At 45.7% G+C, this 69,711-nt stretch overlaps 4 protein-coding genes across 8 annotated transcripts in view; 2 read left to right on the top strand and 2 right to left on the bottom strand.

The window, feature by feature from the left end:
• COQ9 (coenzyme Q9) overlaps positions 1-7,176 on the bottom strand; it is a 24,145-nt gene extending 16,969 nt beyond the window's left edge. The window contains exons 1-5 of one of the 2 annotated variants that reach the window (XR_015698478.1): positions 7,042-7,176; positions 4,259-4,418; positions 3,649-3,784; positions 458-600; positions 161-245 (exon numbers count right to left, since the gene is read on the bottom strand). Coding sequence is in view for 1 of the 2 variants with exons in the window: in XM_087729325.1 (XP_087585451.1) it covers positions 161-245; positions 458-600; positions 3,649-3,784; positions 4,259-4,418; positions 7,042-7,102 (585 nt within the window). In the remaining variant the exon portion in view is untranslated. The remainder of the gene's footprint in view (positions 1-160; positions 246-457; positions 601-3,648; positions 3,785-4,258; positions 4,419-7,041) is intronic. The other variant, XM_087729325.1, reaches the window with a different exon arrangement.
• Positions 7,177-7,296: 120 nt separating this feature from the next.
• CIAPIN1 (cytokine induced apoptosis inhibitor 1) lies at positions 7,297-20,357 on the top strand. 3 transcript variants are annotated; one of them, XM_087729326.1, is made up of 9 exons: positions 7,297-7,452; positions 10,132-10,307; positions 12,679-12,831; positions 14,154-14,230; positions 14,579-14,744; positions 15,693-15,766; positions 16,154-16,269; positions 17,912-17,981; positions 19,911-20,357. In XM_087729326.1, the coding sequence occupies exons 2-9, from the start codon at positions 10,151-10,153 to the stop codon at positions 20,019-20,021; spliced, it is 924 nt and encodes a 307-aa protein (XP_087585452.1). In that variant the 5' UTR covers positions 7,297-7,452; positions 10,132-10,150; the 3' UTR covers positions 20,022-20,357. The 3 variants fall into 3 exon arrangements, with proteins under 3 accessions (XP_087585452.1, XP_087585453.1, XP_087585454.1); XM_087729327.1 differs by having other exon boundaries at positions 7,450-7,581; XM_087729328.1 differs by lacking the exon at positions 7,297-7,452 and adding an exon at positions 7,695-7,719.
• Positions 20,358-25,596: 5,239 nt separating this feature from the next.
• Positions 25,597-32,081, bottom strand: TMEM170A (transmembrane protein 170A). Its single transcript, XM_087729330.1, has 3 exons — positions 31,392-32,081; positions 27,675-27,845; positions 25,597-26,928 (listed from the first exon to the last, which is right to left on the bottom strand). Exons 1-3 carry the CDS (start codon positions 31,522-31,524, stop codon positions 26,798-26,800), a joined length of 435 nt encoding a protein of 144 aa, XP_087585456.1. The 5' UTR covers positions 31,525-32,081; the 3' UTR covers positions 25,597-26,797.
• CFDP1 (chromatin remodeling protein CFDP1) lies at positions 32,068-65,620 on the top strand. 2 transcript variants are annotated; one of them, XR_015698479.1, is made up of 8 exons: positions 32,068-32,207; positions 34,393-34,516; positions 39,083-39,314; positions 43,562-43,668; positions 49,517-49,618; positions 59,403-59,561; positions 63,308-63,469; positions 65,439-65,620. XR_015698479.1 is itself a non-coding variant. In XM_087729329.1 (7 exons), exons 1-7 carry the CDS (start codon positions 32,153-32,155, stop codon positions 63,396-63,398), a joined length of 870 nt encoding a protein of 289 aa, XP_087585455.1. In that variant the 5' UTR covers positions 32,068-32,152; the 3' UTR covers positions 63,399-64,064. The 2 variants fall into 2 exon arrangements, 1 of the variants encoding a protein (XP_087585455.1); XM_087729329.1 differs by lacking the exon at positions 65,439-65,620 and having other exon boundaries at positions 63,308-64,064.
• Positions 65,621-69,711: the final 4,091 nt, after the last annotated feature.

Here is a 69,711-nt window from a genome sequence, read left to right as displayed (position 1 = left end):
GGGAGTTCATTCGCACAAGAGAGGAGAAAAAAGAAGTAATTTCTTTCTGTTGGATCGGATCACAGAGAAGCTTAAACCATCAACATGTTCTTTTCTAAATGCACTGAGATAATCTAGGAACATTGCAAGAAACACCAAGAAAAGCAGTTTAGTTTTATACCTGAGGCCATTTTTCAATAAATGGAATGAGCATTCTCAGCCTGGCTTCTAAAGCATCCTTTATAAACTGGTCTGTTTTCTTCTTCCTTTCAAAAGAGAAGAATGATTTAGTGCAATTCGCTCTTGTCTGTCTCTCTTGCTCAAGGTCTGTACTCAGGATGCCAGAGGCAGGTTACCTGCCAAAGCCCCCTTCTGGAGTAACCTTCCCGTGCCCAGTGCAGTTACCATTCCCACGCACTGCTGGTTTAGAAGCCTAAACGCAGCCCCATCCCTTCCCTCCCTCTGCCTGGGAACTCACTCCAGTTGGCCAAGTTGTACCAGCTTGTGCTGTTCCTCAAGAAGTTCCGAGAGTTTGGAGTTACTCCGGGACACAAAGTGGAGAATCAGTTCGCTGCCGTCATTGTGAAACAGCCCTGCTGCAGCAACAGAGAGTCCTACAGACTGAAGGGAGGAGAAAAGTCGAGTTGAACAATTCCCACAGAGAAATAAATTTCTGCAACTTTAAACAGGCAGGGATTACAAATGAAATAGCACTAATTTGGCACAACGTCTCTTTGGGAAGCTTGTTCATTTTAACATATGGCATTTGATACACCGACTAGAAATATACACCGTCATTTCATTTAGATTATTAGAGCCCAATAAAACCAATGTTAAAAAGATCTACCATATTTTTGTATAAGACGCACCAAGGCTTTGAAGAGGCAAATGAAAAAGAAAAAAAAGTTTTGCACTCTGCAAACCTCCCAAAAACGGCCCGTTTTTCTTCCAAAAAAAAAAAAGGGCATGAATAGCCGTTAGGAGGCTTGTAGAGTGCTCCTGGGGGGGCGGAGGTGGGCCAAAAATGAGCAAAAAACGGTCCATTTTTCACAAAAACTGGCCCGTTTTTGTCAAAAAAAAAAAGGGCATGAATAGCCTTTAGGACACTTATAGAGTGCTCCTGGGGACTGGGAGGGGGGCAAAATTGAGTTAAAAATGGTCCATTTTTCACTCATTTCTGCCCTCCCCAGCTCCCAGGAGCACTCTGGAGGCCTCCTAAAAGCTGTGCACGGACATTTTGGTGAAGGGGCCGGGGTTTCAGGAGACAAAAAATGCTGTGTTCAGTGTATAAGACACCCCCAGATTTTCAGCCTCTTTTTTGAAAAAGGTGTGTCTTATACTCCGAAAAATACAATATGTTTAAATAGCAACGTCTAGGCCTATGATGGCGAACCAATGGCATGTGGAGCCATGTTGCCTGCCACATGCAACATCGCCCACTCCTCTTCTGGGTTTCTGGCGCACATGTGCCCGCAATGATCAGCTGGCCTTTGTGTGTGCAGCAGTGCCAGAAGCCAGAACGGCTGATCTTCTGTTTTCTGGTGTGAGCATGCGTGGCAGCCAGCTGACTGGCACATGAGCACGTTCAGCAGTAACTCACTGGCCAGCACGCCTGTGCATTCCGCAAACTGGAACTTCATTTACTGGCACGCACATGCTCCTCTTCCTGGTCGCGGCACCACTGGCCATCTAATCATTGACATGCAGCATCACTTATATTTTTTTTTAAAAACCCAGCCACTGGACCAGGAAATGCCCTCAGCTTACAGCCAGTCACAACGTGATTTTAGTTTGGGGGTCTGGGACCCCGCGGTCACACTGAGGGGAGGATACGATGCCCACTAGAAAGTCCTAGTAGGCACCATGTGAGGTGCAAATCCTATTCAGGACTGTCCATGGCTGACATGGTATACAGGTAATCCTCAACTTACAACCAGAATTGAGTCCAGCATTGATGGTGCTGAGGAATTCATTGAGTTTTGCCCCATTTTAGGGTTTTTCTTGCTACCTTTGTGGAATGAATCAGTGCAGTTGGTAGGTTAGTCACATGGTCATTAGGTGGAATCTGACTTCCTCATTGACTTCGCTTGTCAGAAAGTCGCAAAAGGGGATCACATGAGCTTGGGACACATCAAACGGTCATAAATATGAACCCGCTACCAAGCATCTGAATTCTGATCATATGACAATGGGGATGCTGCAAAGACTACAACTCTGCAAACTGCTCCTCAGTCACGTTTTTCACTGCTGTTGTAACTTTGATGGTCACTAAATGAATTGTTGTAAGTCGAGGACTACCTGTACTTGTTATGACCAAAGGTGCAAGGGTTCTCTCAGAAGAATCGAGATAATGTATGTGGAGCCTTCATTCCCCTCCCCCTTTTCAGCTGCATTGGTATCTCTCTCGACCCACCAAGCAACTTTAACCCAGGTCCTCAGTAATTTTCATGTCATAAAAATAGGAGATTCTGTTTTGTATTGTAAATCTACAATGAAATACAAATAGATGACTTACACCAGTTCATAAAGTGACTGTTCAAAGTTACAATGGCACTATAATTGTGACTTAAGACCATTCTTCAGAGTTACGGTCTTTGCAGAATCCCCATGTGATCCAAATTCAGATGCTTGGCAATGGGTTCATACTTACGACGGTTGCAGTATCCCAAGGTTGTGTGATCCCCTTTTGCGACCTTCTGACAAGCAAAGTCAATGGGGAAGCCCCATTCACCTAACAGCCGGGTCACTACCTTATCAACTGCAGCGATTCACCTAACAACTGTGGCTAGAAAGGATGACAAATGGGGCAAAAATCACTTAACTGTCTCACTTTGCAACATAGAAATTGGGCTCAATTGTGACCGTAAGTCGAGGACTACCTGTAGAACCTATTTTGCGAAAAACAGCAAGCAAAATGTCCTAAAATGGGGGATACTGAGAGGTGAGACTCAGAAATTTCCTGCACATCAATCCTATTGACAAGGAGCTAAAAATGTTATTGTATTTTTCAGACTATAAGACGCACCAAGATTTCAAAGAGGTAAGTAAGAAAAAAAAGGTTTTGTCCTCCACGGCCCCCAGGAGCACTCTGCAGGCTTCAGCAGGGCTGGAGAAAAGCAAAAACGTCCCCGTTTTTGCAGAAAAACAGGTGAAAAATGGGCCATTTTTTGCAAAAACATGCATTTTTGCCTTTACCCACTCCTGCTGAAGCCAGCAGAGTGCTTCTGGGGGGCCGGGAGAACCAAAAAACCGCCTCCATTTTTGCAAAAAACCCGGCCCATTATTCACTCATCTTTTTGCAAAAACAGAGGCATTTTTGCCTCCCCCACCCCTGCTGACGCTTGCAGAGTGCTTCTGGGGACTGAGGGAAAGCAAAAACGCCTCATTTTTCGCAAAATGGGATGCGGGGGCAGGGCTTCAGGAGGCCAAAAATAGATGCATCCGGTGTATAAGACGCACCAACATTCTACTCTTTTGGGGGGGGGGGGGAGATGCTTCTTATACTCCCAAAAATATGGTGATTCTGAATAGAATTCAAAGTTCTACACCCAAAAATTCTCAAAGAAAAAATGACAGTAATGTGAATTTGGAACTCAGTTATGCTAAAGCACAGATCCCTCCGGTCTCTGATCATAGATCTCCTAACATGCTGCTTCTCTTAATACAGACCTTCGCTCCTTCTGCAATTGCATCCATTGTCCAGCCATAAGTGGGCACAAATTTCAGAGCTGCTGTCAGGATCCGATTCTGTATCTGCTCCTCACTCTCGTGGCCCTCTGATTCTTCACCCCCCTGATCTGTGTAGCTAGGGGTAAAAACATAGGAAGGCATGTCTTACAAGCACTTTTAAACACTACAAGTCCAAAGCTTTTATTATTTTTTCTCAATTATAATTGATGCCGTCATGAAACAGTGCATGCCTTTGTTTGATAAATGGTTGATTTAGTTTGTTTAGACACTGTATTTTTGGCTACAACATTATTGGCATCTTTGATTAAAAAAAAAAACTTAAGACATACATAAAATAAACCACATCTATCAATGTTTACAAGTGCATGAAGACCTCCCCCAATCATTCTAGAGATTCTTGGTTCACAACATCGCTCAGGTGTCAATTTGAACGCTGCTTTGCAAAATTCTCAAGAGTAAGATGGAAGAATGCCAGCTACTAAATTACTCACTAAAATGTGTTCATTATACTTTTTCCAAAGCAAAGAATTGCTACTTTGGGGAAAAAAGAAAGTGCACGGCCATTTGGGACAGAAATTATGCAAATTACCTGGGGTGTGAGCTTGGATGCTTTTCTTCTATGGGTGAATATGCTGAATATTGCTGACCGGGAGTTGGGAAGGGGGGCTGTTTCTGTTCTTCTGAAGCTCTTTGCAGTGCCAGTGCAGGATGGAAGGCCCGCTGAGACTGATACAGCTGCCTTCGAAAGACTGAAAACAGAAATTAGTTGAATAACATACAAACCTAATGGATCATCTTGTATGCTGTGGAGCCCCCCCCCCCTTTATACATTTCAGAATTTGAAGCGAAAGCCTATGCACAAAATCACATGCCTAAGAGTAAGACATATATATACCCCAAATATGTCACTGATATGCCAGACAAGTATTGTCTAAAAACCCAAGTCTTCTTTCATAACATGCCAAATAAAGTTATCTAATAAAAGCTACTTCCAGTAATGACTTACAAATGAGGCTGGAATTATCTACAAAGCCTTAGGCCCATTAAAATATTCTTGAATCTTGATTATGTGCCATCCATCCAGTCAGCATCACCTCCTCCTAGCAATCCCCAAGATGATTGGTCTCCAACCTGATCCTTCAACAGTCCACCTACTGTTACTGTAAAAGGTAAAGGTTCGCCTTGAACATCTTAGCTAGTCATTCCTAACTCTAGGGGGCAATGCTCATCTCCATTTCAAAGCCGAAGAGCCAGAGCTGTCCAAAGATGTCTCTGTAGTCATGTGGCCGGCATGACTAAACACTGAAGGCGCACAGAATGGTGTTACCTTCCCACCACTGTTAACTGTAATTGAATCCATCTACCTTGTTGTTTCTCTTCTGCCTTGTCCCTCTCATCCCACCTTTCACCATGTTCTATACTTTTTCAAGGAGGTTGGTCTTTGCATAATGTGTCTGAAAAAAATGAGCCTCAAGGAAGCATTCTGGATCAACGCTTGTTGAATTACCCATTTGTTTCCTTTCTTGGCTGCTCATGGAGTTCTCAGTTTTCTCCAACATCAAAGTCCAAAGACGCCAATACTCTTCCTCTTCTGCTTCTTCTAAGTCCAATTTACTGTAAGAAGTTAGCCCCCACCCCTCTCCTAGGAAAAGGGGATATTTTAGGAAATATTCAAAGGGCAGAATATTTCCCCTAAAAGGGAGGCAGAAACTCAGCCCACCCACCACCACCTTTGTCAATGAGCCATTAAGGCCTGGGCCAGTCTATTCTATATAACAAAGATCTACCTCCTTCAGGCAGAGCCACAGTAGGAATGGTCGAAAGCCCTTTCATTACACCATCACCCTGCAAGACTCAACCAAGCTTGGGGCTCAAAAACACAATCTACAAAGTTCCATGAGAGTCTGACAACCAATCAGAATACAAGCTCAAATTCAAATCCCAATAGAGAATATAAATCTCTCTCACACACACTCTTTTTCCACTCCATGTGTCTTTTTGCCCAGGACCTCAAGCCAAGTGGTCCTGTTCACCATTAAACCATCTTTCAAATCAGCCACCATGTTTCCAATGTCTTTTTTCCCCATTTGGAACTGAACCCAGAAGGCCATTTCTTTCAACATTACTTTATGGTGTCACCAGGCACACATTTCTGATCCCGAGCATCCTGGCACCTGAATTATCTTTTCCCAGACATCCTTGGCTGCTCTACCAAATGCTGTTGTTTGTTTTCTTCCATTCAATCATATCTGGTTCTTGAAGACTGCCTAAAACAAGTCCCTACAGGTTTCTTGGCAAAATTTCAGAAGCAGCTGGCCAGAAGTCTGTGGGTTCTAGTCTTGCCTTTAGGCACAAAGCCAGCTGAGGTCCTTTGACCAGTCACTCTTTCTCAGCTCTAGGAAGGACACAACGGCAAGCCACTTCTGAAAACCTTGCCAACAAAGCTGCAGGTAGTGGCCAGGAGTCAAAAATCAACCTGGAAGCAAGAGAGACTGATCGCTAATCTTTTGAAGCTAAGGGGATAATGAGGATTGTCTTCAGGGGTGTTTTGGGGTTTTTCTTTTGACTCTGTGATGATGTAATTTATGACCATGTTGTTTTATTGAATGGTTATATACTCATTAGCTATAACCTCGTTGCCATTCTGAAAATCTGTAAGCTTCTTAAGAGAGGAGGCTAGGGGACAGAAGCCTAATAGGATCAATGAATGAATGAATGGAAGAAGAAGAAAGCATTGGGCACAGGCTGCCATTTTGCATTCTCACTGCTTCCAAATTCAGCAGTGAGAAAAACTGCAAGGAAATCCGGGCCACCCAACTTTGCTTCAGGCCCAGAAGAAGCTCCTTCCTTCCTTCCTTCCCTGGGCAGCAAAACTCCAGGATGAGAGAAGATCAGGAAACCATCAGAGCTCGACTCCCAAACCCAGAATCTCTGACAGGTTGCGGCTGGGGCTTATGGGTATTACAGTCCAGGCTGTCATGAGGAGCGGGGTTTGACAGCGCCTTGATGGCCCTCACGTTGCGGGGGAGGGGGGGGGGACTCTCAGTCCAAACTCCCGCGCAGGCGCAGTGGGGACGCACCGGGAAACTATGTGGATGATGGGCCCTGCAGTCCCCTCGGCCGTGGATGATAGGGGGTGTAATCCCACTTCGCTCCGCCCCGGATTTCCTTCAAGGGGGCATCCTAGGGTGATGTATGCAAATAAGCCGGGCTGAAGGGCCTCCCACGCCCTTCACCTCACCTTCCCTTCCTCTCGCCTGAATGGCGGGTCGCCCGGTTCCGCCTATCCCGGAGCGGGGGAAGCTGAAGGCATCCTTCCCCCACCCGCCCACCCCGGCACGAGCCGCGCTCCCCCCCACTCCAGCACCTCACCAGCCGGGCAGCGCAGCAGCCCCCGGGCCGACCGCCTCAGCCCCGCCGCGGCCGCCGCCATCTTTGAGTCGGGCGACGAGCGGGGAGAGCCAAGGGGGCGGGGCGAGCTGCCGCGGACGCCATCTATGGAGCGGGGCGCGGCCTCCTCGCGCAGGAGTGGGAGGAGGGAGCGAGACGCCGCTGACGTTTAGGCCTCCCAGCTCGCCCTTCCGCGCGCGGCCTCAACCCAATCAGGGACTCCCCTCCCTGTTTTTGAACTCCGGGGCCCACCGGTGTCGTAAGTGCCATCTTTGAAACTGGCCGAGGGGGGCGGGAGCAGCTTTTCCCACCGGCGCTCCGGCGCCATCTTTGAAAAGGGCAGGCCCTGCTGAGGAGAAAAACAAGAGGGCCGAGAAGCACGAGGGGTGACCGGTAGGTAGCGATGGAGGAGCGGGGAGGCTTTCCTAGCCGGGACGTTGCGCCGTGGAGGCCTTTTCCTTCTCGTCTTTTCCGCGGGAGCGCCAGGGACTGTCCGGGAGCCCCGCACAACAACCCGGAGAGGTGGGCCGGCCTACGATCGCCCTCAGCGAAGATTAGGACGACCCAGCCGGCCCTCTGAATCCTCCGGTCGGCCTTGTTTTCCTCAAGGTTTCCAAACTGGTCTTAAAATTGCTCTGTGGGCTGAAGGGGAGGGATGAGGTATGTCGGGGGGGGGGGGGCTGAATCTCACCACGAAAGCCTCAATTTTCATCTTTACAAACATTAACATTAAAAAAAAGCTCGGGGAAAGCCTGGGAAAGATTCTGGGAGTTGAGGTCCAGCTGGGGAATTCTGGGAGTCGAAGTCCGCAGTTCTGGCTGAAGGAGTTTGGGAGTTAAGTCCGCAGCTCCAGCTGGGGGATTCTGGGAGACGAGGTCTGCTGGGGGATTTTGGGAGTCGAAGGCCGCAGGTCCGGCTGGGGGATTCCTGGAGTTGAGGTCCAGCTGGGGGATTCTGGGAGTTGAAGTCCGCAGGTCCGGTTGGGGGATTCTGGGAGTTGAAGTCCACAAGTCTTAAAGATCACCAAGTTTGGAGACTCCTGACCCAGACCAAACTGGCTGTTTTTCCTCTTATTTTCCTACATTTTATGCATGTTCCTGGAACCAGGCTTGGTTGAAGGAACAGGAGAGGACAAGGAGTTGGTGGGGGGGGGGGGTTAGTGTCCTGTTTCTCTGTTCTTTTGTATAAGGTAGCTCCCACCCCTTAGTTGGTGCCCATAGGTACCATACATTAACTATGACTGCCTACTGCTGTCCAGAAGGAAAATTCAAAATAATGGCTTATTATGCCATTGCAGGCCAAATGTAATAGAATCCTTAAGTCATGTTTTATTATAGTGCCTCTGTTGTAGAGTTAATATCTATGATAAAACATGTATTGCATTGTTGTTAGCTGACTTCCCAGAATGCAGGAATTGTTTTTATATTAAACTGCTGCTGGCTGGTCACTATGATTCTGCATCCTTGGCAGTGACCAAATTTTGCTCTCAAGGTCAGGGATCAAATTCTGACTCAGCAACACAAATACTTTATTCTTGAATAAGTATTGCAGAGCCTTTTCTTTCTATCTGGCTTTTGGGCTGTGCTCTGTAAGGCTTATCTTCCTTTTTACTGTTGTAATATTTGGGCTATGATTGTACATTGAATAAACAAACATACTTATCATACCACCCCTTGTTATGGAATGCACAAGAAATAATAACTAAAGACAGGACAGAAAAGGAAATGCAGCTAAAACTATTTACACTGGCACTTACACTGCGCATAATGGCAAAAGTGCCATTTGGGGGGCACTGAAAAAGAATTGAGCATATATCTTTGTTCTCATCTTCTTCCAATTACTATTAACACGGGTATCACTCTATCCCCTTAAACCTCAGTTTGCATATAAAACAGGCTCTCTGTGTTAAACAGCACAGCTTTATAGGAATATTTAAGGATATTTATTGTAGCTGACAGTAACTGGAGGCAGAAAAGGAAGAGAAGATTTTGAAATAGATTTTAGTTTAAAAGAGGAGGAAATGAAAATTTATGTCTGAATTATCATATCTTGCCTTTAGCAAAATAACTGTTGAGGATGGAAGATCTTTACCCCCTATCAGCTGATGTGAACCAGGGATAGTAGATTTCCTATTACTCATTTTTTATTGGCTATTCAAAAACGTATTTCTCATGCCTTGCTTTAAGGCATCAAAATTTTCTTACCTATACTTTAAAAAAGGACTCCTTCAGACATCTATTTTTCAATATGTGTATTCATGCAAAAATACAGGTAATCCTCAACAACTAATTGAGACTGGATTTATGGTTGTGATGAGCATTAAACGGGTCACCATTTGACCCTGCCCGATCTTTTGACCTTTTGGGGGGTTAGTTGTTAAGCAAATGCTGTGGTTATTAAGCAAACCCATTTTATGAATGAAGAGAAATGTACATGTTCCAGGAATATGTTGCAAGATCCAATCTGAGTCGGTCATTGGAACCAGAGGTTTACTCTTCCTATAAACAGTAAACCTCTGTTCTCAGTGACCAACCCAGATTAGATCTTGCAAACCCATTTTTTTAATCTATATTTCATATTTCTTAATTGCCTGTCCCCCTTTGGATTTTCTCATTTCCGTCTTCCCATTTTTCCCAATGGGCATTTTTCTTTTGGCTAGAAATAAAGGTGAGAAAAAACCCACTAAAAATTGGGTTCATGTGACTGCAGGATGCTGCACACGGCTATAAATGCGAGCCAGATGCCAAGCTCCCAAAATGGGATCACATGACCAGGGTGTGTGCGGCTTTTGGAAATTGGATGAGGTAGTAAGCAGCTCCACAGAGGTTCATTTGTAACATCAACCATTTAACCAGTTGTTAAACCAGGACTACTTGTAAAATATTTCACCCAGTGTTTTCTAGTTCTCTCTATAATTGGAAAGCATGCCATTCTTCAACATGGTGCCTTCTAAATGTAAGCTTTTTTTGGATTCAATTCACAGAGTACCTCAAATATATTGTGTTAATTGGAACCTACATTTGCTATATTTTGTGTCTTTTATTTTAAGGAACAATGTCTACTTTCTTTCAGATCTTGAACTAGTTCCAGCATGGCAGAGTATGGGATCTCTCTCGGTGAACAAGTGGCTGTGGTTTGCGATAGTTACGCCTCTCCCAAGGCACTTCAGGCATTTGTCGAGGATGTTCAAGCAATTATTGGAGCTGAAAATCAAGTTTCGGTAGAAAACGTCAATCAGCTGCTTTACTGTGAGTGTTCAGAAGTATTCATTATCATGGTAAATCTATTTGAGTTAAAGATGACATGTGCCAGTTATAAAGGAGAACTCTTCATTATTGTTAATACGTTAGAACAGTGTTTCCCAACCTTGGCAACTTGAAGATGTCTGGACTTCAATTCCCAGAATTCCCCAGCCAGCATTCGCTGGCTGGGGAATTCTGGGAGTTGAAGTCCAGACATCTTCAAGTTGCCAAGGTTGAGAAACACTGCTTTAGAACACTAATGCTAAGTCTTATGCTCTGTGCAGGATGGTCCTTGGTTAACGACTGCCCTGTTTAATGAGCTTTTGGAATTATGATTGGTCCCTAATGAGGAGATTTATACAGTTCTTTGAACTTGTGACTGTCAAAGTATCCTTGCTGTCTTGATTGAGAGTTGAGCACTTGGCAACCAGGGCATATTTATGACTGTTATTGCATCCTATGGTCATGTGAGTGACATTTTTGCACCTCACAGCTGGCTTCCAACCAGCAAAGTCTAGACCAGGGGTGTCAAACTGGATTTTTTTGATGGCCAGATCAGCATTGTAATTCTCCGTGGGTGGGCCAGAGGAGGGGCGGTGGTGGTGGATATGGGAGGGATGCCTCCTGCAGCACCTTGCTGGCCAAAACACACCAAGGTTTTGGCTAGCAAAGGCAGGGCGGATCGGTCCTCTGTATTTCCATGCTGGCACCACGGGTCAGATTTAAGCACCCTGCAGGCCGGATTCGGCCCACGGGTCTTGAGTTTGACACCCTGGTCTAGACTCTAGGGAAGCTGGCAGTCAAACTGCAAGTTGCAGTCACATGATGTTCCACTTAATGACTGTGGGTGACTTGCTTAACAATAGCAAAAATTATGTAAGTTGGCACTGTCACATGGTATTTCAATTGCGACCATGTTGCTTAGCAACACAGTTAATAGTTATTACGTGTGGACTATCTGTAGTTACAGGTAATAATTGCTCAGACACTGTGTGTTGAGATTACTCCTTTAGTCTGGGACAGCAGAGAGAAACCTTAAATGAGTATCGGAGGGGGGCTTTTTTATTCAACAATAAATGAAATAGTCTATCCAAAATACATCCCCCTAACAGTGCATGGCCAAAATAAGTTTCCTGATAAGGGATATTCCAATTCACCTCCTTTCTGTTGCCACTTACTGTATTACCAAATGGCAATATTCACAATCAACTCAAAGTTAATGATGATAATTAACTTTGCAAATAATGGAAAATAAATTCCTTTTTCTATCTGAAGAGATGGATCCAAAGAAGTTTTAGATAGCTATCCACACAATAGAAGGGAAAAGGAAATGTATAAATGCAGATAGATACTGAAAGAAATAACATGAAGTAAAAAAAGAACCTAATAAAATGTAGGTTAAAGCTCATTGTGATAACATATTTTTCAAAGTATAAGATGCAACTTTCCCCCCACTAAAAGATCATGGAAATGTTGGTGCAGCTTAGACACTGAATACAGCCATTTTGGATCTCCTGAAGCCATGCCCCTGTATCCCCAAAAGGGGGGCGTTTTTGCCTTGCCCCGTCCCTGCTGAAGCCTATAGCGGGCTGCTGGGGGCTGAGGGAAGGCAAAAACGTTTTTTTCTTACTTACCTCTTTGAAATCTTGGTGTGTCTTATAGTCTGAAAAATAAGTTATATAAAACCCGAAGGCTAAACTGAGGAGTGGAGGAGCAAAGGCAGTGGCACATTTTGGAGCTGAGGATGTGCTCTGGATAGAGCAGGTCTTTGCAGGTCTTTACATCAAAGATCTACCTCTTTATTTTATATTGTTTCTCATAAAAATTTAAGAGAATTTTATATAGGAGTCAAGGAACTGAGTGTGGTCTATGACAACGTAAATTAAGAGGCCTAGTAAAGGAATCAAACTCAAAGTAAGCTGCAGCCAACTGATGGGTAAAAGGTTCACCTGAAGTCGGAGGCTCAGTTGTCACATCCAGAAAGGCCAGAATCAAGGCAGGCAAAGCACATTCTCAGAAAACAGAACATAACTCACAACTTCCACAATAATATTTGGCACCGAATAAGGCGACCTTCTTTGTGGAACTCTGGGTCCTTGATTGGGCAAATACACAAAGGGAATCTTCAGCTTGTACAAGCTGGAAATCAGACTCCACAAGAGTTTTCCAGCCTGGTCACTAATTCCACAAACGTTTATTCATTGCATGGAAGTCATCAGTGACTAAACACTAAAGCCATGTTTTTTGAACTTGGCAACCTTAAGCTGTGTAAACTTCAACTCCCAGAATTCCATAGCTAGCATGTTGGGTACACGCATATACTTAAATGGCTAAGCATCATGGGTACATGTATCTGCTTCCCATTTTATTTTCTCAGCATCCCACAAAGAGTCCAGCTTTGATGTGGTTCTTTCGGGGCTGGTTCCTGGCAGCCTAACACAGCACAGCGCAGAGCTTCTTGCTGAACTAGCTCGGATTGTCAAGCCTGGAGGTCGTGTCCTTTTGAAAGAAGCCGTGACCACCAAAACAAGTAAATCTTTAATCCTTCGCTTACCGTTAAGCCACCCTCACTTTTCCACTTATGGAGAATAAAGGGCCAGGACAGACTTGATTGATTTAAACACACTTGTACAGGTAATCTTCGATTTACCACAATTCATTTAGTGACCATTTTGGTACAACAGCACCAAAAAAGGGAGTTATGTCTTTTTTACAACTTATAACTATTGCAGCCTCTCCATAGTCACATGATCAAAATTCAGACACTTGGCAACTGACTTATATTTAGAACAGTTGCAGTGTCCAGGAGTCATGCAATCACTTTTTGGTGGCTCCGTGTTTAGAGTGCAGTACGGCAGGCTACTTCTGCTGACTATTCAATTCTGAACAGCTGAAGGTTGACTCAGCCTTCCAGCCTCCCCAGGTCAGTAAAATAAGGGCCCAGATTGTTGGGGGCAGGAGGACAACTCTAAACCGCTTAGAGAGGGCTGTAAAGCACTGTGAAGCAGTATATATTAAGTGATGTTGCTAGAGTCAATGAGGAAGCCAGTTTACAACTTAACAACTATGCCACTAATTTAACAACTGCAGAGATTCACTTAACAGTTGTGGCTGGAACAGTCATAAAATGGGCAAATTTCACTTAACAAATGTCTCACAGCAACAAAAATTTGGGGCTGTATTGTGATCATAAGTTTAAAGCATGGTATGGGGGAAATCCTTTGGGACGGGAGATATATACTCCAAAATGCTGGCTGGAGAATTCTGGGAGCTGAAGTCCACAAGTCTTAAAGTTTGAAGACCTCTGATTTAGACTTATGACCACTTCTTAGTATTTTACAGTCCTCTCTGAGTGGTTTACAGAGTCATCCTATTGCCCCCAACAATCCCATCCTTTGCATTTTCTCCTGGTTTCTCTTGTTACTACCTGGCCTCAAAGCTGCACCTTTACTGATTTCACCGCTCCTAAGTTCCATCTCCTGATTCCCATGTCTGGATTGCAGTACTATGGCTATTTTTTATTTCTTTTTTCTATTTTAAGAAAGTGGTCCTGAACATTTGGATTCAGATACAATACAAAGCAAAGCAGCCTCATTTAAATAGTGCAAAAGGAAATACTAGGTAAGGTGATAGCAATGGCTGATCTTTTCACCCTGAAAGCACCTTGGTGTTTTTGACACAAACCTGGATTATAGGACCTTTGGTAGCTCTCTGAAAATTGTGGAAATACATAAAAGAAGCCTGACCCTATTACATTCCTTTATTAAATCTATTTTATCTGGAGTGATTTGGAAAATTCTCAGGTTTTTTTTGTCTCATTAACTTTTATTTGTTATCTGTTGTATTTCTCAGGTAGCGATGACAAACTTAAGACAGTAAACAAACTACAAACAATTGCAACACTCTCTGGTTTGGTTGACGTAAAAGAGGTAAGCATTTTGATATTGAGTTTTCAAGAGATCGTTTTAGAAAACTACACTTTAAAAAGGCCTTTATACTGCTGTTCGAAATTACAGCTTTATAAAGCTGGTTGCTAGAAGTCAGCCATGATCTCAGTTCATCCTTCAAAGGAAATACAAAATACATTTGAGAAGCAAAAGATTGAATTTACATAGCGAATAAGCCAAAATGCCTCTGGGAAAATCCTTTAATAGGGGGAAATGTTATATTGTTTGTAATTAGCCATCATTGGTAATAATGAACACTTTGTTCCTATCTTCCCTGCCTCGATGGATTAACTGGTATAGTAACTTGGTTCCCCCCCCCTTTCTTTTCAGCTGCAGAAGGATACTTTAACCTCAGAACAAATTCAAGCTGTCCAGAAGCATCTGGATCTACAGTGCAATGAAATTCTAGCAGTTCAGTTAGAAGGCAAAAAGCCCAATTTTGAGGTTGGATCTTCAAGTCAACTCAAGCTTTCTACTGTTAAGAAACCAACAACTGGTAAAAAAGCTATAGCCAGAGGCTTTTATCTTCTCAGATCTTGCCCCTAGGTTCACTTATGCACATCAGTAGAAACCATCCTAAGTATGGGTAAATTATGTTTAATATATACCCCAGCATTATTTTGTCCTGTTCAAGGCAGTGGGTATAATCTTCCCATCTCCTGTTTTTCCCACAAGAACCGCCTTGTGAGGTGGGTTGGGTTAAGAGAATGGACTAGCCCAAAGTCACCCCACTGGTATTAAGCCTGAGGGAAGACTACAACGTCCAGTCTCCCAGTCCAGCATCTTCACCTCCACATCAAACTAGTTCAGAAAAGCCTGGCCCTTTGGCTGTTGATTAACAGGTCCTGTCTCAGTTATAGCCCTAGTTCAGCCTTTTCAAGCGAAAAGAATAATACTGATCAGATTTTTCTTTCATTACATTTTTTTTGTTTAAATGGATTATTAAAGAATATACTTAGCTCAGAGGTATCAAAAGTCCCTGGGATTGTTTTATATCCGTGATGGCGAATCTGTGGCACGCAAAGGCCTCTCCGTGGGCACGCACACCATCACCAGCTGCTCTTCTGTTTCTGATGTGCAAATGCACACCAGTCAGCTGATCTTCATGCATGCTGGAGCCCCGGAAACCTGAAGACCAGCTGGCCAGTGCACATGCGCACTCCAGCCACTTGGTCTTTGGGTTTCCGTGCTCCGGTGCATGCAACCAGCTGGCCGGCATGTATATCTATGCCAGAAACCAGAAGACCGGGTGGATGGCGTACATATGCACACCAGCCAGCTGGTCTTCAAGTTTCCGGGGCTCCGACCTGCATGTTCCAGTTTGGGCACTCGGTACCGAAAAGATTTGCCATCACTGCTTTATATCATAGGACCAAGAAGAGGTTTTGAGGCTTAACACATCATCTTTACAGTTGTGTTCTCTGTGGTCAATGGGTTGTTTCAGAAAAACCACGGGTGGATCCCACGGCTGCAAAACTCTGGACTCTTTCTGCCAACGACATGGATGACGATGATGTGGTAGGTGCAGAAGGGCCCCTGACAGACAGCCTCACCGAACGTGATATGTAACGTTATGTTTTCTGAATTTCACATTTTTCCCGAGCTGCCTCCTAAGCCAGGAAAAAGAGGCAAAGTAAGGTTGGGCAGCTCCACCCAAGAGGAATTTTAAAACTATTTTATATGTGGGTATTTTCTCCCCCCAAATCTGGATTTTCTACAGTTCCCCTATTTTGATAGTAGCAGCACTCTGCTTTATTATTGCTGCTTTTCTTTAAAAAGTCTACAAAGCTGTTCAGCAACTCTAAACATTAACAGACGTCCCCAAATGTAGCTACAGGGATCTTTACTTCCTGTGGATCAAGGATTGTTTGGGATTTGTTTTCTCTGGGTCCTTATTGTCTTCAGGATCTCCTGGATTCAGATGAGCTTCTGGATCCTGAGGACTTGAAAAAGCCAGATCCAGCATCTCTCAAAGCACCTTCTTGTAAGGAATCTGGAAAGAGGAAAGCCTGTAAGAATTGGTGAGTGTTAAAATAAGTCAAGCACATCTCCGTACATACCTGAAGCACAGTAACAAAAATGCTGCAGAGAAAATAACTGTAGAAAATAGAGTGTGTCGAAACCTTCTAAATCAGTTTCTCAAATTGACAATTTTAAGATGTGTGGTCCCAGAATTTCCCAGACAGAAATTGGAGTTGAAGCCCACTTGCCAAGTTTGAGAAACCCTGATTTAAAATTATTGTTCTTATGATGGGGTGAACACATTTATTTGGGGTTAAATGAGGAGTTGGAGTTATTTAAATACTTGTTGACCCGTAATCCGTTGGATTATCCTGTTCAAGATGCTCAAAGCGATAACAGAATGGCTACAGGTGAACAAAGGGAATGAGTTCTGCCTTCCTACCAGTTTCCTCATCAGCTTTGCATGTGGGGACTTGCCAGAAATCGCATTCATGTAGCCACAGGGACGTTGCAACAGCCACAATTTTAACACTACAGGTAGTCCCCAATTTGCAACAGTTCATTTAGTGACTGTTCAAAGTTTCAACGGCACTGAAAAAAAGTAACTTATGATTGTTTTTCACATTTATGACCATTGCAACATCTCCACTGTCACCTGATCAAAATTCAGTTGCTTGGCAACTGACTTATATTTATGACGGTTGAAGTGTCCTGGGGTCATGTGACCATCCCCTGTTGCGACCATCTGACAAATAAAGTCAACGGAGAAGCCAGATTCACTTAACAAACGTATTACTAACAGCTGCAGTGATTCACTTAACAATTGTGGCAAGGTCATAAAATGGGGCAAAACTCAACACGTCTCACTTAGCAACATATATTTTGGGCTCAATTGTGGTCATACGTCGAGGCTTACCTGTACAAGGGGCCTGAAGATCTGGAATTTTTAATCCCACAAGAGTAACGAGTCTTTGATTTTGGATGCATGCTTTTAAGTTACGCCATTTGAGCTGCCTTGATTCAAAAATTGTTGCCCTACAGCGCTCCATTTCACACCATTGAAAGTTACAAACAAAAGACACAGGAGAGATTTAATAGTACATACCATGTTTCCTCGAAAACACAACCTACTCCAAAACTAAGTCCTAGGTTGATTTTTACATGTGCTCCCAATAGAAGCCCCAAACCCAAAATAAGCCCTAATTAAGACCCTGTCCACTCCGGGGTGCGGGGTAAAAATTAAGCTAGGGTGAGGATGGGGGGATGGAGCTGCCCTACTACTTACCTTCAGACAGTTGCAGCCACGCCTCACACACCCCTGACATCTGCCTTGCCGGCCTATTTCTTCTGCGGCCGGCAAGGCTTTCCTGAAGGCCTCTGACATCGAAAAGGAGGCTGGGGGCAACGCACACAAGTGAGGTGAGTCAGTGGAAAACATCCCCCCAAAATAAGACCTGCTGCCCTTTTTAGTGGCAAAAAATATGTGTCAGGGTCTTATTTTGGGGTAAACACAGGTACACTGACAACATGAACTTGACAATTCTTGGAGTTTTCCCCTTTTGAGAACATATGAGCAAAAAAGAAGGAAGGACAGACAGACATGCATAGATGTTTCCTCCGTCAGAGAGGATTCGCAAGGACAAGGCAATCTTCAGGGTCTCTTTATGCCTATTAAACTTACTGCATCTCTTTCCTCCTCAGCACCTGCGGCCTTGCTGAAGAACTCGAGCAGGAGAAGAAAGGCACACAGCCAAAATCTGCGTGTGGCAACGTAATTATTTCCCACCCACCCCTCTCGATCCAGGCATTGTTTTGCCTAACAGCAATTAGCATATAAGGCCAGCTGCATGTCCCACAATGATCATTTATAGAATAAGGATTTTTATTAATGAACAAATAGGCCACTGCTAAATGTAGTTGTTGTGTTTATATATTTTTAGTAAGTAAGAGACATGGAGGAAATGCTATTTTAGAGGGTGCTATTTATTGTCTCACAGGATGAAACACCTTTCCCCTTAGAATGCTTCCAGTTTAACTTTTGTTTCTAACAGAGAGGGTGTGTTTGATTCAGACGCACATTTGATTGATGGCATTTCAAGCAATTAACTAGGTTTTTTTAAAAAGTGATAAGTTCTTTTGATATGAGGAATCAGCAGCCAACATTCACGTTCACCATCTGCATATGCGACATGAGTTTTGCAGCATGGTGGGTTTTGGATCTTGGTGCCATAACACAATATAGATCCAGGAGAGCAGGTTTTGGATGACACCCTTCTCTGTGGGGAGGCATTGAGGCAGCAGCTGTGTGACAGTGTTTCTCCCAGTTCCGTATCTAGCTGGATTAGTCATTTACCAAATTTAATAGAGGCGCTACCCCAGTGGATTCTGGGTGGATTACACAGTATAAAACAGGTAGTTTTCAACTGAGCGGTTACAACAGACCCCCCTCCAGAGCTACTTAGAATTTAGTTTCAAAGTTCCCCCCATCACGTGATCACAATTTGGGTGCTTAGGAACTGGCCTACACTTATTGCCATTGCAGCATTCCGTGGACACATGATTGAAATTGACATTTTTTTTTCTGCCAGAAACCAGTTTACTTTTGGTGTTGTATTCACTCTAGACCTCCTTGGTTGGCTTATTGTCCGCAATGTTTGCTTAACCACCACCACCATGAAAGTGGTGACTCTCTTAAGAACAGGCACAACTGACGACTATCAATCTTGTCTCAATTATGGCCGTAAATCAAGGAGTGCCAGTGCTAGATTAAAGCGATTAAAAATGTAAACCGAATGAAATAAGACAGCCGGGACTAAAGACAGCCATCAAAAGAAGCCTGACAGTTTTTCCCCTCCCCATTGTTAACTCCAGGCCTCCGACCAGGTCTTAAGGGCTTTCCAGAATGTCAGTAGAGTGGGTGCTGGCCGTATCTCTGGGGTGGGGAGCTAGAGGTTGGGGGCTGTGAGAGAGAAGACCCTCTTCCTAAGACACTGAGCTTGTCTATCAGAAAGGTTGGCAGTTTGGTGGTTCGAATCCCTAGTACAGGTTTCCTGCATGAGCAGGGGGTTGTATTAGATGACCTCCAAGGTTCCTTCCAACTCTGTTACTGCTACTATTATAGGAAGGCAGCCTTTTATTAGAAGGGGCCTGGAGCACTCCCTGCTTTGCCCAACTGTCATGGAATGCTGCTTCATTTATGGATTTGTTTATTTATTTGTTAATTTTTATGCAACCCATCTCTCCTGCAAGGTGACACTGGGTGGTGTAAAACCAGGACTCTGATGGTTCCTTGCAGGGAATAAGAACAGCCTAAGCAGCCTTTGGGCTCTTCAACAAGTCTGCATCTGGCTCCCAGAGACATCTGGCCTGTTTTATTTCCCCGTCCTGTCATTAATGCCAGGTGCAAGAAGTCAGGAGGCAGGATGGGGTTCCAAAGTCCTACAAGTTTATTCCATGCCACCTATACACCAGAATCCGAACTATTGAGGGTCCAGGTGAATTGGCACCGGATAAGAGTCAGCGGACTTCAAGGGTGGCCGGAGTTAGGGCCTGGAGACTCCGGACTGATGATGTGTTTGAGCCCACCCTCGGGCTCAGCCTGGTGGTGGTCTACAAGTAAGGGCACAAGCCACCCTGAAGGCTGGCTGCTCTTTGTCTGATGGATTTGCCTTCTTCAGATGCCACTTTTGTTTCTCTCTAGTGCTACCTAGGGGATGCCTTCCGCTGCGCCAGCTGCCCTTACCGAGGCATGCCAGCCTTTAAGCCTGGCGAGAAAATCCTCCTGAACGAAAACAACCTTCAGGATTCCTGAAAGAGGAGCAGCAACTCACAGCTTCCTTGGTGGTGCTTCATGGTTTGGACACACCCAGCAGTTTCTCTAGTAAAGAGGGAGGAAGTCTGGACTGGGGGGGGAGGGAGGGGGATCAGCAAACAAATAGGTGGACCAAGGCAGATTGTGTTCCAGACTCCCTTCCCAGTTGGGATCCCTTTCAAGGCTCCTTGACTGACATTCTTTTTGAAAGGTTTGCATCTAAATTTTGGCTGTTATCACATACCCTGCAGATAAAAAGATCTTGCTGGCAATTGGCATCAGCCTTGGAGCCACTCAGAATTTGAAAGGGCAACCTTGTCCTTTCCATTTACTTTCCATCTACAGAGCCTGCAGAATGTGGCTCTGCCAAACCCCAAAGAGTGGGTTGGGGTGGCTGGCGTTGGCTTGCACTCAACAGTGCAATCGTATGTCTTCATTCCCAGTTTTGTGCCAACGGGAGGATTCCTAATTAAACTCGTGAAACTCTGACCTTACTTTTGTTTTAGTTTTCGGCGCACAGAGTTCTTGATCATCATTTTCCTGAGGTGTTTTATGCAGATGTTGCTATTCCAGCTCGTTTTTTTTTTTTTTTTTAAAGAAAGTTTGAGAATCCAGATTGCTGGAAACACTGTCTCAGAAGTGAGGGTAATAAAAAGTTTAATCCGAAACTGTTTCAGGTCTCTTCTAGAAAAGGGTTGTACAATCTGGAGCCTGACATCTATTGACGGCGGATTATGGAGCATTAGAGCAGCAAGTTGGTTGGCTGACCGGCTGGTTGGCTGATTAATTATGGCAGATTGTAAGGGATCAAGTCCACATACCAAAGGAGATTAATTTATTAGAGGGTTCAAATTATTGCAGAATGTCCTTCATTTCCATTGCTAGCAAAATAAGGCTTAGCTTAGAGCCCCACATGGGAAGAGGGCGGGGGGCAGATATTCAAGTTGGCTTTAGAAAAGGCCAGAAAACACAAAAGCATTTCTGATGCACACTGAATAATTGAAAAGGCCAACAAATACACACACACACATACATATATGTGTGTGTGTATATATATGTATGTATGTATGTATGTATGTATGTATGTACATGTACATATTACATTTTTGCTGATAAATATATAAAGGAGACTAGTATAAATCTATTTCAAGCTATTTAGCTCTCGTCAGCTAGCCATACCCTTACTGGGATTTGAACTTGGGCTGTTTTACATGTTAGCCAGTTATATTAACCTTTAAGCCACAAGCTCTCCTCCCTTATCAGCTGAGCCAGGGGAATGATTAGGTGTTTTGCCCATATTTGAGCATACCAGGTGCTTTGACAAAACACCTAATTATCTATCTAACTAACTAACAGCTATAGAAAGGCCTTCCATTGTGATGACCATCACAAGTGTGGAAGACCCTTAGGAAAATAAGAATCCCACAACATTTTGTTGTCCTTGCGTGAAACCCGTATATGTGTCACATTCCAGATGGAAGAAAATGAACCAGGCTTCCAAAGAATGAGGCAAAGCTGTTGCTCATTGGCAACATCAGATCTCACAGGTCCATACCCTGATCTTCCAAGGTGAAGACAAGCTAACAGAACTTTACTGAGTCCATCAGTTCTTGTCTATCCTACTTAGGGTCCTTGGGACACCAAGAATTATTCAGTGTGCATCAGAATTTGTTTTCTTTTCCTGGCCAACTTGAATACCTGCTCCCTCTCCCATGTGAGGTTCTAATCCAGGAGTGGCAAACTGGATTTCTTCAAGGGCCACATCAGCATTGTAGTTCTCCGCGGGCTGACAGGAGGGGAGATGGCACAGATGCCTCCTGCAACACCCAACCAAAATGGGGTGCGGGGGGGGGGCACTGCCCCCCTGCCCCATTTTCAGCCTGAACAGCGTCCTGCAACACTTTACCAGCCAAAATGGACAAGGGCTCTGCGCAGCCCCTTTTTGGTCAGCAGGAGGCTGGGGAGGCCAAAAACGTGCCAAACATGCTTACTGAGGCCCCCGTGCAACCCCTTTTCAGCCAGAGGCACCACAAGCCAGTCCTTTGATATTTCCAGGCCGACCCCACGGGCCAGATCCAGCCTGTGGGCCTCAGGTTTGACAACCCTGCTCTAATCTTAGCATCATTTTGCTAGCATGGAAATTGCTCACAACCAAAAGTTGTAAACTCAGTCATAAATCGAGGACTGCCACTTTGGAATTTTGCTTACTGTTTCAGCAGCCCATTTTATTTTATTCCAATCAGTAGCAACTTTTAAGTTTTGTTGTTTGTTTTATCCTGGCCAACAGACTAATCAAGAGTGAAGAGATTTCCACCCAATAATGTAACTTCAAGAGAAACCTGATCTTTGCTGCTTTGTTTTTTTAAACAGTTTACATTGCAGTGCAAGTTGATCTTTTGAAATGACTGTTTAACGTTGTCAGTCCCTTTAAAAGCTCCCTTTGTGTGTTTATATATCATAACTCTTCCAGCTGCATAAAATGCATTATTAAGAAGCAGCATGTTAACACAGTTACAAAGAGCAGATCTAAACAGCAACCAATTATCAGATTAAATAATGCAGGCACCAGTCTTGTACTATGAATCATTGACTTGCCACTTCCTTTTTCCTCGTAATTTCTTTCTTTAAATATTTTTGTTTATGTACTTCTAAGTATCTCTGAAGTTAAATTTTTAATTTAGTCTTAATTGCAACATGGTTAACAGTGTAGAAGAAAAATCAAAGTGTCTGAATTCTTTGCTCCCCCCCCCCCTTTTATGCCTGACTGGGAATATGCTCTTGGTTTTTTCAGAGTAGCACAGAGATGCAACATTTATACTTCCCTTTAGAATCAGATCCAAAACATTCCCCATAAATATGCTAGCGGATCTCCTGTAAACTTTTAAATATTTTTCTTGGCAAAGTGAGAGTTTTATTGATCCTGATAAAGCCAGTTTCTTCGGTAAAGTGATTAGTGGCATTTCAAATGCAGAAGGCTGAGAATGAGGGCTTTACCCTTCCTAGGAACAGCATGGAGAAAGACACCACGGCTGAATGTCTGCATCAGGCTCGACCACTGACTTTTACGTAGCTTTCACAGAGGACTATCCGTACACCTAACATGGCACCAATTTAGATTGTATAGTTGGTTATTTCTTTTCCATTAAAATTATTATTGTGGTCCCTGAGCAGAATTCTAAACGAAAACACATTAGAAACAAAACAATTAAAGTAACACAATTGAGGTGGATAAAAATCAATTTTTTAAAGAAATTTTAAAAAGGAATTTTTAAATTTAAATTGGATTTTTTTATTTGAATCAGATTTTTTGTATCAAATTTATTTTAATAAAATGCTTTTGGAGTAAAAATCTATCTAAAGGTAGTGTTCTATTTAAGACACATTAATAATTTAGTTTATTGAGTTATTGAGCATAACAACTGCAGTGATTGACTTAACTCTGGCAAGAAATGTCATAAGAGGCAAAACTCACTTGACATCTCACTTAACAACAGAAATGTTGGGCTCAATTGTGGTCACAAGTCAAGGACTACCTGTAATCTGCTTTACATTTACAGTATAAATAGCCCCAAGCATATATTAAGCTAACAATGGAAAAAGCACCCACTACAGTAATTATTTAAAGTTATTTTTTTTTTTCATATTGCTGTATTGGCCAGCACAGAGCAAGTAACCCTTGCCAGGACAAAAAAATTCCATCTATTCTTAGGAGAAAATTCCTTCCCCACCGCCAAAGTGACAATCAGTGCCACCTCGGATAACTGGCAAGTGCCGTCAAGTGAAGAGTTCAACATAAGAGTATGGGGGAAATCCTGAACTTTAACCAAACCATTGGCAACTCATACCTGATCTTGGCTGAACTCCCAAGTTGTGTTTTTTAAAAAAAAAAATCCCCAAAGGCAGCCGACAATTTTAGAAATATTGCCAAGAAAACTGGAGTTATCTGAGGTGAGCTTGGCTTTAAAAACATACACTTATATTTTTTTTCCCAAACATTCATTAGATATTCATGGTATGTTTATTTTTTAATCTTCTAATCTTTTTGTAACTCCTCCTTTTTGAAATAAGTTGTGTTTGTGAGGGTACAAGTTTTGGCCAACAATGTCAATCAGGGATGTTCAATCTTGGGCAATTTTAAAACGTGTAGATTTCAACTCCCAGAAGTCCCCAGCCAGCAGGAAACCATGTTCTTCTAAATCAATCCCTGCCCCAAATCCCACAGCCCCCAAATCATGAGATAAGAAAATCACTCCTTGTTCACAAAGACTTAGCTGGGATTTTATTAGCGAAAATACCAACGCTAGAATCAGAAATGTCAATAGAAAAATAAAAACCGGTACTGGGAGATTTATTCTCCCTCTGTACAAAGATTGGCTTGCATGTGCTGCAGGGGGTCAGAGGCATGCAAACGCGGTGGGCATTTGCCGACAAGACGGGCACTCTGGCAGGTTTGCAAAGGAAACATTTGCGGCAAGGAAGGAGTCCATCAGCTCTGCCTTTAAACCCAGAGGTTTCCTTCTTCCATTGCAAGTCAACGTGTTCCATTTCGCAAATGTAAATATTTGGTAAAGGCAGTGAACAAAACAGCCAGTCCTGTTCTTACATTTGGATGAATAAGAGTGGGCTTTCACTCTTTATGTATATATATTTTCAAGTTTCACCAAGCTCCCTGCTGCTGGGTAATAGAGATTGCGGATTTAATTCTTCCTGACTTGGTTGATCCTTTTCATCTTTCGTGCTCACTAAAGCTAGGATTCCAACCGCCGAGTGCAAACAATCAAGTGAATTCAGGAGGCTGAAGGGGAAAAGACGCTTATACCTTCTTGAGCGACTGGCTCAAGAAGGAAGTTAGAAAGGCCTGGCAAAACTCCAGGGAAAGTATAAAATCAGAGAGCTAAGGGAGCAATTTGCCAAAGGAAGGAAGATCTTCGAATCAGGGTAATCACATTCAACCAGCTCTGGAACGCATCGAAAGCAACAGGCGTTTGAATGATCACGATGTTTCCTGACATTCTTGCCGCTTAATCCTGATCCACACATTAAAAATGAGAACAATTGCACATGTTAAGCCTTTACCGTTTAAAACGGACTGATGGGCAACCTTTCGAGAGCTGTAAGATGTGCTTAAATTAGGGGAGGGGGCACAGTATGGGAATATGGCAAAGCAGGGAGAGCCCTATCACCTGTGAGCAGAGGCAAGCTGCCCTGGGGTGTGCTTTTCAGCTGTGTTTTAAGCCTATGTTACGATACAAACCACATTTTTAGCATGTGTGTCCTTCGTAAAGTGGGAAAAAAGCACACAGCCAAACTCATTTTTGACCAGAATAATTGAGGGAATCCTTCACAGTGATAAAAATGGGGGAGGGTGTCTTGCAGGTGGCCTGTTTTGTGACCCAGAACACTTTTTTTTTTTAAAGAATGAATTGAGCTCAGGAAAATGGGTTTGAGAAGACACCCCAATAATCATCCAGGAGGCTTCACAAGAATTGAGGTGGGGCGGGGCGGAGTGCAGAGACAGGATATTTTGGGGAGAGAAAGGGGGGGTGAAGGTGCTAAAGGACAGGTCCGTCCTCGCTCCCAGCAAATGAATCCTGCCATGCCCTTGGGGAAAATATACTGGGATCTGCCTCCATGAGGCAGACTGGGCAGCAGCGCGTGGATGCCACTGAGAAAGGGCACTGACGGGTTGCACAACTGATCCCAGGAGGGAGGGCAACGTTGCCCAGGCACTTGTGAGTTTCCCAAAGCAATCCAAGCCTGCCTGCCTGCCTGCCTGCAGGGAACGGAGGATTCCTAGACAAGCATTATCCAAAAGTGCAGCCTTCCTTCGAACCCACCCAGCGACAAAGGGTGACCCAGCTCTCGTACATTTCCCACGGTCTCTCTGGGAGTCCACCAGATGTGAATTAAAAGAGAGCATCTCAGGTTTCAAAACGCATTTCTGGATCTTGCCTCCAACCGCTCTGTCCCCTGCAGTAAACCACCTGCCAGCAAAATTACATTTTAAATATGTCCTGCGTGCTTGAGGTAGCAGTAAATAATTTTCCTTCTCGGCACTAATAGGGAGGCCGAACGCGGCTGCTTGGGCTGCCTCCCCTTCCCATTCTTCCCTAGGACAGCCATCAGGGTGAAGCCTCCCCCCACCCCACCCCCCAGCAGTAACCCCACTCAGCAGTGTTAACTGAGTCACCCCACTCAGATAATACAGAACGGTTTCCCCATTCTTGTTTGATCTCTGGAGTCAAATCGGCATCACTCCCCGAACCTAAACCAGATCTCCATACTTTTTAAAAAAACGCTCAGGTTGGCACTTCAGGTTACAAAAATGTCACAAATGATAAACATAGAACCGGTTGTCGTTTCAGACCCGGCGCCTGAATGCTCGTTCACCCACAGCATTGAGTGAACCATTTTCACATTTCCTTGTGGGTCATCCCCTTCTTCTTCTTAGCCCGAGGACAAATCCCTCCAGCAATATCACAAGGCGGACATTGAAAGCAGCCGAGTCAGTGACAGTGATGATGATGGACCCACAACTCTCTTGACTTTGACTGTCTGACCTTAGATGAGGGAGGTCCTTTGGGGTGACCCGGGAAAGGTTTCTTCTCAAAAAAGTCAGGCTCAAGTTAAGCGAAGCTGCTGCAAAGCCTCCCTTTCTTTCAAAAGGTATTGCACGAAACTATTTGGTGATGATTTCTCATGCTTTCGAACCACCTGCTCCATGATTCCCAAGCGGCACTGCTCCGGTGGTTTTCCAGGACCAAGGGGGAGGGGGGCTAAAGAGTAGCCAAAATCCGTAAAAAGGAAATCATCACTACGCAGAAGGTCTGTCCCACTCCCCACGTCAGAGCCAAAAAGGGGATCATCTTCTTCCCAGCAGCTCGGAAGACCCCAGCAATCGCAGCACCTGTACAGGAAGAGGGGGGGGGCAGGACACCTTTACTGAGCTGCCGCATACTTTTGGGGGATTTCTCCCTCTTCCCAGATAATGCTCGACCTACTATCATAATGGGTGACGTGTAAACCAGACCTTTCCCCTGCTAGGATCCAGAATTGTAATGTTGTGGTCTGCCAGCAGAGCTGGTGGCAGAGTCGAACAGTGAGGAGGTTGGGGGGAACATGGGCCAGTCCTGGAGTCTGGGGAAGGCTCTGATGAGGGCTCTGTATCAGAGGCAGAGAGGGGGCCAGGGCCGTCCAACAGTTATCAGCTGCCTTCAGAGTCGGAGATCAGTGGGGCAGAAGAACAGCTGGAGCCTGTTCCCGATGTGCGAATGCGCAGAGCTGCCAGGAGAAGGGAACAGCTAGGGAATGGGTTGACTCAGGAGTAAAGGCACAAGTGGATGCTGAATGGCCCCTCCCATAGGGAATAAAGAGAAGCAAAAGGGGAGTGGAGTTTGCAGGAGACAATTAGTTTGCTTAATTGGTTCGTGCCTCTCAAAGATTCATTGCCAAGTACAGTGTTGCGATCGCCCTGACAGTTCTCTAAGCCAGATAAGGTCTGTGACTGTAAATTTACCTTTGAATGGCTTTGCTGGATGCAAATGAGAGGAATTCACAGTAACTAAATAAAAAGGGGCAAGGAGTCTGCTTTGTGGTTTGGGGAAGCCTAGGGTCAGAACATCTACCCAACAAATTCTGCCAGCATCAACCTACTTGTTAAAGTCCCGGCAGCTAACGGCCCAACGAGGCCCATCAGGAAGATGCTGACTGGCATAAACCGGCCATATCGGTGCCTCCGGAGCGTGAAAAGAGCCAGTAGTCCTGCAGGAATGTGGAAGAAGAGAGACGATACCAGCGCCCACAGGAAGATTCCATACCACATCTCTGCAGTGGGAGAGGAGGGGAGAAGAGCTCAGAAGGACAATCTTGGAATGGCTTCCATCAATAACCTTCCAGTGCACCTTCAAGTGCCTTCAAGTCTTAAAGTGGCCAAGGTTGGAGACCCCTGCTCCAATCCACAAGTCTTAAAGTGGCCAAGGTTGGAGACCTCTGCTCCAGTGGTTTCTCTCCCCATAGCAATGATCAACCCATTTCTCCAAAGTGGCAACATAATTAGCCTTTCTTAGGTGGGCCCTCCCAAAGATTTGAAACTGACAGCTTCTTCCAGAAAAACTGGGAATTCCAGAAGGTGGAGTTTCTCAGGGGAGGAGATTCGCTCTGGAGGGAATTCCACATTCCAGTCAGGTTAGACCGGTGTCTCTCTCAATCGGGGCAACTTCAAGATGCGTGAACTTCAACTCCCAGAATTTCCCAACTAGCATTCACAGTCCTTTGCAGCATCCTGCGGTCACATTATTGTATTTTAAAAGCATCTTCTGATTTTTGGCAAAAGCAGACCCATAGCAAACCATGGGCTCGTTTAAACCATTACATTGACTTAATGACCGCTGCAAAAAAGCTGTAAGATTGGGCCAGTAACAGGTTTATTTTATGACTGTCACGAACTTAGAACCATAATAGGCAGGCAGCATTAAGCTCATATGTTGAGAACTACCTGTACGTCTTTCCTGGTACCTCGCCTTTAGTGAGCCACTTTGGTGTACAGGTATTCCTCTATTTAACAATGGTCACGGGGACTGAAATTTCTATCACTAAGTAACATGGGTTTGTAAAATGCGACATGTCATGACAGCTCCGCTTAACAATGGCAAACCTGGCAGGCCCAGGTACCATCATTAAGCAAAACTTGTGGGTCATTCAGTGAGGAGCAGCTGATTTCCGGCCGGCTTTCCACAGTCAATGAGGAAGCCGGCAGGAAGCAGCAAGTCCTCCACAGACAGGTCAGAAGGTGCTTCGGCCCAACCAGAGGATTGCTGGGGTGAGGAGTGGGAGGGTGTCAGGACTGACATTTAACTACCCTATGCATTGCTTGCTGTCAGTCTGCCATATTTAATGGGGGCAAGGGGAGGAGATTGGTGAGGAGGGGAATGGGAGGAGTATAGAACAAGGAAACAAAACTATGCATCACACTTGTGGGTCACCGACCCAATATCACATGAAGGAATGCAGAACCATTCAGCCTGTGAAGACAGGGACTGTTACCCAAACAATTTGTTAGCACCTAATTGGTCACTCGAGGGGGGTGGATGGGAACAAGGGAAAAGTTAACCATATGCTTTGGGCACGAAAAGCCCAGATCCGGCTTTTTGCTTCTTGTGAAACCACTTGGCTTTAGTAGAACTTTGAATAACTTTGTCACTTTGAATGTACACTACTTGGCATACATTAAAATGAAATTTTGTTGCACGCAGCTCTGAAAGGGTCACCACCTCCAATATACACTATATAAACATGACAACATAAATACAAAATTACACATATGCCCACATACATTATTATATGTATGTGGAACATACATATAATGAACAACCCAATCTAGTTCGGATGTATACGTGTACAAGGTGAGAAAAACGAATCTTGCGAGTTTACCAGACGGATCTGGTAGTCCTCCTAGAAATCCTTCTTGGAAAGTGTCAAATGTACCTTTGGCTAACCATGGGTACAATCTTTCTTGACCGAGTTGGGACAGTGAACAAGAGAGCTGCAATATATTAATGTATTGCAGCTACTTTCTCAGTCCTCTTCGTCCACTCTCGGGTATATCTGCTCTTTTGTCAAACTCAAAGGAAGCTTAACTAACTAGTTTCAGCTGTAATTTTGCTAGCCAGAGTGGCAGAGCTCAGTTCAGACTATAAGTTTCCCACTGATGTTTGATTAATGATGTGATATTATATAACTCTTCTTTCCAAGTAAAGGTAAAGATTCCCCTCTCACATATGTGCTAGTCGTTCCTGACTCTAGGAGGCGGTGCTCATCTCCGTTTCAAAGCTGAAGAGCTAGTTCTGTCTGAAGATCTGTCCATGGTCACATAGTCGGCATGACTAAACACTGAAGGCACACGGAACGTTGTTACCTTCCCACCAAAGGTAGTTCCTATTTGTCTACTTGCATTTTTTACGTGCTTTCAAACTGCTAGGTTGGCAGAAGCTGGGACAAGTAACGGGAGCTCACTCCGTTACGCAGCAGTAGGGATTCAAAGCGCCGACCTGCCAACCTTTCTGATCGACAAGCTCAACGTCTTAGCCACTGTGTCCCTGTTCCTTCCAAGTAGAAGCCAACAAAACAGTATCTGAGAGAGGAAACCCTGAAGTAGCATGGCACCTAATGGGCTGTTGGAAACACTTAGTCCTTGTTTCCCTGGAAGGCTGGCAGGGCTCCAGGAAGGTTGGGCAGGTGGCAGCTGCTTCCAGGAGGGCCAGGCAAGTGAGTCCAGGAAGAGGGCGAAGTCCAGGTGGGTGCGGGGCAGGGCAGAATGGTCAAAAGGGCAGAAATGGGGGTGGGGAAGAGAAATTGAAGCAGTTGTGAAGGGAAATAGTAATAAAGATATACTAAATATACTGAATTATAATTAATAAACTTGTTTCCTGCAAACACACACACACACACACACACATATGATGTCTTTGTATACCCGCATGCTGTAAATATTTGTGCCTTTGTGGTTATAACACAAATATGCCACATTGACTAATTTCCCGGAACAAACATATGCTGTTATTAGGGTCTGCAAAACAACTGGCATTTGTCCTGCTATCTGATCAGAGCCCATTATTAATCTTCTTATTTTTCCCCCATCTCCTGCCATTCAGGGCATGTTAGGTATCTCAGGCTGGAGCTGTTAACATTCACCCCTTTGATCTGCTAAGTGGTCCATAGTGAGAGCAAAGGAAGAAGATAACATTGATAGCAGCACTATTGAGTAAGTATTCGGTCCTTTTGCAGAAATACACAAACAAGGGGTCCCATAACTTGGCAACTTTAAGATTGGTGGACTTCAACTCCCAGAATTCTCCAGCCAGCCCTGGGGACCCCTGGTTTAAGTGTATTCCTGGAGAATTCTGGGACTTGAAGTCCACCAGTCTTAAAGTTGCCAAGTTTGAAGACCAAGTATGTATGTATGTATATATACATACATACATACACACACTATATATATATACAGATATATATACTATTATATAATTATATTATAACATAAACTGTAAAAGGCTGTTTCTGAAAACTCCCCCGCCCCCCAAACCCAAACAAGAGACCAAAAACCCCGGACAAGGTTTGACATTCAGGTTCCCCTGACGGAGGGGGGGGGGGTCCTCTGGAGACTCCAATACCCATGATTCCCCGCGGACGGGGGGGGGAGTCAGTTTTTTCCCACCCTCCGGCAGGAAAGATCCACGCAACCACCCCTCGGCGTCGGTCTGGGGTTTGACCGCCGCCGTCCCCGACCAGGTGTGTCTCCAGAGCTCCGGCCCAGGGTGAGCCTCTCCGGGAGGGGATGATGGGCGTTGTGGTCCAGCCAGAGTCCTGTCCTACCTGTGAAGTGGCAGAGAGCGGCGACGCAGTCGGGGCTGGTGGCGTTGCCCACCCGCGGGATCAAGCGGAGGCTGAGGATCTGCTGCCAGAGGCCGCCGGAGTCGGACGGAGACACCCCGCCGCCTTCCGCCATCCCGCCGCCTCAGCCGCGGCATCCCGTTCGCAGGAGCCAGAGAGGGGCGCGGCCAGAGCGGCGCCAGACGCCCTTCCTGCAAGGCCGCTTTTTCCGCCCGTCGCGGCCGCTCTAGATCGCGGCGCTCTATGATTTTTTTTAATTTTAAAAAAAGTAACACTTTTCTCTCCCCCCCCCCTTTGGAAGACTACACTTCCCAGAAGCCCATTCTTGCTGTTAATTCATCGACGGCTGGAAGGTAACCCGCAATATGTTCGTTAACCCGTAAAGGCCCGCGAGGCTCTCGTAACCTTCGCCATCCTTATCTTTCCAGGCTTTCGGGACCTCAAGGCGCCAAACCTCTCCTTTTGCAGCGCCTCTTTTTCCCCCGGGAGGCTTGACCGATGCTTTTTGCGAGCCCAGGCGGAATTATCGTAGAGGTTTTACGCCTGGACGGGTCAAATTCAACCAATGTTCAAATAATCAACTCTTCCCGTTCACCAAAGACGCAGGATGGTCTTCCACAGACTTGTACTAGAGGAAAAGGAATTACTTCCGGGAGAAAGGGCTCTGAGGGCGTGTACTTCCGAGTTGTCGCTTCAGGACGCGGGGCGTGATCTGTGAGGTTGGGAGTCGCGCCGGAAGAGCCATGTCGGATTCGGAGGATTTTTCGTCGGAGGAGGATGAGGATTACCTGCCCTCAGGTGGGAACCTTGGGCCTCGGAGGCAGCGCGCGTCGCCACCCGCGGGCGGGACGTTTGGGCACGCAGGGCGAGGCCTCCGCCCGGGTCAAGGCCTGTCCGGCGGCTTCCAACATCCGGACTACGCTCTGAGGACGTCACGTGATGTCGGCCCTGCCCGGCTTCGGATGGGCGATTCCAACGCGGGTTGCTGTAGAGGGGAGGACGGGATGGCGCTGGGTTGTACCAACCTGGAAGGGAAGACCCGTTTCTGCTCGCCTGACTGCAGGCCGGTGCCGCTTCTCTTGGGCGGCATGGAATTCGCGTTTCTCGGAAACCTTAAGGCAGGGGGACTTCAACTCCCAGAATTCCCTGCGCAGCAAAGTATAAAGTCGCAAAGCTTTGCTGACGAGCGAATTCTGGGAGTTGAAGTCCCCCTGCCTTAAAGTTCCCAGGCTTTCCTGGGCAGGGAATTCTGGGAGTTGAAGTCCCCCAGCCTTAAAACTGCCAAGTTTGAGAAAGCCTGGTGTAGTCCTTGAAGAAACCGCTGGCTCCCTTCCCAGGCTCACCACCAGACTTTTGGCGAAGCTGCTTGCTTTGGGATGGGATGGAAATTTCCCAGGTCTCCCTTCTTACTCCAGATCTTTTCTTTGGGGGTTTCCTGGTGGTGTCCCATCCAAACTAAACAGCCTACTTTCACAGGGTCAACCCTAGCTTTGCTCCCAACGTGAATCTTGTTTTTGCATTTCACCCCCTTCCCTATGATTGTAAGCCGCCCTGAGTCCCCTCAGGGAAAAGGGCGGCCTATAAATCCTAATAAAATGAAAAATGAAATGAAAATGAATCTTAAAGCAGGGGACGGAGCCTTCATTGCATTATCCTTTGGCAGCCTTTTTATTAGTGCTGTCATGAATTGGGATCCCTGAATAGAAAGTGTCTCCGTTCAATATTTGTACTTATTTTATTTGTAGTTTTCTGGTGTTTGTACAGTTCTCCCATTTCACTCCTACCCTGAATGGTAATCTTTAGAAGGTGCATTTCTCTCTTGGCAATTGCATTTCTTGGGCAATTGAAGAATTAAGATTTCTGCTATCTTAAACGGAATCTGATGGGGATTTGGGGGGGGGGGGATTTTCTCTCTAGCGCGGTGTTTTTCATGCTGGCTGGGAAATTCTGGGATTTCAAGTCCACGCATCTTCAAGCACCCATGGTTACGAAACACTGTTTTGCAATTAGAATAATGGAAAGAGCTGTTCTATTTGGGGGAAAAAACATTTTTTAATCTTATCTTTATTCTTTTTTATAAATAATTCAAGGCAGTAAGCGTATTTAATATTCCTTGCTCCACTTATCCTCTCCCCCAACAACAACCACCTTGTGAAATGGGTTGGACTGAGAGAGTGATTGGCCTAAAGTCACCCAGCCGGCTTTCATGCTGAGACGGGACTAGAACTCACAGTCTTTTGGTGATTGGCCCAAAGTCACCAAGCAGACTTTCATTCCTAAGGCAACACTAGAACTCATGGTCTCCTGGTGGTTGGTTCCAAAGTCACCCAACCAACTTTCATGCTGAGACGGGACTAGAACTCACGGTCTCCTGGCGATTGGCCCAAAGTCACCCAGGCATCTCTCATTCCTTAGGTGCAACTAGAACTCACAGTCTCCTGGTTTCTAGGCACCCCACTAGACCAGTGTTTTTCAACCTTGGCCAACTTGAAGTCCTGTGGACTTCAACTCCCAGAATCCCCCAGCCAGCACAGCTGGCTGGGGAATTCTGGGAGTTGAAGTCCACAGGACTTCAAGTGGCTAAGGTTGAGAAACACTGCACTAGACCAATGAGACCCATGGTTCGTTTGAAGGTGGCATGGAGTCCCAAGCAGTTACTTCTCAAGACCGAGGCCGGCGACATGCCTTCTTATTGCTGCTGTTTTCATATTTTTAAATCACCAGGATGGAGAAAGAAACCATGAAACAGCTTTTTTTTTTCTTTTCAAATTTTGCAGCAGCCTAGATGACCCCGCATCTCTCCCATCTGCCCAGAGATAGATGAAGGATCAACATTTCCTTGGTGGATTCTTTTTCAGCTTTCCCTCCGATGACCATGATCCCTTTTTGCTCAGGCCTGGCCGCTTGGGTAACACACAGTCTAGTCCCCACCCAACCCCCGTTCCTAGTGACAACCTGTACCCTTTGGGTTGTGTTGATGCAGGGGAAGAATACAGTGAAGACGATGTCAGCGAGCTGGTTAAAGAAGACGACGACGAAGTGGAGGCGCAGAAGCAGCAGCCAGATGGGAAGAAACGCAAAAAGGACGCTAAAGGAATCGCACCTCGGTAAGCATAAGAGGAAAAGAAAGGGGGGGGGGGAAAGAATGTGCTGTTTTGCTTCCTTTTCAAGATCAGGTCTAAAACTGCCTTTTTTTCAATAAGGGGTTTTATTTGTAGAAAGGGATGAATGAGGAGAGAGATCTCGAAAGAGACGGAGATCTGTGTGAAGACTCACAAAATGCCCACATTGATTCCGGTCAAGTTTGGGATGAACTTTGAGATAGGCCTGCTATCTCTGTAGCCGTGATGGCAAACCTTTTTGTCCTTGTGGGCTGAAATTGTGCGCACGTGCATGCATGCCCCACAACCACAATGCAATGTGCCCCGCTCACCTGCGCATGTGCATGTGGTGCCCCCATGTGCATGTGCCCACCCCACGCATGCGTGCATGACAACCACCACTACCCACAACGGAGGGTGGGTGAGGTTTTGCCCTCCCCAGGCTCCAAAGGCTTTCCTCGAGCCTCCAGGAGGTTGAAAACGGCCTCCCCCAAGCTTCGGAGGCCCAAAACGCTCCAGTTCCCAAACTTCCGGAAGTTCTGTTTTTTTGCCCTCCACAGGCTTCGGAGGCTTTCCTTGAGCCACTGGGAGGGTGAAAACGACCTTCCCCAGGCTCCGGAGGCTCTCCATGAAGTCTTCTGGTGCCAAAAATGGAGCGTGGGGTTGTGCTGCACCCACCCCCGGGCATGTGAACACATCTTCATGCACAGAAAATCGAAAATCAGGTGGCTGGCAGGAGGCACTTGCACATGCACAGGGAAGCTGCACTGGGCAATGGCTTTGTGTGGTACCTGTGGCATGGTGCCATAGGTTCGCCATCATAGCTCTATAGGATTAGTATCCACCAGGGTTTCCTAACCTTGGCTATTTTAAGACATGTGGACGTCAACTTCCAGAATTCTCCCGCCAGCATGAATAGCACTATATTCAGCATGGCTGGCTGAGGAATTCTGGGAGTTGAAGTCCACATACATATTTTAAAGTAACCAATGTACAGGTAGTCCTTGGCTTACAACACTTCACTTAGTGACCGTTCAAAGTTACAATGGCACCGAAAGAAGTGACTTATGACCCTTTTTCACACTTAACAACCATACCAGCGTCCCCATAGGCATGGGAACAAAATTCAGGTGCTTGGCAACTGATCCGTACTTATGACCGTTGATGTATCCCAGGGTCACGGGATCCCTTTTTGAGATCCTTCTGACACACAAAGTCAGTGGGGGAGCCATATTCACTTAACATTTGTTCAGTTTCTGTTGGATAAAATCACTCAGTTTCGGACAGACCTTGACTCCGCTTGGGCAATACCAGCCGAGATGCCGAGGGTAAGTCCTAATCGGGATGAGTTTGAATTTGTCACCCCTGAGGAAGTGGACAAGGCCATGGGAGCGATGAGCGCCTCCACCTGTTTACTCGACCCGTGCCCCTCCTGGCTGGTTTCGACCAGCAGAGAGGTGACACGAGGCTGGCTCCAGGCGATTACCAACGCATCTTTGCAGGAGGGGTCCTTCCCACAACCATTGAAGGAAGCGGTGGTGAGACCCCTCCTCAAGAAGCCTTCCCTGGATCCAGCCATCCTGAAAAACTACCGTCCTGTCTCCAACCTTCCTTTTCTGGGGAAGGTTGTTGAGAAGGTGGTGGTGCTTCAACTCTGACGGACCTTGAATGAAGCGGATTATCTAGATTCCTTTCAGTCTGGTTTTAGGCCTGGGTACAGCACGGAAACCGCTTTGGTCGCACTGATCAATGATCTCTGGCGGGCTAGGGATAGAGGGCATTCCTCTATCCTGGTGCTTCTTGACCTCTCTGCGACGTCTGGAGGAGATGGGAGTGAGAAGCACCGTTTTACGGTGGTTCTCCTCTTACCTCTCCGACAGGTCGCATTCGGTGTTGGTCGGGAGGCAGAGGTCGACCCCTAGGCCCCTCAAATGTGGGGTGCCGCAGGGTTCGGTCTTGTCCCCCCTCCTATTTAACATCCACATGAAACCGCTGGGTGAGATCATACGACAGCACGGGATAAAGTACTATCAATATGCAGATGATACCCAACTGTATCTATCTGCCCTGTGCCAGCTCAGTGTAGCGGCAGACGTGATCTGCCGATGCCTGGAAGCTGTCAGGATCTGGATGGGGATGAAAAAATTGGTGCTCAATCCCGATAAGACTGAGTGGCTTTGGATGTTGCCCCCGAAGGACAGCCCAGACAGTCCATCCTTGATCCTGGGGGGTGAAAATTTACACCCCTCAGAGAGGGCCTGCAACTTGGGGTTCCTCCTGGATTCGCAGCTGACACTGGAACATCATCTGTCGGCTGTGGCCAGGGGGGCCTTTGCCCAGGTTCGCCTGGTGCACCAATTGTGGCCCTATTTGGACCGGGGGGCACTTCAAACAGTCACTCACGCCCTTGTCACCTCAAGCCTGGATTATTGCAATGCGCTCTACATGGGGCTACCCTTGAAAAGCGTTCGGAGACTACAGCTAGTCCAGAATGCAGCCCCGCGAGCGATATTGGGTGTACCAAGGTACACCCAGGTTACACCTGTCCTCCGCAAGCTGCACTGGCTACCAATTGGTCTCCGGACGCAATTCAAGGTGTTGGTTATTACCTTTAAAGCCCTACATGGCTTAGGACCAGCGTACCTGCGAGACCGCCTACTGCCACATACCTCCCAACGGCCGATAAGATCACACAGATTGGGCCTCCTTCGGATGCCGGCAGCCAGACAGTGTCGGCTGGCGGGCCCCCAGAGGAGGGCCTTCTCTGTGGCTGCTCCGACCCTTTGGAATCAGCTACCCCCAGAGATCCGGACCTTGCCCACTCTCATGGCCTTCAGGAAAGCTGTTAAAACCTGGCTGTTCAGGCAGGCCTGGGGCTGTTGATCTTATTGTAAGGTCCAGCCCCGATTAGAACGAATGTGTGTTGTGAATTTTAAACTATTCTTTTATTTTTTTTATTTTTTCTTCCCTCTCTGTAAGCCGCCCGGAGTCCTTCGGGATTGGGCGGCCTATAAATTTAATAAATAATAATAACAACCGGGTTACCGACTTGACAACTGCAGAGATGCACTTAACAACTGTGGCAAGGAAGGTCATAAATCAAAGCAAAATTCACTTAACAAATACTTTACTTAACAATAGAAATGTTGGGCTCAATTGTGATCATAGGTCGAGGTCTACCTATATAAAACCAGGTATACTTAGTAAAAATAACGGATATAAATTGTAATTTGGGACTTAGGGAAAAGACCTATAAATTTTATTAATAAATTCTTGTTTAGAGCTTGCTATAAAGGTGTATAATCTCTTTTGGGCGTGATGAGAGGAGAGATGATATAAATAGTAAATAATTTTTAGTTAACTTTAATAATAACAAGGAAATGTTAATGGATAATGTTTAATGGGATAATGTTTAATGATATATATGTGTGTGTGTGTTATACTAGTAAAATCAAATTGGATATAAGCTTTAAACTAAGTTGGGGGGAAAAGGGGGGAATGCTTAGATATTTTACTAACTGAATTTGTTTCAGAATATGTCATTAAAGGTTGTGTCTTTAAATACAAATGATTTTAGATAAAAACATGTTTAAATAATTGTAATTAAATGAGAATTGTGGTACAGTGATAGTAAAATACATAAATTTTCTTTTTTGATTTAAAATGTACAATTCAATTTGAATGAAGTATATGTAAGGATTGTGGAAGAAACGCACGAAATGTATTTGTAACCAATCGACATGCTTTCTACAAGATGTAATGAAAGACGATTCTTTTTTTGTGTTTTTGTTTAATTAAAACAATAAAACTTTTTTAAAAATAAACAGGTATAAACAAATTGCCTTAGCCCATATTTCAAAATTTGTTTCCTTTTCTTGCCCATATAAAATGACAACAGTGTGTTTCCTGTTGCCATTTCTAGTCCCAAAAATGCTTTTTCAGGAGGCAACTGGACGTTTTTCTTTGAAGACGTTTTGCTTCTCATCCAAGAAGCTTCTTCAGGTCTGACAGAATGGTGGGGAATGGAAGGATTTATATTCCTTGCAGACAGCTGGTCATTTGCATCATTCTAGAGGGCCGTTGAGGCCACTTGGAGGTTTGTTTCTGTCCTCAGGGTCACCTGAGTGGTGCAAATGGTTCCTGTAGTCTGCAATTTTTCCCTCTGGAAATCCCTTCCTACTCCGACACCATCAAAGGGTACCCATCCCAAATTGTATGGCTAAAAGTCTGCATAGATTCTCAGCCATCCAGGTCATGGTTGTCCCCCAAGGTGCTTTTTCAGGAGGCAACTGGACTTTCTTGTTCTTTCTTTGAAGAGGTTAAGTTTCCATTTCTACCTAACCCAAGATTGCTCAGGGGTGTCTGCAGGATGTGGTGGTAAAAAAAAATCAACATGGCGACCACGAGGGGTGGCACCTCAGTCGCGCTATTCTGTCAGCCATCTTCACTTTTTTTAGCCAACCCCTGCAGTCGCTCCAGGTTGTTTCCCAACACTTCCAAATAAACTTTGCCACCATTTTAGGTTCTTGAATGGTCATTTATTTGCTGATAACGATAGACCTTTTTCCCTAGGAAAAGAAAGAAACAACACAGGCTTTTCTTAGACGTGGGTGAAGGAGAATCTTCGAAAGACAATAAAAGCGGCGAGGAGGATGGTGAACTGGGAGAAAGTCACAGTGCACATATTAGCGAAAACGAGGAAAGGAAAAAGGAGGAGGCTTTGTGGGCCAGCTTTCTTACCGATGTTGGCCAGAAACCCAAAGTTGTTTCCGCAGAACAATCTGCCTGCAACCAGAAACACACGGTAAGGAGAAAATAATCATTCAGACACCACTGTTTGAAACGAAAAGGGAAAATTCCATTACGGTTTGTTCAATTATGTATCTCCTTTCTCCAAACAATATGACTGAATGTCAACAAATCTCTAATCAAAGGTCTCCAAAATCAGCCAAACTACAATAAGCTGTATTTCTCTCCATGTATGTGGACGGTACCCCTTCGCCATCACAACCAGAAGGGTAGGTTTGTCTAAAAGGATGTTAACCCAAAATGAGACCTTTGTGGATGATAAAAGGGCTAACAATAAAAGGATTTAAGGCTGCATGAAATTATGTGAATGAAAATAATATAATTAAGCTGAAATGGTATCTTTTCATTTCCCATGGAAAAATTCTTGCTAGAATTCTGGCAAGTCACTAGCCAACTCCTGAATGATATTTTAACCATTGCTACATGGACAGTAGTTGTGATGAGTCAGGGCGTGGCACAAAGGTAACACAGCCAGAGAACTGGTATGAGTCCCTTTATTGGCACCAACTTTGCCCCAATGTTCCATTTACTCTCCAGCCTGGAGAAAACCTGCCCCACAAACCAACAGCAGCCTCTGGCTGTAGAGATTCCAGTCCAAATGCTGTAAGCAGAATGACTGCAATCAATCACTCCAGCAGAGCAAGGTAATGAGTCCAAGAAATGAATAATTCCAACAAGGCAAGATAAGCACACAGAAACATGACAATAAATTCAAACAGGAGGAATGCAGGCCACAACTCTCAACACTAGATGAATTCGGCATTTGTTCCCGACAAACACCCCTCCCCAACTGCCTCTCCTTTACACTCCATCCCCAGGTGTTCCTTCCTCGTAAGCCACACAACCCATGTTGCTCTCTTCTGTGTTCTTCCCTGCGTGCCCTAGGATGAGGAGGAGGTGAGCCTTGGTCTCCATCTGAACCTCCTCTCCCTTGTTCTACCTCTCCCCTACTCTGCCCAGCCTGACTTTGCCCTGCCCCAGTTTCCTCCACAGCCACTGGAGCCGCTCTCTGTCAGCTGTTCATCTTCCGTCTCAGATTCAGACTATGACAGGAGCATGACAGTAGTCCTCGACTTACAACAGGTCATTTAGTGACCGTTCAGAGGCACTAAAAATGTCTTATGGCAGTTTTTCACACTTAAGACCGTAGCAACACCCCCGATGGTCACATGATCAAAATTGAGATTGCTGGCAACTGGTTCATATTTATGATGGTTGCAGTGTCCCAGGGTCACTGATCCCCTTTTGCAAACATCTGACAAGCAAAGTCAAGAGGGAATCCAGATTCACTTAGCAACCGTGTTACTAACTTAACAACTGAAGTAATTCGCTTAGCAACTTGGTCAAGAAAGCTTGTAAAATGGGGCACAACTCATCTAACAAATGCTTCATTTAGCCACATAAATTTAGGCTCAATTGTGGTCATAACTGGAGGACTTACCTGTATTGTCTTAGGCTTGGCTTTTGATTGCACCAGTCATTTCCAAATTCGAGGGCCATGCAGATAAATTTCGTGTTTATTATTTTAAAGGGACATTAAACCTACACTTACACATCAGGTGGGCATTTTTTTTAACCAAGTCAACTAATTGCACAAACATTTTAACATGCTGTTTATTGTCTCATTTTTCCCCTTTCCCTAAAAACTAGCATATCAATAGCACTTAAACCTATATACCGCTTTACCAATTTTTATTTCAAATTATAAACCAATTTGATTTGCCAAATTGCAGTCAGCCAGCAGTCAGCAGAAGTAGCCTGCAGTACTGCACTCTAACCACTGCACCACCGCAGCTCTTTAATAGAAAAAATATTAATTGTTGTATTAAATTATTCTCTTTTTAATTGTACTTTTTTTAATAATAAAAGGCTGGTCAAAGAATGTAATAAAGATACGTAACTTGATTTATAAATGTAGATATCATGTAGTTAATTTCCCCTGAAAGATTATGGGAATAAATATGGGAACTAGAGTTCTGACAAGCCATTAGTCTACTCCTGCATGGTATTTTAAGCACTACTGCATTGAGACTATTGTCCTAATTAGGTTAATTGGCTTAAAAAGATGGGCAATTGTAGGTTCTCACACCATGCTAAATTTGGTATTAACCATGAATTGTTTGACCATGAAGTCTAGCCAATTGATTCAGCACTTTGAGGTGAATTCTGGTTTGCTGGCTAATGGCCTTAGCAGTGGATGCCTTACAAAACTTGCTTTATTCTCTTCACTTTCTTCACGTAATTTATTCCCTTTATTTGAATCGAATGTTTTCTTAAAATGCAAACGCTATTGTGGCTTCCATCAGGATCAGATCTATTGTGGCTGTAGGAGAAAGGGAGACCAGTAAATCTCTCCTGATTTCATAGCCACACTAGCCTTTTGCTCTAATCAATGATAATGTTTGATTAGAATTTGGAGTGATGGCTTCCTGTATGGCCTTAAAGAAACTATTAAATACCCACAGAGCATGGCAAGATCAATGAAACTAGTACTAAAGAGAATCCAGAATGCAAGGGGAATTTCCAACCCTCATGTAGGGGCATAGAATCAAGATCACGTGAAATATTAGTGCCACTTTGTAAAATGTTAGTAAGACCACAGCTGGAACACTGCAACCCATTTTGGTCACCACACTACAGAAAAGATGTTGGGACTTTGGAAAAAGTTCAGAGAAGAGCAGTTAAGTTGTTCAAAGGCCTGGAGACTAAAACATAGGAAGAACGGCTGCAGGATTTGGGTTTGGCTAGTCTAAAGGAAAGAAGAATTGTGGGCGACATGATAGCAGTATTCCAGCCTTTGAGGGGCTGCCATGAAGAAGAGGAGGTCAAATTATTCTCCAAAGCACTGGAGGGCAGGACAAGATGGACAATGGATGGAAACGAATCAAAGCGAGAAGCAACCTGGAATTAAGGAGAAATTTTCTAACAGGGAGGACAATTAACCAATGGAACGGCTTGCCTCCAGAAATTGTGTGTGCCCCATCACTGGAGGTTTTTAAGAAGAGTCTAGACCAGTGTTTCTCAACCTTGGCAACTTGAAGATGTCCGGAATTCTGGGACTTGAAGTCCGGACATCTTCAAGTTGCCAAGGTTGAGAAACACTGGTCTAGACAGTCACTTGTCTGAGATGGTATAGGTTCTGCTTGAGCAGGGAACTGGACTAGTAGACCTCCAAGGTCCCTTCCAGCTCTATTCTATTCTGTTCTTTGATTGCTTTGAAACACTTCTTCCCAATTTCATCACTACCATGTCTCAGTCGCTGTTCATGTTTAGAAGCTACCTATGGACATACACTCTGTCCCTTGATTGTGTTCATTCTCCCTTCCACTCCTTTTTCAGGTCCCCTCAAATAAATACCCTCTTACGTTAATCTTCCTGATCAGACCGGGTGGAACTCAAAACCATAAGGGCTAGCTGCCTGCCGCCTGGTTTCAGATCGAAATCAAGACAAAATGGCCGTTGTTTGTGGTATTTGAAGTGCTTCAGCCCAAGTCTCTGGAGAGGGTTCATAAGGAATAAGATTGAAAACATAAAAAGCCAGGCTGTCTGCGCTCTTCCCTGGTCACAGAACAGTTGAATGTAGGAATCATTTACTTCAAGCAAAGGGAAGCAGGCAGAGTCCGCCTGAAATCAATTAAACATACCACATCTCTTGCAGGAATCTCCAACCTTAGCAATTTTAAGACTCCTGGACTCCAACTCCCAGAATTATTCAGCCAGCATGGGAGTTGGAGTCTTAAAATTGCCAAGGTTGGAGATTCCTGTTCTATATAGCAAGAGATGTGGTGTGTTGGAGAGCTCTAATATAGAGGATTGATCATAGATAGTCCTCAGCTTATGACTAGTCACTTAGTGACTGAAGTTACAACAGACTTCCCTGGGACCCTGGGACTGCTATGTGCTATGCACGCATGCACAGTACGAAAAAAAGCTGTGCATGCGCAGAAGCAAAAAATGAGAGAACCGGTTTGGGGGTGTGACAGGCCGAGTTACTACCTACTCGGCCGAACCGGGCCGAACCAGTAGGAACCCACCTCTGGTTGTAAGTCGAGGACTACATATATTGTGCTAAACCAACAACAGGTCATAGACAAACCTAAGCAAACCACATTATAGATGAGTGGAAGGTCTAATAAACCATTTCATATGTTGCATGCATTGAAAGCCCCTGAGTGAGGTACCTCCAACGCTCAAACAAATGTGTTTTGTCCTCTCTTTTTTTCCCTTTCCTGTTTTGGTTAGTCAGCTGATGAGAAGAACGTGGGCAAGTCTCAAGGGGAAGCAAAGGAAACCGAGAGCAACAAAATCACGGTCACCAAAGTGTTTGACTTTGCTGGCGAAGAGGTGAGGTAAGTTGGGCTCGTTTCCTTTGCATTCAACTGCTCCACTCAAACAGCAGCTAACAAGGAGGGGACAAGGGCCATGTTATCAACTGCTTTTTGCTGCAAAACGGGGGCCTTGAAGTATTTCGCAGGATTGTAAAACAGCAGAATTGTATTAAGATACGCATACGATAGGGAAATAGGGGTGCAGTGGTTAGAGGCGGAGTTCTTACCTCACAATCAGGAGGCTGGGAATTCGGTCCTCAATAGAGGCAGATATTTCTCTCTCTGGGCACAATGAGAATATATCTGCTGGACGAAACTCCGCATTGGCAACAGGAAGGGCATCTCGCCATTAAAACACTCTGCTAGTTCCATTCAGTTGCCTAGACTCCACCCTGTTTATGGGGTCATTAAAAGAAGATGATACAATAGGCAAATAAGTGACTGTTTGTGTTTCTTCTAAGCTGGTGTCCCAAAAGTGCTTTTTCCAACACAAGTGTGTTTTTCCTTGAAGAGATTTCACTTCTCATCCAAGCAGCTCCTTTTGATTGAACTGATCACCTTAAATTCTGTTTTATTTTTAAAATATATACAACACATATTTACAACATTTACATCTCTATTTATTTCTGAATAGATACCATCTTTTGTTGTATTTTCTATACACTCATTATGCCTTAATTTTACATCTCTTTTCAAGCCAATTATACGACCTATTCCCTTAGTTCCATCATTAATTTATCAATTTCCGCTCATTCTAGCACCTTTTTTATGATCTCTGCGTTCAAGGGGATGGTTTTTTGTTTCCAGTTTTGAGCAAATGAGATTCTGGCTGCAGTAATTATATAAAGCATAATATATTGAATTTCTTTACTTATATTTCCTTTTATTATTCCCAAAAGAAACAGCTCAGGCGTCATGTCAATCATTTGTTCCGTTACTTCCTCCAACTATTTTCAAATTTTTGTCCAGAATTCCTTAGCTTTGGGACAAGTCCACCATGTGTGTCCCTTATTGATGGTTGCATTTCCAGAAATTTGGAGGTCTGTTGGGAAACATTTCAGCCAATCTCGCTGGGGATAAGTGCGACCTATAAAATATTTTATAGATATTTTCCTTATATGCTGCTGACAACGTCAATTTATAGTTTTGTATAGTAAAAATAATAATCACAAAACAAGGAGGTAAATGTATGAAACAATAGGCCATAGAATGGAAAAGTAAAAATTAGAAAAAAGAATACCAATAGCGGAAAGCTGCAAAAGGGTAATTGTGATTACCCGTATTTTTCGAAGTATTAGACGCACTGGAATATAAGACGCAGCAGGGTTTTGAAGAGGCAAATTTAAAAAACAAAGTTTTTGCACTCTGCAAACCTCCCAAAAATGGCCCATTTTTCACGGAAACAGGCCTTTTTTTTCTTCAAAACAAGGGCATGAATAGCCTTTAGGGGGCTTCCAGAGTGCTCCGGGGGGGGGGGCAAAAACGAGCAAAAAATGGCTCATTTTTTTGTGAAAATGGCCCCATTTTTTGTCAAAAAAAGGGCATGCATAGCCTTTAGAGGCTTATAGAGTGCTCCTGAGGGTTGGGGGGGGGGAATGAGCGAAAAACGGCCCATTTTTCTCTCATTTCTGCCCTCCCCAGCCCCCAGGAGCACTCTGGAAGCCTCCTAAAGGTTGTGCACGGCCATTTTGGTGAATGGGGCAGGGTTTCGGGAGGCAAAAAATGCTGTGTTCAGTGTATGAGACGCACCCAGATTTTCAGCCTCTTTTTTGAGGGAAAAAGGGTGCGTCTTATACTCCGAAAAATACGGTTCACAATTGTGATTTTAATGTTTAAAAATGCTGAATAAAAATGATTTTAAAAAAAAAACTCTTTTAAGTCCCAAAAGTGCTTGTTGCAAAAGGCCACTGGACTTTCTCAGCATTTTCTTTGGAAATGTTGCTGAGTTGCTTGGATGAGAAGCGAAACGTCTTCAAAGAAAAACGATGACCAGTTGCCTTTTGAAAAAGCACCTTTGGGACAACCGTTGACCTGGATGACTTAAGAATCTCCATAAATACTCAAAGCTGGTGGGTGAGCCCGTTTTGGGCTGCTGTTTCCAAGACGCACCAAGAAGATCTCCGAAAGCCCAGAGAGAAATTGAGGCACAGCCCCAGTACTCCTTCAGAAATTCTGAACAGTAATTCAGAATCTGATGGGCTGGTCTTGAGGGCCAGGGCTGCCTTGTCCTTTAAATTTAGCTCCAAGGCCTGGGAAGGAAATGGCTGCACTCTGTTTGGGGAGCTGAAAGTCCAGAAAACTGCCCAAACCTCTGAGAAATAGTCAGAGCAACCTCAGTGAGGCACATGGAGAAACTTTAAAGTCTGGGACTGAAGAGAGGGTAGCTTGCTGCTTCTCTTAGAGGTTCGGGAAGGAAACTGGGCCGATGCAGGGAAGGGAAAGTTTTGCATAACAAGAAGGTGGAATTGAGTTTCATGTTAAGCAGAGTTCCCTAAATAAAAGATTCAGATTGAGATAAAGTCATCTTCCTAGAGCAGGAGGGTGGTCCCTTTATGACTTGTGGACTTCAGTTCCCAGGATTCCTGAGCCACAATTGGAATTCTGGGAGTTGCAGTCCACAAGTCATAAAGGGGCCATCCTTCCCCACCTCTGCTCCTCCCTTGACGGATAGGACAGGATAGGATAGGATATGACTACTTTTTGGACTATAAGATGCTCCAGGCTATAAGACACTTTGCTTTTGGGGAGGAAAAAAAAATCTGCCTAAGCCACTCAGTATCCATCCAGTATTCATCTGGCCCGTTTACCACAGCCCGTTTGCCATGGCCTTTTCACCACTGCCGCAGCCGTTCTAGAACAGCTGATCGGCACCGCACTAACCACCCTCACCACAATATTTGCTGTATAAGACGCACAGACATTTCCACCCACTTTTGGAGGGGCGAGGGGAGTGCGTCTTATACTCCAAAAAAACGATGGAATGGAATAGAAAATAGAATAGGAATAGGAATAATAATAAAATAAGAATAAAATTGGATAGAGTAGAGTAAGAATAGAATAGGAATAGAAATAATAATGAAGTAAGAATAGAATAGAAATAATAATAGACTAGAGTAAGAATAGAATAGAAATGGAATAGTAATAGTAATAATAATAATAATAATAATAATAATGTAAGAATAGGATAGAATAGAATACAATAGAATACAATAGGAATAATAATAGACTAACTAGAGTAATAATAGAATAGAATAGAAATGGAATGGGAATAGGAATAAAGTAAGAATAGAATAGGGATAGGAATAATAATAAAGTAAGAATAGGGTAGAATAGAATAGAATAGGAATAATAATAATAGACTAGAGTAAGAATAGAATAGAAATAGAAATGGAATAGGAATAAATAAGAATAAAATAGAATAGGATAGAGTAAGAATAGAATAGAAATAAGAATAATAATAAAGAATAGGGTAGAATAGAATAGAATAGAATAGAAATAATAATAGACTAGAGTAAGAATAGAATAGGAATAGGAATAATAAAGTAAGAATAGGATAGAATAGGATACAATAGAATACAATAGAATACAATAGGAATACTAGGCTAACTAGAGTAAAAATAGAATAGAAATGGAATAGGAATAGGAATAAAGTAAGAATAAAATAGGATAGGATAGAGTAGAGTAAGAATAGAATAGGAATAATAATAAAGTAAGAATAGAATAGAATAGGAATAATAATAGACTAGAGTAAGAATAGAATAGAAATAGAAATGGAATAGGAATAAAGTAAGAATAAAATAGAATAGGATAGAGTAAGAATAGAATAGGAATAATAATAAAGTAATAGAATAGAATAGGAATAATAGACTAGAGTAAGAATAGAATAGGAATAGGAATAATAAAGTAAGAATAGAATAGGAATAATAATGATAATAATAATAATAATAGACTAGAGTTAGAATAGAATAGAAATAGAATAGGAATAATAACTTTATTGTCACTTTGAATATAATCAGCATACATTAAAATGAAATTTCGTTGCACAAAGCAATTTTGTTCCATTTCAGGGGAAAAAATGAAAGCAGGGATCTGTTAAGGATGCTGAAACCGGAGGGGTGAGGCAAATACATTACGAGAAAGGAAAAACAGACGGGATAAAACAATATGAGAAAGATCAATTCACGTAGATGGTTTATTTGGTCTTCATTGCAAATGTGGTCATTAAACGTAAGAATTACTTTTCAAACAAATTCCCCATGAGAGTGCAAAGTAGAATTCCGGCATTCAGAAGCCAGGATCTGGCTCGGAACTGGAAAAAGATTATGTTTTTGAGATTAACTGTTCCCCCCTCCCCCAAAACTTGACCTTTTTACCGTGTGCTGTGTGTGTCTTCCAATCCGTTCCGTGGCAGTTATCCATTCCTTCGCAGAGAGGAAATGCTAATTTGCTTCTTCAAGCAAAACCGTGTGATAAGCCCCAAAACTTGCTGCTGCTTTTTAGTTTCCTGGAGAGGAAAAAAATACATGCATTCTTCTGCCTTTTTGGAAATCAAGCCGGGGTACAGATTTATTCAGTCAAACCTTTCTGCCTGCCACTTTTGGCAGCTATTCATTCTTTAAATTGGGAAAAACATCAATGCCTAGAACAGCTTTGTAATTTTTTTTCGGCTGGTGTGTGTGTGATTATTGTTGGTGGTTGTCGTGCATTTTAATCTGCTCAGAGAGCATGGGCTCTTGGGCAGATTAAAGTAATAAGTCCCATCGTATTTTGACTGCATAGCATAGGACCATGTTGGATCAAGCAAATACACCAGTCGCCGTTCTGTTTCCCCGCAGCCGTCTGGAAACTTCTCAATAATTACGGCGTGAGTTCAGAAAACTTTCCCGATTGTGTTCTCCAGAGTCTGGAGTCAGAGATAGGCTGTTTCTGCTCTGAAGGTGACCTTAGCAGGCATTCATAGCTAAGCCTTTGGTTTATTTACATCAAAGAAACCCTACTAGCGAAGTGCAGAGTTAAATTTTAGCACTAGATATTACAGGGCTCCCAACACCTCTCTCTATAAGCATTTGGGATTTGAATTCATGGAGTTCAGAAGCACATTTGTGATGATTGGGTATGCCAGTGATGGCGGACCTTTTCGGTGTCGTGCACAAACATTGGGCATGTGCCCACTCATCAGGGCCACGTTCCGGAAAAGCAGAACTTCTGGGTTCTAGAGTGCATGCGCACCCATGGTCGTGTGCAAGCACACACTGGTTTTCAGCACTGCAGCGCACATAGAGGAAACCCAGGAGACAAAGAGGCGAGGTTGCGCATACAACATGGCTTCACTTGCCACTTTGAGCACGCATGCCACAGGTTCGCCATTGCAGGTATATACAAGTAAAGGAGACTATTTGGGGTTGAACTGAGGTGTCCTCCTTGAGCTGAGTTTTTTTTTTCTTTCAAATGTCTCATTACCCAACTAGGTAACATCATCAGTGCTAGCAAGGGAGTAAGGTGTGGAAGAGTGGAGGAGGAAGAGGAGGAGGTCTCTCTGAGTTTGGTGGTTTTCTTGCAGACGTTTCAGGACCCAAATTAAGTAACATCTGCAGTAGATCCTGATGTGCTTGGAGCCTTTCAAGAGTTGATTGAATAGGTTTCCTCACTTTGCCGCCTTCCTTGGCTGGTTGAAGGAGGGCGGGAGTCATTCCGCCTCTTCTTAGCCGAAGCTTTTTTGGAATCGTGCAGGCGATGCAGACAAGTCCAGGCCCCACTTCCAGAGATCCTGCAGTCAGAATTCTAACTGGGGAACCGAATCGGAAGGACGGAAGGAATGGCCTTCTGCTTTAATGTCATGCTTTCCTTCTGTCTTTCATCCCTCCGGCAGGGTCACCAAGGAAGTTGACGCTGCTTCGAAGGAAGCTCAGCTCTTCCGGAAACAGCAGGAGCCACAGGTGGCAACCCAGACATCTCCTGCAACTGTTTCGGGGTAAGATCCTGAGAAACTCTCTTCATCCAGCACGGGTTGCATGAATGTGGTCATTCATTCATTCATTCATTCATCTATCCCAGTGTTTCTCAACCTTGGCAACTTGAAGATGTCCGGACTTCAACTCCCAGAATTCCCCAGCCAGCGAATGCTGGCTGGGGAATTCTGGGAGTTGAAGTCCGGACATCTTCAAGTTGCCAAGGTTGAGAAACACTGATCTATCCAACCAACCAACCACCCATTTATTTTTATTTTATTTTATTTTTATTGCTGCCTATTCGCCCACGGCGACTCAAGGTGGCTAACGTAATTTAAAACCACATTAAAAAAGAATAAAACTAATAAAAGAATCAGATAAATTAATATAATAAAATCATCCCCCTCCTCCCAGCGACAGCAATCACATGAGCCATTGAATGGGCTCCATCCCACTCTGGGTTCCTCAGGCCCGCTGGCAGAAGCAGGTCTTCAGTGCCTTCCAGAAGAATATTAGAGTGGGGGTCATTCTAATCTCGGGGGGTGATGTTCCAGAGAGAGGGGAGCCACCACGGAGAAGGCCCTTCTTCTGGGTCCCACTAGAATGTATCTCCCTCGGGGATGGAACCCGCAGCATTCCCAGCCTCCGCTCTCTGGTGGGTCGGGTAGGTGTGACCAGCAAGAGACGGTCCCTCAGATCACCTGTTCCCAAGCCATGAAGAGCTTTAAAGGTGACAACCAGCACCTTGAATTGCCCCTTGGAAGCAAATCGGCAGCTAATGCAGCTCCCGCAGAAGAGGTGGTACATGTGCTAACTGAGGTCTGCAATTGAGGGGATTACAATGGCATCTTTAGAACCAGCGGGAATTGACTGATTCGCTTAAAGCCTCCTGGAAGTCATTACCAGGGAGTTTCCTTCTTCCTCACCCAACCTAGAAAGGAAATGGATGGACACAGTGAAGCAGTCCCCTGAGATTTATTTGGCAGGGGAGGGAAGATTCACTCCCATAGTATTGTCAGCCAGCCCATTTTGGTGAGTTAGACAAGAAAGACCCTTGATTCCCATCAGTAGTGAAAGTACATTTTACTCACGACAAATGGTTACAGAAGAAGCAAAGCCGGATCTGTTTTTTCGCACCAAAAGCATCTGGTTAACTCTCCCCTTCTCCCCACCTTCTTCCCTTCCACTGCCAGGAAATTCTTCCTTAGTTCCAGGTTGCCTCTCTCCTTGATTAGTTTCCACCCATTGCTTCTTGTCCTGACTTCTGGTGCTTTGGAGAATAGCGTGACTCCCTCTTCTTTATGGCAGCCCCTCAAGTATTGGAACGCTGCTATCCTGTCACCCCAGTCTTTCTTTTCATTAAACTACACGTACCTAATCATTAATGCCTCAGAGGCTTCATTATTTGTTTTTATTTCCAAATATTCCAGGTGTCTTTCTACAGCAGGCCCTGTTGCTATAATAGGCAGAACCTTCCCGCTAATGAGATTGCAATTAGGAAAAAAGTTCAGTCATGTTCCATCTAATCCTGCTCAGTTTGGATAAGTTAGATTCGTTATTTCAGTTCTTTAAACCACCGAAGCCTGAGTGCTGGATCTATCTTACATTTACCAGCATCCTTATCCCAAACGGCTGCTTGTTAGTAACATGGTTGTTAAGTGAATCTGGCTTCCCCACTCACTTTGCTTGTGCGGAGGTCACAAAGGGGAATCCACATGGCCCCAGGACACTGCAGCCGTCATAAATATGAACCGGTTGCCAAGCATTTGAACTCTGGTCACGTGACCATGGGATGCTGTAAACATCATAAGTGCGAAACACAATCATGAGTCCCTTTTCCCCAGTGTAACTTTGAACAGTCGCTAAATGAACTGTTGGGCTCACTGTCCGTCAGTGTTCCAGATAGCATCCAAAATTAAATCACAGTCCAAGGCAAAGTATTGCTCGAAGTTCCAATTTATGAAGAGAGCCACGCTGGCACATCTGGGAAAACCCAAATCTGAAAGCTTCCCGGTTTTCCCCACCCAAGTTCAAGATCTTGCCCCCCCCCACACACACACCAGTCCATCCCATGGTCCAATCTCCCACTGCCATGCTGGCAGTTCCACCCATCCAGTTCCGGTCAGGTGCTGAGGTGCAGAGAAAAAGGATGACCTTGGCTTTCTAGAAAGAAGGTTGTTATGGCTACCTCGCATCTCACTCCTACAATCCCCCCTCCTATAGAAACAACATAATGGAACAGAAGTGTGGCAGGCCAAAGATCCAAAAGGGACATGGCTGCAGGCCTGGCACTGTCGGGGGCTCCCTGGAGTCTTATCAGGAACCCACGTTTTTGTGGAAATCCTCCACTCTGCGTATGGAGCGTGGAGTCTGTGCAATGAATAAATTCCTGTCCTACGGAGTGAAGAGTTGGACTCTGACAGGAAGCCACGTGAAGAGAGACCGGAAGCATTGGAAATGTGGATTGATAGGCAGCTGTTATGTATAAGCTGGGCTGACAAAAACAGAAAGGAGGAGCCGCCTGGGAAAGCGAAGGTAAAATCATCAAAACCATCAAAAAGCAAAAGTTAGTATATTTTGGACATGGGATGCAACACCCGGAAAAATACGGCTTCCTTCGCTTAATCCTCCAGGGAAAGATTGAAGGCAAAGGAGCTCCAGGCAGAAGAAGAGCTTCATGGCTTCAAAAATCTAAGGGACCGGTTTGGACAAAACTCAGCACTGCTTTTTCGTGCTTTTATGTTGATTAAAATAGGATTGCCAACCTCCAATGACAGATATGGCACAAGAAGAAGAAGAAGAGCCAGCCACCAGGGGGCGCAAGACCTCGCCTGGTCCTCTGAGCCTTTCAGGCAGCTCTTGTCCCCGTGATGTCACAACTGACAAGCCATCCAGATTTAATCACCGTTGGAAATCTCTTTTTGTCAAGCTGGAGTAGACCTCTGTGTGCCTCGGGGGGGTCCATCCCCTGCACAACTGGAGCCCTTCTGCAGAGGAACAAAACTGATTAAATGAATAAGTTGCTTTAGAGGTTGGGCCCATTTGCTGAGAAATGCAACATATGCTTAGCCTGGAACTCAGCTCACGAGAGGGTCTCTTTGCTAAGGAAAGACCCCAGGGCAGAGTTTCAAAGTCTAACCCCGGAGTCCAGTTGCAGGATTTCTGCGACAATCTCGCTGCTTTGTCCTGAGTTCACTTCATTTTTGAGAAATCTATTTCGGAGCGGCTTTTTTATTTTATTTTTGGCTGTCCCGGCTGGTGGCCATCTGTGGAATTCATTTCCTGTGGGTTTAGCAAACCATGGCTCCTTCTGTGTACGGCTTTGGGTTCCCTCACTGTTTTTGCTCCATTTGCGTTTAGGATTTAGGATAAGTTAGAAGGGACCTTAGAGGTCTTCTAGTCCAGCCCCCTGTTCAAGCAGGAGAGCCTTTACCATCTCAGACAAGGGACTGTCCAGTCTCTTCTTAAAAACCTCCAGTGATGGAGCACCCACGATTTCTGGAGGCAAGTTAATCCTGTCCACCTGGCCTTTCATGGATTTAGAGGAGAGGTATCCAACTTTGGCGGCTTTAAGACCTGTGGATTTCAGCTTCCAGAAGGAATTCTGGGAGTTGAAGTCCACAAATCTTAATCCCCAAATCTTGGACATCCTTGATTTATTGCAGGGGTGTCAAACACAAAGCCAGCAGGCCACATCTGGCCTGCGATGTGGTCAGATCAGCCCACGGGACCATCTTGGAAAATGTAAGGGTCTGGCCCATGTGGCTTCAGCTCGGTCTACCCAGTGCGAAGAGGAAACATGTCAGCAGTTTGGGGAGTGGCATCAAGCTGGCCACACCCACCCAGTCAGCCAGGGCCCCCAAGGTCAACCACAGCCCTGATGTGGCCCTCAATGAAATTGAGTTTGCCACCCCTGATTTAGTGGGTTCGGCTTGGGGCTGCAACTCCTGGACGCCTTTCCAACTTGGACAAGGAGTAGCAATTAGCAAGGGAAGGGCTGACTCATTCAAGCAGTAGTAGCAACGGAGGAGGAAGAGGGGAACTGTGTTGAGCATCTGTCCTTCATTAAACTGCTCGGCGCTGCGTGGAAACTGGGAACCAGCTGCAAAGCACAGATTCGCCATCCCCAGCCAAAAGAGGAGCTTGAAGCCTCTCCGGAAAAGGCGCCTGGGAACCAAATCCAGCTTCTGTACTTAAGAAGCATTTTTCTCAAAGACACAACGCTAGACTCCAAGGGGCAGACCCAGAGCAGGGATCCGGCAGGTGGTTTTGGCAACCCTAACTTGGAGCAGCTCTGAAAGGTAGCCCCGGCGCTCGGTGCAGCAAGGTGCTGGCCAGTGGTGGGTTCCTCTCCCTGTCGCTGTCGGTACGCTGTGCATGGGACCAGGCCTCCTCGTCGTGCACGCACGCTGTGCATGCATACACACTCCACTGCCCCTACGACATCTAGCTATCGGTGAGCGTCCAATTAGGTGCTAACCAATTGTTTGGGTAAGGATCCCTGGTTTATAGTGGGGTGCATTCCATAGTGCAACCTGGGAACGGCTAATGACTGTCACAGGATGGCAAGATGCATGGCTTTGTTTCCTCTCATGCTAACGCACACACACTTCATCCCACTCCACAGCTCTCTCTCCCCTTCAAGCATGGCAGGCTGACAGCAGGCAGTAGCAAAAGCACTTCGACTTATATACCGCTTCACAGTGCTTTACAGCCTCTCTCAGCAGTTGACAGAGTCAGCCTCTTGCCCCCAACAAATTGGGTCCTCATTTTACCCACCTCAGAAAGATGGAAGGCTGAGTCAACCATGAGATGGTGAGAATCGAAGTCATGGCAGTGGACAGAATTAGCCTGCAATACTGCATTCTAACAGGAAGGAGAGAGGGAGGGAGGGAGGGAGGGAGGGAGGAAGGAAGGAAGGAAGGAAGGAAGGAAGGAAGGAAGGAAGGAAGGAAGAAAGGAAGGAAGCAATAGCACTTAGACTTATATACCGCTTCACAGTGCTTTACAATCCTCTCTAAGTCGCTTACAAATGTCATCCTCCCCAACAATCTGGGTCCTCGTTTTACCCACCTCGGAAGGACGAAAGGCTGAGTCAACCTTGAGCCTGGTGAGATTCAAACTGTTAAATTGCAGGCAGCCGGCAGGCAGCAGAAGTGGCTGCAGTACTGCACTCTGACCCCTGCGGGATGGCAGTCCTGACATGTGCCTTCATTCCTGGAGAAAGCTGTGCACGTGAGCCTCAGCTGATGCATACCATTTTTAAATTACTTGATGCCGCAAGGAATTCCCCCTCGAGGGAGCATCTCATGGTGTCGCTTGATACGCTGCGATAGTTCTCATCCAAGCACTTTGCAGCCATTAAGTGATAAATTCCATATACCAAAGCAAACCCATTTTATCCCGGGAGCTCGTTTCTGTGGTTGGCGTGACACATCCTATTAAACCATCCTGTCATTGGTTATTGTGGTTCACGAACTCCTCCCTTTGTGGCTTAATGTGACAAGCCATGGTTAAAACAACTTGGCTTAATGTGGTTTGCTCGCAGCATGTCTCCTGAATTTCAGACTATAGTGGGAGTTTCTTAAACCAGAGATTTGGTTAGGGGGCCTGCAGTGTTTCCCAGGAGAAGCAGATGGTTTTCCCAGGAAGAAATAACCATAAATATTTCTGTATAGAGGAGTTGGGGTTGGCCTAACTTGGGGAGTTCACAGCAATGGCAAGGCTTCCGTCTGTGGCTTCTGGGTTTTCACAATTTGCTTGTTTTTGTGACTGTGCTCAGCCAAATTGTCACTTTTGTTCTGCTTTATGGCTCAGTGGCTAAGATGCTGAGCTTGTCAATCAGAAAGGTTGGTGGTTTGAATCCCTAGCACCATGTAACAGAGTGAGCCTCGGTGACTTGTCCCAGCTTCTGCCAACCTAGCAGTTCGAAAGCACGTAAAAAATGCAAGTAGAAAAATAGGAACCATCTTTGGTGGGAAGGCCAAAAATAAATAAATAAATGTATAAGTAGTTCTCAATTTACGACCAGTCACTTAGCGATCGTTCAACATTACGGCTACTCCGAAAAGAGAGGATTTAAGGCTCAGATTTGACGTTCTGACAACCAGGACACCCACCTGCAGTCACGGGACCGGATTTGGCAACAGGCTGCCTTTACAATGTCCCACGATCACATTTTATGATGTTTTGCCCCAAATCAGCATTTCCGATTTTCAGGAAAGCTGCACCTGTAGGAAACTATGGGTTCACTTAACAACTGCCGCAAATCAGTCGGTCGTGTGATCGGCCTGTTTTACAACCATTATGATGCAACTGTAACGGGCGGGGCTCCATTAAGGTGGTCCATTAAGGCCTCCCCGTATTTTGCAGTGGGAAAGGATTATATTTACCAACTTTCTGAGGTGGGTAAAATGGGGAACCAGATCGTTGGGAGCAAATAAGCTGACTCTATAAACCGCTTAGAGAGGGCTGTAAAGCACTGTGAAGCGGTATATAATAAGTGCTATTGCCCTTCCTTCTCCTTCCTTCTTCCTTCCTTCCTTCCTTCCTTCTGGTTGACTCAGCCTTCCATTCTTCTGAGGAGAGTAAAATGAGGACCCAGATTGTTGGGGGCAAATAGGCTGACTCTGTAAACCGCTTAGAGAAGGCTCTAAAGCACTGTGAAGTGGTATATAAATCTAAGTGCAATTGCCAATTGTCCTCCCTCCCCCCTTCCTTCCTTCCCTCCTTCCTTCCTTCCTTTCTTCCTCCCTCAGCCTTCCATCCTTCCGAGGTGGGTAAAATATGGACCCAGATTGTTGGGGGCAAATAGGCTGACTCTAAACTGCTGAGAGAGGGCTGGGAAGCACTGGGAAGTTGTATGTAAGTCTAAGTGCTATTGCTATGCCTATTTGGCATTCGAAGGAAGCCAGGAAATAAACACGTTATCAACATTTAGCCAGTCTGCTCATCCGAACACAGACCTCATTCCTTTAAACTTTGCCTGTGATTCATGGAGAAAGAGTTTCTAACTGGGAAAAAAACCTAGGCTTGGAAAAGTCTTTTTTTTTCCCTCGAGTGGTTCATTAAAATATCCTGAACTTTGGGGATGTATGCGCTTGTCGTGGCTTTCCGCCTGTTTCATCTGCTTAAGAATGCCAGTCATTTCCTTTCCAGATTTTTCAGGAGGGCCTTAGGTCGATGGAAGGAAAGTTCTCCCGGGAATGCAAAACAAAATCTGCTGTACAGCTGTAAGGCCTCTGCTAATGGATGACACGACTTTGCGCTTCACGGATTTTGTGACTGATCCGCAGTGGGCCCTGTACGGTTGTGCGGTGCTTTCTGTCTGCCCTCAGGGCTACACCGTTGTCACTTAGGGGGTGGCCTTTCTCGCTAGGGGAGAGCCAAGCCTGTGGCTCCTTCGTGGTTACCGTTCATCGTGCTGAAGAATTGGCGATGGAGGCGTTTGGCAAGCAGTGGGGAGCCGGTTTTAGTGCAGTGCCCCAAAGAAATGGTATTTTAGGTTTGCTTATCCTGCATGTCAAGTGCTTTGCATTTTATATTAAGCCTGTCCGATGGGATTAAGAAATCCACTTGTTGGATGCAATTGGATACGGCAATTTGGGTTGCTTAAAACCTTGTTGCTGTTTCACAAAGAGGCCTGGAAGCGAAAAGAGGATTCGGTGAATGGGCAGGTCGACTTTTCATATTGAGGAGCGCAATATAGAAAGTTAGAATAACGAAATAAGAGAGTTGGAAGGGACCTTGGAGGTCTTCTAGTCCTACCCTCTGCTCAAGCAGGAAACCCTCTACCATTCCAGACAAATGGCTAGCCAATCTCTTCTTTAAAATGTCCACTGATGAGGCACCCACAACGTCTGGTGGCAAGCAGTTCCGCTGGTTAATTGTTCTCACTGCAAAGAAATTTCTCCTTAATTCCAGGTTGCTTCTCTCCTTGATTAGTTTCCATCCATTGCTTCTTGTCCTGCCTTCAGGTACTTTGGTATCCTTGACAACAGTTGAGTCCAAAATTTCCATTGCTGAGCAAGGCAGTTGTTAAGTGAGTCGTGCCCCATTTTATGACCTTTGTCGCCACTGTTAAGCAAATTACTGCAGTTTTAACGTGAATCATGCAGTCGTTAATCCAGCTTCCCCCATTGATTCTGCCTATCAGAAGCCAGCTGGGAAGGTTACAATCCGTGACCTCGGGAGTGTGCAATTGTCATAAACTGGCAAGCACCCCAATGTTGACCACATGACTGTGAATTAACAATGAGATGGCATTTAAATTTTAGAACAATCAAAAGTTCTTGCATTAACCCTCTGCAGTGAGGATTGTGAAATAAAATTTCACAATCTGCTGAGTATTCAGCAGAGTAGAGTATAGAGAATATTCTGTATAGAGTATTCTCTATACAGCAGCCATAAAATTGATGCCTCAAACCACAATTCCCACTTTAGAATCGTTCAGAACTGGATCTCATCTCTGTCTTGGTTAATCATTCAGAGGTGAGGATAAACATGATTCGAAAACCAGGCTGTGCCTGGCTCGCCTCTGTCATAGGATGCTCTCGGCATTTTCAGCTCAAGCTGAATCACTGTCATTTGTAGTACAGCTGAGCTAGTTAGAGCCACAATGCAGGATTGGCTCCAAAGACGTCCTCCTTATTGAAGTTACAGATTGGCAGAGTTGGAAGGGACCTTGTAGGTCATCTAGTCCAACCCACCCCCCCGCTCAAGCAGGAGACCCTTCTGACAGAGGGCAGTCCAGTCTCTTCTTGAAAGCCTCCAGGGATGAAGCTCCCATGACTTCCGAAGGCAACTTCTGTTCCATGGGTTGATTGTTCTCACTGTCAGAAAATTCCTCCCTATTTCTAGGTTGAATTCCTCCTTGATCACTTTCCATCCCTCCATTCCTTGTCTGGCCTTCAGGTGCTTTGGAAAATAATTTGACCCCCTCTGTGGCAGCCTCTCAAATATTGGAAGATGCTATCCTCTCCTCCTTGGTCCTTCTCTTCACTAGACTGCAACTGTTCTTCATGTTTTCATCTCCGAGTTTTTGATCATCTTAGATAGATTCAGATTAAGAGAGTTGGAAGGGACCTTGTAGGTCATCTAGTCCAAATCCCCACCCTGCTCAAGCTGGAGACCCTTCTGACAGAGGGCAGTCCAGTCTCTTCTTGAAAGCCTCCAGGGATGAAGCCCCCCAACTTCCGAAGGCAACTTCTGTTCCATCGGTTGATTGTTCTCCCTGTCAGGAAATTCCTCTTTATTTCTAGATTGAATCTTTCCTTGTTCAGTTTCCATCCATTATTCCTTGTTTGGACTTTGGGTGCTTTGGAAATTACCATGTTCCCCTGAAAAATAAGACAGGGTCTTATTTTCTTTTGACCCCCGAAATAAGCCCTTGGCCTTATTTTCGGGGAGGTCTTATTATTTTTGAGGTGCAGGAGGCGGCGAGCATGGCTGCTGCTGCGTTGCAATATTTTCACGGCGGGCTTATTTTGGTGTATGTGCTCAAAAGCCCGATTTGGCTTATTATCCAGGGGGGTCTTTTTTTCAGGAAAACAAAGTAGCTTGTAGCTTGACCCCCCTCCTCTCTGTGGCAGTCCCTCGGATACTGGAAGACTGCTATCCTGTCTCCCCTGGTCCTTCTCTTCCCTAGACTGGGAATTCCCAATCTCCTCTCTGGAAACAGGGGTTGTGATGAACAAACCGAGATGATCTTCTGCGGAAGGGCCAGGGTGGCATCTGGTTCCAGGAGTTGGAGAAGTGGGTCCGCCCAACACTTCAAAGTTGCCTTTATCTTCTCCTTTACCTTGGCAGAGTGAAGCGGCCTAGTGGTATTAACAGCCTCCTGGGGAAGATTGGCTCCAAGAAGCAGAAAATGAGCACGCTGGAGAAATCCAAGCTGGACTGGGAGACCTTCAAAGAAGAAGAAGGCATCGGCGACGAGCTGGCCATCCACAACAGAGGGAAAGATGGGTAAGAAAAGCAACGTTCTGTTCCCTTGGCAACTTGCTTGATGGGTGACACTGGCTGCTCACGCTCCTAAAAGCAGCATTGTTTCTTCCCTGGTTTTTTTTTAAAAAATGCTCGTGAGATTCCTCAAGAACCTTGATGCTCCACTCAGTGTTCGCACCAGTTCCTCAGGTTCCTGGGATTGTGATGCGGGCATCCCCCTTGGGTTTGGGCTTTAGCAAGCAGAAGCAGAATTTGGGACAAATCATGGCTCTGTCAACCCTTTGCTTGAGTTGATGCAACCTATACATGAGGGAGCTGAGGTGGTGCAGTGGTTAGGGCAGTGTTTCTCAACCTTGGCCACTTGAAGATGTCCAGACTTCAACTCCCAGAATTCCCCAGCCAGCATTCGCTGGCTGGGGAATTCTGGGAGTTGAAGTCCGGACATCTTCAAGTGGCCAAGGTTGAGAAACACTGGGTTAGGGTGCAGTACTGAAGGCCACTACAGCTGACTGTTATCTGCAGTTCAGCGGTTCTAATCTCACCGGCTCAAGGTTGACTCAGCCTTCCATCCTTCCGAGGTGGGTGAAATGAGGACCCAGACTGTGGGGGCGATATGCTGACTCTGTAAACCGCTTAGAGAGGGCTGAAAGCCCTATGAAGCGGTATATAAGTCTAACTGCTATTGCTATTGCTAACTTCCTTGCCTTGGAGTCGGTTTAATGTCAGGGTTCCAGGTAATACCCCCATAGCAAACAGAACTCCGATGCAAGCAGCTTTCTCAAAGAACAAATTTATTGGATAGATCATATTGGCACAGACTGGTGAAAACTGACTCTGAAGGTTCCCACGGTTTTCACCTAATTAAAAGTAAAAGTGTTCTCCCCTTTCCCAAACAATCAGTCACACGGTCCAATCAAGGTCCTATCCGGTTGCTTGGAAACTTCACTCCTCCTCTCTTCAGCCACCTGTGGGAATGTCCTTGGTTCTCAAGGGAAACTATTTTCTTTTGGCTACAAAATCCCAGCTATCTCTATTCCCCCCTCCCCATCCCTCTTCACCATTGTGGCAACACTGAAGCCTCCAAGATGGCCTCAGTCAGGCCAGCTTCAGAGTTGACACTATAGGTAAAACACACACAAACCCTTATGCAATAGTTTAGCTGTTCTGGGTAAACCAAGCCTGACCTTTCTGTGGTTTGACTTAATGTTCCAGAAGAACAAAAGAAGAACATATTGTATTTTTCGGATTATAAGATGCACCAAGATTTTGAAAAGATAAATTAAAAAAAAAGGTTTTTGCACTCTGCAGACTTCCCAAACTCTCTGCACGCCTCATTTTTGTGAAAAACAGGGCATGCAGAGAGTTTGAGAGCCCTGCAAAGTGCTCTTGGGGGCTGGGAGGGCAAAAATGAGCAAGAAATGACCCATTTTTTAAATGAAAATGGGGCCTTTTTGCCAGAAAAAGGGCAGGCATAGCCTTTAAGAGGCTTGTAGGGTATTCCTGGGGGCAAAATCAAGCAAAAAACGGCCCATTTTTCAATCCCAGGAGCACTTTGCAGGCCTCCCAAACCCTCTGCAAGTCCATTTTTGTGAAGGGGGTAGAATTTCGGGAGGCCAAAAATGCTGTATTCAGTGTATAAGACACACCCAGATTTTCATCCTCTTTCATCCTCTTATACTCCAAAAAATACGGTAAATCCCAGGCCTTAATCGTGGTGGTGTGTATGGTAATGTTCTTGTCAGATACAAGAAATTGGGAACCAGGGTGGTTCAAATGAGTACAAGTTTATTCCATGCTAGCTCTCTACAAGGATCTGGAATACTAACTGTCAAAGCAAATTGGTGGTAGATAAGAATCAACAGAATTCAAAGTAGGCTGGGTTAGATCTCTTGTGGGCCGGAAACAGGGGTGGGTTTCTCGGCCCGTTCCAACCGGATCGGTTGGAACGAGGCCGGCGGCGTCCTCGCGCACGCACGCGGCGTCCTCGCGCACGCACGCAGCGTCCTCACGCATGCACGCGGCACGCGTGTGCACGCATGCAGCGCGCGTGTGCACGCACGCGGCGCGCGCATGCGTATTAGCGTCTGCGCGATGCTCCAGCTGCTCCTGGAGGATCGTGCAGGCGTTCTGCGCATGCATGGAAAGCGTGAAATTCAAAAAAAACGGGTAAGGGGCGGGCGCGGGTGTGCGGGCGGGCGCGGGGGGGGGGGGCTTCGCCGCTCCCGGAAGTTACTTACTTCCGGGTTCGGCGACCAACCGGATCGCAGGGACCGGTGCGAACCGGTTGAAACCCAGCCCTGGCCGGAAAGGACTCTAAACTGCTGACCTGCTTGTCTCCTCCCTCGGGCTCAGCCTGGTTGTCTCCTACAAGTCTGGCCTTATATGGGATAAATCTCTGGACCATCTTCAGCTTCAGGGTGCAGAGAGCCTTACAAAGCCCTCCCCCCAAAACTATAAAGCAACAGTACTTAGATTTATATACCTCCCCGGAGTGTTTTACCGGGTAGTTTGCAACATCAGCCTCTTATCCCCAACAATCTGGCTCCTCATTTTACCAACCTCAGAAGGATGGAAGGCTGAATCAGCCAGGAGTCTTTGGTCAGGTCCAAACTCCTGGCAGTGGGGAAACTCAGCCCTGCAATACTGCATTGTATTCGCTGTGCCACCATGGCTCAGCGCCTGCATTGACTTCCATGGCATGTGCTGTCTTTGCAATTATTGAGAAAGTGATTTGTAGCTGATAACCACCTGGGCAATCTGAGTTATTTCCTGGAAAAAGGGGGCAGAAAGAAATAAGCATCCCTCATTTTCTTTCTAGCCATATATAAAGTTGCCTGTTGCGTTGTCAACACAAGCTCTTTGGGGGTATGCGCGACTACTCTGGCCGTGGGTGAGTCCAAAAGTGAAAGGCATAGCTGCCAAGCTTAATTCAGAGATGTGGCAAATTAATTCCTTAATTCGGACTTGTGGCAAGGAATTCTTCCTTCCTTCCAAGAGGAAGGAAGGGAAATAAAGCCAGGAGAGGCACTGCCCTCTTTCTAGCTATCCTGCCTCCCTGAGTTCTGACCCAGCTCCCCAAACACAACAAACCCTCTCAAGTGAACTCAAAGATTCCTTTATTAGGAGCACTGGCAGCCTCGGCAAAAAGTTTCTCTCTCATCGCAGGCTAATAAGTCCTAGGGAGATGAATAGTTCTATGTCACACCTATTCATCTCTGCCCCCTGCCTTTGATCCCCAGAACTAGAGTGAGGCTTCACTAGCAGCAGTGGCTCTTCTGTCCTGAGGGCCGGCCCATAGATTTCCACTGCTCTCCTCTCCTCTGCCACTTCTATTCATCTCCACCCCCTACCTTTTATCCCCAGAGCCAGAGTGGAGCTTCACTAGCAGCGGTGGCTCTTCTGTCCCAAGGATCGGCCCATAGATTTCCATTGCTCTCCTCTCCTCTGCCTTCTGGGCATCTCTGTGTCAGGCACTGGACCCAGCTGTTCCTCCTCTTCCTCATCAGCCACCTCCAAACCTGGAGGCTGTTGACTCTCTATCTGAGGGCTGATGGACGGCCCAGGCTCTGCCTCTCTCTCTCTGCCAGTTTCAGTCCTTCTTCCCCCTCGGAGCTCCCAGGTTGCCCTGATGCTGACCCTGATTCCCACACCGCCGCCACCTCTGATTCGGCTGCTGGAGGGGCCGGCGGCCGACAGACCACAACACCCAGCCCATCTGAAATCTGCCATGTTCTCTCCGGAGAGATAACTGTGCTTCCTCCCTGCAGGTACCTGGAGAGACGCGCCTTCCTGGAAAGAGTGGATTACCGTCAGTTCGAGCACGAGCGAGAGATCCGCCTGAGCAACATGAAATCCTGATCCATGGGCCGAATCTGACTCTCCGAATCCAGCCATCTCCGGGTCTTCTCTCCCCCTGCAATAGCCAATAGGTGAACAGAGGACTTTGCCAGGCCAAGGGGGCAGCTCCGGGCAGCAGATAGTTTAAACTGGGCGCGTCCCGTTGCCCGTTTCTCGGCTGGGGAAGGGGCTGCAAGGCCGATTCCCAGCTGTCCACGTTTTTTGGGTAGTTTGGAAGAACACAGCAGACTCTGATGATGCAGTCACTGCCATCCCCTCCTGCTTGCACCCGTCTCCCGGGCGCTGGTTCTGCATGATACCAGCCCTGGGATCCCCACGTTGCTGGCACCCGTGGCCTCCTTGTGCCACTGAAAAGCTCCTCACACAGCACACACACACGCACACTGAAGTCTTACATTGGATCAGTCCAATTGGGTTCTGGGGAGTAAAGTAGGCCTATCCCACCTGCTTTCCTAAAAGACTTTCCCATTCAGGAATCCTCAGGTTTCCTCCTGTTTTGTTTTGTTTTTAATTCCTTTTTTCCCAGGTGTTTGGGTTTTTTTTAAAGCAGCCTCTCCGAGTGCTCAGGCCCTGCAGGAGCCCCCTAAGAGCAGCCGTCTGCGTGGGAGGGAAGGAGGGAGGGAAGCCAGCATCTCCCTTCTTCCCTTGAATAAAGAGTTAAAACGGTTCTGGCAAGTGTGTCTTTCTTCCCCTCTTGGCCAAGGGGACCAGGCAGGCCTCCGGCGACCCCATAGGAACCCCGTTTCCCTCCCCAAAAGGCGCTTTTGCAAACTCACCCTCTCCGTCCCGATTTCACCTTCTAGGGCGGACAGCGTTGAAAGCTGTCATAAGGTAGTCCTTGATATTTCTTCTTTCTCTTTTTCTTAGCCATGTTTTTAAATATCCACTTTAAAGAAGTTTTTTTTCATATACCAGGATTACAGCATCCTAAACAGCCATTAGATGGCAGCCAAGGTTATTTCACGGTGTCTCTTTGCTGCCATCTAGTGCTCATTCGGGTCTTGCAGCCCAGGGTCAGATGCATCTTTAGAGTTAGTATGGAGCCAGAGGGATGATAGGAGCCCAGGAAGCGACATCTGCCATAACTTCTAGTTTCTCTCCACCGCCGTTGGTTTTAACCTTGTGTTGTCTTTCAAATACAGGGAGTCCTCGACTTACGACCACGCTTCAGCCTAAAATTTCCATGGCTAAGCAAGACGGTTGTTAGGTGAGCTGTGCCCCATTTTTACGACCTTTCCTCCCAGAGTTCTTAAGTGAATCGCTGCAGTTATTAAGTTAGTGAGACAGTTGTTAAGTGAATTCGGATTCCCCATTGGCTCTGCTGGTCGAAAGATCATAAAAGGGATCACGGGATCCCAGGACACCAACCATCATAAATGTGACTCAGTGGCCAAGCGTCCAAATTTTGATTATATAAAGGTCATAAGTGTGAAAAATGGGCATAGGTCACCTTTTTCACTGCCATGGTAATTTCAAACGGTCATTAAATGAATGTTGTAAGTCAAGGACTGTCTGTGGTTGAATTTCTAAAGCAGGGGTGTCCAAGCTTGGGAAGTTTAAGACTTGTGGACTTCAACTTTCAGAATTCCCCAGCCAGCCATGCTGGCTGGGGAATTCTGGGAGTTGAAGTCTACCAGTCCATGCTGGCTGGGGAATTCTGGGAGTTGAAGTCTACCAGTCCATGCTGGCTGGGGAATTCTGGGAGTTGAAGTCTACCAGTCCATGCTGGCTGGGGAATTCTGGGAGTTGAAGTCTACCAGTCCATGCTGGCTGGGGAATTCTGGGAGTTGAAGTCTACCAGTCCATGCTGGAAAAGTCCATGCTGCCTGGGGAATTCTGGGAGTTGAAGTCCACGAGTCTTAAAGTTCCTAAGTTTGGACACCCCTGCCCTAAAGAGTTCTTTCTTCACTTAATGTTCTTGGGGAAATTCCCTTAAACATGTTGCTGGACACTTGGCTGTGTGTTTTTAGTATCTAATTTATCTATCATGTTTGTTCCCCCAATTGTCTGTTGTCTTGTATCCTAACGTCTATCTCCCAGCCTCAATCTGATCCTGTCCATCATGTAACTGAACATCCATGCAGCACGCAGGATCGAGAAGAGATCCCTGGCAGGGCAGTTGACGGCGGGAGATTTTCTTCTGTCACTCTAAAAGGGGGAGAGAACATCACTGTACACCTTTTAATAAAATAAGTGATTTCAGTAACATTTTTAAAACAAAATGGATTGAGTGGTCTCTTAAACCTTGGAGGTGTTCTGACCCAGCTCCCCAAACACGACCAACCCTCTGAAGTGGACTCAAAAGATTCCTTTATTAGGAGCGCCGGCAGCCCCAGCAAAACGTTTCTCCTTCAACACAGGCTAACAAGTCTGTCCAGCAGGGAAATGAATAGTTGTCTGCCACATCTATTCATCTCCGCCCTCTGCCTTTTATCCCCAGAGCTAGGGTGGGGCTTCACTAGCAGCGGTGGCTCTTCCGTCCTGAGGTCCGGTCCATAGATTTCCACTGCTCTCCTCTCCTCTGCCTTCTGGGCATCCACACATCAGACACTGGACCCAGCCGTTCCTCCTCTTCCTCACCAGACCTGGGAGCTGTTGACTCTCCATCTGAAGGCTGACGGATGGCCCAGGCTCCACTTCTGTCTCTCTCTCTCTTCCCGTTCCATTCCCTCTTCCCCCTCGGAGCTCCCAGGTTGCCTTGATGCTAGTCCTGACTCCTCCTCCTCCTCCTCCTCTGATTCACGTGCTGGAGGGGCCCACAGCCGACACTCCACAACAGGAAGATGCTTTTCTCTGCAAGCGCTAATGAAGTCAAAATTTATACACATTTCTGTCGGGGGAAAATGAAAAGGCTTGTCCTATTTTCCAGGCTCTCTGACAGTTCCCTGTAGGAAGAAAAGAGTTCATCAACTGCTATAATTTTTAAGTGTTTATTTTTAGCCTCGAAATGTCCTTGGTCCTCCAGGCTGCTTAAAAGGCTTACTTTCAGGTCTCCACTGATTCGAATCATCCGTGACCTGATAAGTGATCTCTAGGGATCCCTTTAGCTTTAGTCATGCAACCCAGCTTTAGGAGTGTCAACCACGTGATAGCAACCAATTAATATGAAATAATTAAAAAATGCTGAGAAAAAGGGGCACTTTGGAAATAATACATTTCATATTTTATCACCTTGGAGGAGTGGAGAATTTAAGGTGGTTTTGGGCAGGATTGTTTTTTTGTTTCTTAACATGACTTTGCTCTAGGATATTAAAGGATGGCTTCCCTTAACACAGGTGGTCCTCAACGTGTTAAGGACGTTGGGCTCAGTCGTGTTAAGGTAGACCACGATTGCGCCCAAAGTTTCTGTTTCTAAGTGAAACATTTGTTAAGCGAGTTTTGCCCCATTTTACGACTTTTCTTGCCACAGTTGTTAAGTGAATCACTGCCGTTCCAACCGAACTGGGGGAAAAGTGACTTGTGGCCATTTTTCAAACCTACAAACATTGCAGCATTCTCAGGGAAATGTGATCATAATTTGGGTGCTTGCCAACTGACTTACATTTATGACGATTGCAGTGTCCCAGAGTTACATTGATCCCTTTTGTGACCTTCCAACAAGCAAAGTCAATGAGGAAGACCAATTCACTTAACGAGTGTGTTACTCGCTTAACAGGAGCTGGTCATTTGCATTCTTTAGAGCAGGGGTGTCCAAACGTAGGAACTTTAAGACTCGCTGGCTGGGGAATTCTGGGAGTTGAAGTCCACCAGTCCATGCTGAGAAAGTCCATGCTGGCTGGGGAATTCTGAGAGTTGAAGTCCACCAGTCCATGCTGGCTGGGGAATTCTGGGAGTTTGAAGTCTACGAGTCTTAAAGTTCTCAAGTTTGGACACGGCTGCTTTAGAGGGTCACTAAAGCACTTATATGTGTCCCCAGGGTCACCTGAGTGGTCCAAATCAGTGGTGGGTTATGACATGTACGCCCCAGTGTGGGCGTACCGGTGCCTGCTGGGAGTACCAGGTACCGTTCCAGTATGGTGCTGCAGAGCGTACCCGCCTGCCAGCTCCCCTTACCTGTATTTGACCCAACCGGGCCATTTGCGCATGTGGGCAGAGCATATGGCACCTGCGTGATGATCTGCCGAATAGCTGGCGCATCGTGGGTGGTGGTTACACAAGCGCATGGTGCACGCATGCAGGTGGTGGACGGCCAGCCCCATTGCAGTGGGATCCGAAACCCACCCTGGTACAAATGGCTCCTGTAGTTACTCTGAAAGGACGCCAATGATCAGCTGTCTGCATGGAGTATAAATCCTTCCATTCCCTTCCGTCAGAGCTGAGGAAGTTTCTTGGATGAGAAGTGAAATGTCTTCAAAGAAAAAAAACAACAAGGAAATCCAGTTGCCTCTTGGAAAAGCACCTTTGGGACAACCATGACCTGGATGACGGAGAATCTCTACAGGGTTCAATTGTTCAATTGTAATTATAAGCCCGAGGACTACCTGTGCCAGGGCTGGGTTTCAACCGGTTCGCACCGGTCCCTGCGATCCGGTTGGTCGCCGAAACCGGAAGTAAGTAACTTCCGGGAACGGCGAAGCCCCCCCCCCGCGCCCGCGCGCGCCCGCACACCCGCGCCCGCTCCTTACCCGGTTTTTTTGAATTTCGCGCTTTGCACGCATGCGCAGAACGCCTGCGCGATCCTCCAGGAGCAGCTGGAGCATTGCGCAGATGCTAATACGCATGCGCGTGCCGCGTGCGTGCACACGCGTGCCGCGTGCGTGCGCAAGGACGCCGCCGGCCTCGTTCCAACCGATCTGGTTGGAACGGGGCGAGAAACCCACCCCTGACCTGTGCCCATTCAATCCCCTGTTTCTACCCATCCTTTTCCTTCCTTCCTTCCTTCCTTCCTTCCTTCCTTCCTTCCTTCCTTCCTTCCTTCCTTCCTTCCTTCCTTCCTTCCTTCGCCTGACTCTCGACAGGATTTCTGGCTGCACTTTTCTGAGACGCTACCCTTACTCAATGTCCAATGTGTTAATGATTTTCTATCCTTACTTCCTGAGGCTGTTTGGAGGAAATTGTGACAGAGATGTTGTTTTCTCCTGTCCAGCCTAGGACACACTTGTGTGCATGAGGGCATGCAGGATTTTGCACTGCCTTCAAAAGTGGAAGCCAATATCCTGTACCTGGAAGCCATTTGATTGGTACATCCTGTCTGATGAGCCGGGGCATGGTACAGAGGCAACACAGCCAGCTGATAGTTCAAACCACCCCTTTATTGCTCCAACTTTCCCCCAAACGCTCCCATGTGGCCAGTCCTGGAGCAAAGTGATCACACACACACACACACAGCTCCAGCAGCCTCTGGCTGCAAGTAGTCCAGCACAACGCTGTGAGCACAACGGCTGCAAAACAAAACCACTCAGCAGGGCAAGGGAATAAGTCAATGGGTCCAGGAAGCAAAGGAACTAGGCAATTAGTCCAGGAAGAAAGCAAGAAGTCCGGGAAACGTCAAAACCTCAGCAACAGCACACCACGCTCCATGAATTCGGCTTTTGTTCCTGACAAATGCCCCTCCACACAGCATCTCCTTATCTCTCAGTCCCCAGGTGTGCCTGTGAAGAAGGCCGGGCGCTCTCCCGAGTTGTTCAGTCAGCCTGCGCTGTTCCTGCCTTCTTTCCACTCTCCGTGCTCTTGGATCAGGAGGAGGAGGTTTCCTGCTCATCACCTGAGCTCTCTCTCTCATGTTCACTGCTTAGCCTCTCTTGGTCATCCTTCCTCCCTGCCTACAAGCTGTCCCAATCCAGAAAGGCCCTGGCCTGACTCGTCCTGCTCCTCCCCGCATTTCCCCGAAGCCAACGAAGCTGCACCCTCGATCTCCATTGGCTCCAGTTCCAGCTAGTCTTCCTCCACAGATTCAGGCTCCTACAGGGGCATGATATTCTGGTTGTAGAACAAGGGTGGGCACTATGGCCCTTTTACAACCTGTGGACTTTGGGTCCCAGAATTCCTGTCCCAGCCATGCCCAGGAATTGCCATGATTGTGCCGTCTCAGGAATTCTGGAAGTTGAAGTCCACAGGTCATAACAAGGCCATTCTGCACATCCCTACTCTAGAAAGTCTTTAAAACCCGCAGCAGAAAACTTACTATAATTTGCTAACCACCCATGATGTTTGGGGACTGACTTAACATCATGAAATATTCAAACCACAATGAAGTCAATTTAATACCATCTCATCCAAGGTATTCTGCGGTTTTGCTCCCCATACTTACTTTGGAACTATTGTCCCAAGACCAGAAAAATCACGTTTAATTCTATCACGTTATGGAAACATA

Source organism: Thamnophis sirtalis, unplaced genomic scaffold (genome assembly GCF_051295495.1).
Source record: "Thamnophis sirtalis isolate CommonGarterSnake01/CBP01778 unplaced genomic scaffold, rThaSir2_p1.2 scaffold_14, whole genome shotgun sequence".
NCBI classification, from domain to species: Eukaryota; Metazoa; Chordata; class Lepidosauria; order Squamata; family Natricidae; genus Thamnophis; species Thamnophis sirtalis.
The sequence above is the reverse complement of the archived record's forward strand: the minus strand, read 5'-3'. Positions and strand labels throughout refer to the sequence as shown.

Bases quoted from the DNA above. Each gene is read 5' to 3' on its own strand.
- CIAPIN1 (XM_087729326.1), top strand. From the start codon at position 10,151: ATGGCAGAGTATGGGATCTCTCTCGGTGAACAAGTGGCTGTGGTTTGC. The intron at 16,270-17,911 runs GTGAGTGTTAAA...TTTCCTCCTCAG, and splicing joins AGGAAAGCCTGTAAGAATTG to CACCTGCGGCCTTGCTGAAG. The intron at 17,982-19,910 runs GTAATTATTTCC...GTTTCTCTCTAG, and splicing joins CAAAATCTGCGTGTGGCAAC to TGCTACCTAGGGGATGCCTT.
- TMEM170A (XM_087729330.1), bottom strand. From the start codon at position 31,524: ATGGCGGAAGGCGGCGGGGTGTCTCCGTCCGACTCCGGCGGCCTCTGG. The intron at 27,846-31,391 runs GTAGGACAGGAC...CTCCCACTGCAG, and splicing joins CGCTCTCTGCCACTTCACAG to AGATGTGGTATGGAATCTTC. The intron at 26,929-27,674 runs GTAGGTTGATGC...CTTCCTGTACAG, and splicing joins AGCTGCCGGGACTTTAACAA to GTGCTGCGATTGCTGGGGTC.
- CFDP1 (XM_087729329.1), top strand. From the start codon at position 32,153: ATGTCGGATTCGGAGGATTTTTCGTCGGAGGAGGATGAGGATTACCTG. The intron at 34,517-39,082 runs GTAAGCATAAGA...CTTTTTCCCTAG, and splicing joins GCTAAAGGAATCGCACCTCG to GAAAAGAAAGAAACAACACA. The intron at 49,619-59,402 runs GTAAGATCCTGA...TTACCTTGGCAG, and splicing joins TCTCCTGCAACTGTTTCGGG to AGTGAAGCGGCCTAGTGGTA.